This window comes from Magnolia sinica, chromosome 6 (genome assembly GCF_029962835.1).
Source record: "Magnolia sinica isolate HGM2019 chromosome 6, MsV1, whole genome shotgun sequence".
NCBI lineage: Eukaryota > Viridiplantae > Streptophyta > Magnoliopsida > Magnoliales > Magnoliaceae > Magnolia > Magnolia sinica.
Window position 1 is genome coordinate 56,906,458 of NC_080578.1, and position 72,089 is coordinate 56,978,546.

The 72,089-nt window shown below is 41.6% G+C and overlaps 1 non-coding gene across 1 annotated transcript; it reads left to right on the plus strand.

Annotated features, from left to right (window-relative positions):
- Positions 1 to 47,354: 47,354 nt before the first annotated feature.
- On the plus strand, positions 47,355 to 47,461 carry LOC131250428 (small nucleolar RNA R71). Its single transcript, XR_009173355.1, has one exon. It is a non-coding gene; the product is annotated as a small nucleolar RNA R71 (small nucleolar RNA).
- Positions 47,462 to 72,089: the final 24,628 nt, after the last annotated feature.

Genomic DNA, 72,089 nt, shown 5'->3' on the forward strand with positions numbered 1-72,089 from the left:
TCAGGTATTCATGTATGTTTTCATTCTTCAATTTGTTACATTATTATTAAATTTCGTTCGTATCCAAAGCATGGGTCGATTCCTTTTGGACATCTTATGTTCTGTCTTGCTCTTCATTACAATGTCCAAATCCCTACATATGAGATATTGGAATCCAAACTCCCTTTCAACAACTCGAACCCGAATATGATGAACCTCACTCGCCTTCCTGAGCAACGAGAAGGACAAGAAGAACGAGAAGCAGCAGGAGACACAACCATGGATGACATTTTTAATGAGTTAGAAGATTCCGATGATCTAGCTGATTCTGAATATCATCCCTCTCAATTTGATGAGAGGCTATCTACACGAGAGGAGAAGGTTGAGGCTCTGCATGTATCGTAGGCTTCATTAGCTTAAACCCAATAGTTTACAATGAAGTACATGAAAAAGTACTTCCATCGCATCAACCAGAATTTATGGCTTAATGATCCCTTAGTGGCGCACCATCTTCTTCTAGGTCGGACTGAGCTTGATTTATTAATATTTCTTAGTTATGTTGGTTCTATACTAAACTAATTTGATGGCTTGTTTAGATATTTGGATATTTTGGTTTGGTTGGATATTCTGGATATTTTGGATTTTGAGATATTTTGGACGATTTCCATATATTATAGTTGTATGAGTTGATTTGCTTGATACCTCATACACTGTCTTATTCTCCATGATATCCATCGCTTATCTTATTTACTTTGCCTTGATATTTATCTCTTATGGCATTTGTTCTTTCTTTGTCAACTTGTGACAAAAAGGGGGGAGAAATTGGTGGTTGGTATGTTAGTAAATCGGGGCATATGGAATGAATGAATGGAATGAATGGAAGATTTGTATACAATTTAATTATTTATTTATTTTTGCATACTATATGTTGTATTTCATAGGGGGAATATCACTTAAGCATCACATATGGCTAAGAAGATTATAGGGATACTCAAATCAACTTTAAGGTTGTTATATGTTAAGTTGGGTTGATCTTGTAAATGAGTTAATGGACGTATGGTGTAACATTATGTGTTGAAATGGAGAGCTAGTGATGTCCTATGGGCAGGGGGGGGGGGGGGGGGGTGAGTAGGAAAATGCCAAATAATCAGAACAAATGCTGAATATGTAAATAATACAAATATCTCAATTCTTGAGTATTGAAACCTTGATTCCAAATAATTCATAGGACAACCTTCACCTAAAATTTTAGGCAGGACAACCTTTATTTCACGAATGTCTTTAAAATCAAAACTTCAAACTACCAAGAGTAAATTAAAGAATTACAACGTTCACCACAAAACTAAAATAAAATACATCCAACCACCAAAAATAATAATAAAGCATTCACCACGTGGCATTCACCACATGGCATAAGGAGTTATAGTTGTTCGATGCTTTAAAAACAACCACATCTACTCCACTCCCAAAATTACTTCCCACGTAATATTGGCTTTCACTTTAAAAAGGTTTTCACAGAGTCACCTTAATAACCTGATATAGCTCCTTGTAATTTTCATGGGCAATCACAATAAAAACCTAAACTGAGATTTTCACAGGCTATCTCAGACAAAACCTCAACTGAGATTTTTATAGGAGATATCAGAAAAACCCAAACAGAGTTTTAGAAGGTATACTTATCTACAGTCCTAAAAAACGTAGCATAAGCTCGTATCAGAAGGACCTCTTTCTTAAATGTTGTTCACAACCACAGGTGTAGGGTCGCGATGTAGTAATAACTCGGTAAGACCAAGGTTGAATCCATAAGGACTAAACTTGTATGTATTCTGAAAGTGACTAGAACTAGAACTAGAAAAAGATCTAAACTGAAATTTAAATATTTGAGAGTAATGGTAAATAATTAAAACTTATGAATTTAAAGGTGGGAACTAGGGTGCTAAGGATCCACTTGTAGTTATCAAGATGTTACCTTACTTGATTCAAGGAACATAATTGGAATTGGAGTCCTATCCTATCCAATTGGAAGATAAAGCAATTTAAATCAAATCTGAACTTTTTTATTGACCTAATTCTCAATGTAAGAGAATTGTGATGATTGGAAGGGATTTCATCACCCTACCATGCCCAAGAGACGATGGTGAACAATAAGATTTACCAATCTCACAATCTCAAAACAGGAAAAGAAAATATCCAAAGCTATCATAGCATCTATTGTAACTTCAGTCACAATAAATTATAGAAAATTAAAAATATTCCTTTAATATCAAACTAGAAATCAATGAGGTCCAATAAGAACAAGAATCAAAGCAAGATAATCATCCAAACACGCTACAAGCTTCACCTCTTACCCCTAGTTAAGAGGTTTAGTCAACCATAGACATGATTGAAACCAAATCTCTTAAACAAAGCATGAAAAATAAACTAGGAAAGAAGAAAAACTCTTTGGCGGCTGCTCCACCCTTGTGTTATACTCCTTAAGACCTTTCCAAACCCTATAAGATGCTTTAGAGCATCCTAAGGAGTCCTATTTATAATTGTGGAACTCTAACCTTCGCACCGAGTGGGAAAAAAAATCTAAAAACCACCTCAAATTTACGCACTCTGCATAGTTTCCCAAAATAGACTTTCAAAACTATCCTTTTTTAGACTCAAATTTAAGAATATATTTTTTCAAGACAATTTTCTGGAATATAGTTTTTTAGGACAACTTTCAGGATTCCTTTTATTTTCCTTTATTCAAATATTTGATTCTCTGCATTCCTCACTTGGTTTTCTTACATATTTGGCATATGAATTCTTCGCTAAGAGGTTTACTCAACCATAGATATGATTGGACCAAAGTCTCTTAAGAAAACTATGAAAATAACTAAGGAAGAAGAAGAAAAACTCTTGGCGATGGCTTCTTCATCCTTTTACTCCACTCAAACCCCAGAAGATGCCTAGGAACATCTTAGGGAGTCCTATTTATAGTTGTGGAACTCCAACTTTCGCACTTAGTTGGAAAACTCTAGAAACTGTCTCAAATTTACATAGTTTGCTAAAATAGACTTCACTCTGTGTGATTTTTCAAAATAGGCTTCACTTGACGTAATTTCACAAAATGACCCCGAGTTTTAGAATATGGTTTTTCAGGACGATTTCAGGATTCATTTTCTTCACTTCAAATCTTTGATTCTCTTCATTCCTTACTTGGTTTTCTTGAATCTTTGGCATGTGAATTCTTTAATCATGGTCTCCTAAGATACATCCCTTGCCTTGGTGATTCTTGAGCATCAAATCCATGCTTTTAGCACCCTTTTCAATCCAAGCTCTTAAATTCACTTTGCAACACAAACATGAGTAAAATAGAACATTAAGCACTATCATGTTCATAAAACCAAGATATAATGGGGGATAATATGCAATATTTGACCCTCAATAGCCCATTTATTTGTGGGTGGTATGGAGTGCTCACCTTATGGGAGATGTCATATTTCTTCGTTAAGTTCTTGAATGGCCTGTTACAAATATGTGAGCCCCCATCACTAATGATGGCTCGAGGCATTTCGAACAGGGAAAGGATGTTCTCTTTTAAGAATTTAATGACCATTTAATGGTCATTGTTCTAGCACGGAATCACTTCGACCCATTTAGTGATATAATCTATAGCAAGCAAAATATATAAATTTTTGAAAGATTGGGGGAATGGTCCCATGAAATCGATGCCCCAACATTCAAATGCTTCAATGATCAGAATGAGGTTCAAAAGCATCATTTTTTGACAGGACCATGCTCCCAATTTCTGACAACTCTCACAAGCTTTGTAAAACTCATGCGTATCCTTGAACATAGTGGGCCAGTAAAAGTCGCACTGCAGAATTTTGGCTGTGGTCTTTTTGACAAAAAAGTGACCACCACAGGTCTAAGAATGATAGAAGAAAATGACACTTTAGTATTCATTATTTGGTACACATCTCCTTAATATTTGGTCTAGGCAATATTTAAACAAATATGGATCATCCGAAAATAATTTGCATACCTCGATGAAGAATTTTTTCTTATCGTGCACAGTCCAATGTGTAGGTGTGAAACCTGTAGCAAGATAATTAGTGGTATCCACAAACCAAGGTGAACAGGAGACTTTGAACAATTGTTCGTTAGGGAATATGTCATTTATATGTGTCGCCTCAAGGGAATCAGAGAGATCAACGCGGAAAAGATGGTCAGCCACTACATTCTCTACTCCCTTTTTATCTTTTATTTCTAAATCAAATTCTTGGAGTAAGAGGATCCATCTTATTAGGCAAGGCTTAGCATCATTATTAGAAAGAAGTTATTGAGCTATGCATGATCTATGTAAATGACGATCTTGGATCCAATTAAGTAGAACCTAAATTTGTCCAAAGCGAACACTACGGCTAAGAGTACCTTTTCCGTAGTATAGTAGTTCACTTGGGCAAGATTTGGAGTTCTACTTGCGTAATGAATAACATGGGGCTTCTTTTCTTTTCTCTGGCCTAAAACTGTCCCAAGAGCATAGTCAGACGTGCCGCACATAAGTTCAAAAGGAAGGCTCCAGTTAGGTGGCTGCATGATTGGTGCAGTGGTTAACATGCCCTTGATCTTAGTAAAAGGTTCTTGGCATTGCTTAGTCCACTCTTATGGTGCATCCTTTTGAAGTAAGTTACATAGAGGATGAGATAGATGACTAAAGTCTTTTATGAATCTTCTGTAAAAACTGGCGTGTCCTAAGAAGGATCGCGCACGTCTTGTATGTTTTTGGGTAGAGGTAAGTTAGAGATACGATCAATCTTAGCCTTATCTACCCCAATTCTGTTGGATGAAATGATATGTCCAAGGACAATTCCCTTACGAACCATGAAATGACACTTCTCCCAATTCAGTACCAAATTTTTTTCCTCACATCGCTTCAGCATATTTTTCAAATTATCCAAGCATTCGCTGAAGGATGGACCAAAAACTGAGAAATCATCCATGAAGACCTCTAAATATTGCCCCACCATAAAAAAAAATACTCCACATACATCGCTTAAAGGTGGTGGGGGCATTACACAGTCCAAATGGCATCCTTCAGTATGCAAAGGTGCCAAAAGGACATGTGAACGTGGTCTTTTCTTGGTCTTCAAGGGCTATCTCGATCTGATTGTATCCAGAATATCCTTCAAGGAAGCAGTAATAGGAATTACCAGCTAGCCTTTCCAAAATTTGATCAATGAAGGGTAAAGGAAAGTGGTCCTTCCTCGTGATGGTATTCAACTTCCTGTAGTTAATGCACATTCTCCAACCAGCAGTGACTCTAGTTGGCACGAGTTCATTTTCAACATTGGTTACGATGGTGATTCTAGACTTCTTTGGAACCACCTGAGCTGGACTCACCCATTGACTATCGAATACAAGGTATATGATACCCACATGTAATAGCTTATAAATCTTGGCCTTAACCACTTCCTTCATGTTTAGATTTAATCTATGTTGTGGTTGCTGGGATGTCTGTAAGTGCTATAGTTTATATCCCTGTAAGTTGTCAAATTTGTGGTGACAAAATCTCTGTTATGTTATATATAACCTGCTTAAGTGAAGCTCTCTCAAGGATCAACATTCATGACTTCATGAACAAGCTAAGCTCACAACAAGCAAAGCTCTCAAGTACAAGACTCAAGATCTTGAATGAAAGAACTGATCACAAGACAAGACTCTTGAATGCAAGAACTGCTCACAAAACAAGACTCAAGCCGAAAAGAAAGTACAAGGCAAGACTCAAGCTGAAATCAAGACTTCAAGACTGATACTTCAAGGTCACTTGTTCCTAATGCTTCAATGTCCATACTTCATGATTGAGGTTTGTTTGACCATAGGATGACCTTAGAAGTAGGTCATTTCGGATACATAAGTCGAATGTTATTTTACATGTGATTGGTCTGTTCTTCGACCAGTCTTAGGTCTGCTTCGACTAGTCCTAGACTTGCTTCGACCAGTCTAAGAAAATCCTCGACCAGTCGTAAGTTTGTTACAAATTTCGGATAAAATCTGTTAGCCTTCGACTAGTCCAGGAATCTGTTCGACTAGTCGTAGGAACAGTGTCGACTGATCTTCGACCAGTCGTACAATCTATGACTCGAAGTCTAGCGAACTTTTGCAGGACCTACGACCAGTCAAAGGAAACCTACGACCAGTCGTAGGTCACCTACAACCAGTCGTAGAAGGGCTACGACCAGTCATAGAACGGTCAGAGCATATCCCGCCGGATTTTTCAAATATCTGTTACTGCTTCGACTAGTCGTAGAGCACTCTAGACCAGTCGAAGACCTGATCTTCTCACCTATAAATAGTGCACGAATCTCAGAAGAAATTACCGATTTAATTAAAGTATTCAAGCCAATCTTCGTCGAACTTCTGAGAGATAATTCTGTGCTCCATCTAAGCTAAGTGTGCTTATTTAACATCTTCTTTTCTTAGCTTTATTTTAATTGATTTTGTTTCTGCTATTCCAATCTGATTTGAAAAGAGGAATTGTTATTCCCTTTCTTTGGAATCAAAATCAATTAATGCAAGCCCTATTTTGGTTTAATTTAAAATCTATTAGAACTAGAACCATTGTAATCAAGTACTGGACATTGAACTTGGACATTCAATCATCTACTTTGATTTGGTTCTACCGGGCTGCTACAACGAAGGAGATTTTCAGGTATTTTACATATTGTAAATTCCTTTCTATTATTTTGGTTTCTTTCAAGATTTGCCAGAAAAATCTTGTTATTTTGGTTATCTGAGGAAAGCCAGGAAAACTCAGAAGTGGGGTTTTTTTAATTGTGTAAGCCCACATACAAAGACACAATTGTAAGGGTTTTGGGTGAACCTGGGAAAACCTATCTTTAGTGAACGCTAATATCCCCTGTGTGAGGATATTAGGAGTGGAGTAGCTTTTTGTGTGGCTGTTGTATAACAGTTGGTGAACACACAGGCGAACCACTATAATCCCTTGAGTTGTGGTTGATTGATTTATTCTTTTAAATAATTTTTGTGGGATGTATGTATGGTGGTGAATGTTGTAATTATTTCAAGCTTTGTGAGAATGTTGTAATAGCTTAGAATTTACTTTCTGCTATTCCTTTATAAGCTTGATTTTCAATTTCATTTGAAAGTTGTTCCAGCAAGGTTGCCCTGCCATTTTTATGGTGTATGGCTGTCCCTAGAACAATACATCTTTAATTACAAGTTATTTCAATTCAGTTTATATTTATTTTTGTATTCCTCTTCGATTTGAGACTTGATACAAAGACCTTTCTAGAAATAAGGTTATCCTACCATAAACTCTGTTTTTGGTGTAAGGTTGTCCTTAGAATAACGTTTGTATCAACCTCTCAAGATCTGAATTTTGAGGTTGTTTTACTTTCTTGCATTGTTATTTAATTTGGCTATCATTTTCTTTATTATTCCGCTGTTATAAGTTTTTATTTGTCATTGTCCTATTCACCCCCCCTCTAGGACATATAGCTTGGCCTTTTCAAGTGGTATCAGAGCCTAATAGCTCCTTTTAATTCTTGGATTTAATTCCTGAGCTAACGATTTAAGCTATTCAGATGTCAAATTTTGATAGCCTTTCAGTCACTAGGCCTCCACCCTTTGATGGCTCCAACTATGCCTATTGGAAAGCCAGAATGAGGATCTTCCTCAAATCAATGGATGAAAATGTGTGGCAAGCCACAGTGACTGAATGGAATCCTCCTATCATGGAAGTTACTGGGGTTGATGGTTCAAAGTCTATGAAAACCACACCATATTACCAATGGACCACCCTTCAGAAAAGTGAGAGTAGTGCAAATGCTAAAGCACTAAATGCAATTACTTGCGCACTATCACCAGATGAGTTCAAAAGAATCATTTCCTATGATACTGCAAAGCAAGCTTGGGATACATTAGAAATGACACACGAGGGTACTACAATTGTCAAAAAATCTAAAGTCCAACTCCTCACAACCAGATTTGAAGAAATTCATATGGAGGAAAATGAAATGTTTATGGACTTTTACACTAGATTGAATGAAATTGTAAACTCAATGTGGGGTCTTGGCGATAAAATCCCAGAAAGTAAAGTATGTGCAAAAATATTACGCTCACTTCCTGAACGGTTCAATTCTAAAGTAACCGCGATCCAGGAACTTCGTGATACAGATAATATGAGTGTTGAAGAACTAGTTGGTTCTCTACAAACCTACGAGTTAAACTTTAAAGCTCCTAAAGGTAAATCTATCGCACTAAAATCTTCTAAATGTAATTCAGAAGAAAATTCTGATTTAGAAGATGATATGGCTCTTTTGGCTAAAAAATTTTATAAGATTTTCAAAAGTAAGAAAAGAGTTGATTTTCAAAAATCAAATGACAAAAAGAAGTTTAGACCCAAATCTCGAAAATCCTTGAAAGATAGTTAATGTTATAACTGTCTAGAATATGGGCACTTAGCAAATAGATGTCCTAAAAGGGACAAACCCAAGAAGAAGGGTATGTTGGCTACATGGGATGAATCATCTGATTCTGAAGGTTCTTCTGAATCAGAAGATTCTGAAACTGAGTCGGGCAATGAGGTTAAAGCTCTTATGACTCTAGCCAAATTCACATTTTCAGATAATGACTCTACAAGTGAAGAAAATCTGAATAGTGAATGTGAAAATGAAGATGATCTTCAAGATGCTTACAATGCCCTATATAAGGAAAGTTGTAAAATTGTTGTCAAACTTAAACTTCAAAAAGAAAAGTTTTCTAAACTCAAAAATTGTTTTGAATCACTTGTCTTAGAAAAATCACAAATTTCAGATTGTTTTGAAAAATCAAAATGCGATTTGGAATTCAAAAACTCTCTAATTGTTGATTTAAAATCTGAAATTAAGAAACTTAAAACTGAAGTATCCTCTCTTCTGAGTTTAAAGGACACATGGAAATATGCCCAAGGTGATCCAAAGTTAGAAAAACTGTTATCCGGATCAAGAAAATGTGGCGATCGATCCGGGTTGGGCTATGATAAAAATTTATCTCCTAAACAAAAGTATACTCCTCCTATGTTTGTTAAAGGAGAGTCCTCAAACTCAAAAGGGAAAAGTACTTATCAAGATTTTTCTAGAATTTTAAAAACTTTTCAAAAACCTAAAAATAGCCATGTCAACTTTAATCAGAAACGAAATCCACTAGCTGAAAAGATAGTTGATTTACTCAAGGAGCTATTAAAATCTAACTCTATAGGTCATTCCTACAAATATACACAAAAGAAGACCAACTATGTTCCTAAACCCAAAACAGTTATGAAATGGGTTCCTAAAGTCACCTGCTTGGTTGCTCACACTGCTTTCAAAGCAACAAGTCATTCAAAGTGGTACCTAGACAGTGGATGCTCCAGGCATATGACAGGTGACAAAGCCTTATTCACCGATCTGAAAGATATGACTGATGGTTCAGTCACATTTGGTGATGGTAGCAACTGCAAGATTATAGGCCAAGGTACGGTTCAACTTTTTAATCTTCCGGTGTTTAAAAATGTTTTATACATTGAAGGCCTAAAGCACAACTTGCTTAGTATATCACAAATATGTGATAATAACCACAATGTTCGGTTTTCTAATCAAAGCTGTGAAATACTAAACAATAAGGGTTCTATAATATTAACTGGACGTAGAACGTCTGAAAATTGCTATATTATTAGTGAATCCAGCTCTTCTAATCAAACATGTTACATGGTCCATACAGACGAGACTGACTTATGGCACAAACGTCTTGGACATGTACATTATCGAAATTTATATCGATTGAGCAAACGAGAACTTGTAAGAGGTTTACCCAAACTTCAGAAATTAGATAGAATATGTGGTGAGTGCCAGATAGGCAAACAAATAAAGAACTCACACAAAAAGGTGAATTCAAATACCACATTAAGACCACTCGAACTTCTCCACATGGACTTGATAGGACCTACCAGAACGGAAAGTCGTGGTGGTAAAAGGTATATCTTGGTAATAGTTGATGACTTTACCAGATTCACTTGGGTAGTCTTCTTAAGGGATAAATCTGAAACCCTTGAAGAAGTAAGAAAAGTTCTCAAAAGGATTCAAACTGAAAAATCCTCTCAAATCAGTAAAATTCGTAGTGATCATGGATCTGAATTTGAGAATAGCAATTTTGAGAAGTTCTGTACCGACCAAGGAATATTACATGAATTCTCTGCTCCCAAAACTCCACAACAAAATGGAATTGTAGAAAGGAAGAATAAGGTGCTTCAAGAAATGGCTAATGTTATGTTGAATAGCATGAAGCTCTCTAAAAATCTTTGGGCTGAAGCAGTTAACACAGCTTGCTATATTATTAACCGAGTATACACTAGCAAAGATAATAATAAAACGACTTACGAATTGTGGTTTAATAAAAAGCCTACTGTTGAATACTTTCGAGTTTTTGGCAGCAAGTGCTATATTTTACGTGATCGTGAAAATTTGGGAAAGTTCGATACGAAGAGTGATGAAGGTATTTTTCTAGGATACTCTTTAAACAGTCGAGCTTATAGAGTTCTGAACAAAAGGACTGGTGTGATTCAAGAATCCATTAATGTTGTCATTGATGATCACTTAAACACACCAATCTCTAATTCAGATAATGATGAAGTACTAATCATTGATAAACCCGATACTTCATCGAATCAGACTGATTCTGAGTTAAGGACTGTTAAAGATCATCCAACAACACAAATTCTTGAAAACCCTCTCACCGGTGTTCGCACCCGTAGACAACTTGAGGATATATGTAATTATGTATGTTTTACATCCCAAATTGAACCATCTAACGTAAAAGAAGCTCTGGCTGATGAAAACTAGATTGTTGCGATGCAAGATGAACTCAACCAATTCATAAGAAATGATGTTTGGTATCTCGTACCAAGACCTAAGGATAAACACATCATTGGAACAAAATGGATATTCAAAAATAAGTCTGACGAATGTGGAAATATAATTAGAAACAAGGCTAGACTGGTGGTACATGGTTATACTCAAATTGAAGGGATTGATTTCGATGAAACCTTTGCACCAGTAGCACGTCTTGAATCTATCAGACTATTTATATCCATTGCATGTTTTAGAAAGATAAAGATCTATCAGATGGATATGAAAAGTTCTTTTCTAAATGGCGATTTACATGAAGAAGTCTATGTTGAACAGCCAATGGGATTTGAAGATTCCAAAAATACTAATCATGTATATCGACTTAAAAAGGCACTTTATGGATTAAAACAAGCACCTAGGGCATGGTATGAGAAACTAACGAAATTTCTTTTAACTCATAATTTTCAAATGGGATCTGTTGATAAAACTCTATTTGTTAAGAAACATAATGATCATATCTTAATGGTGCAGATTTATGTTGATGATATTATTTATGGATCAACTTGTACTGACTTGACTACTGAGTTTGCAGATTTGATGAAATCACAGTTTGAAATGAGCATGGTTGGGGAATTGACTTATTTCCTTGGATTGCAAGTAAAGCAACAACCTGAAGGAATATTCATTTCTCAATCTAAGTATGCCTTGAACCTAATCAAGAGATTTGGATTTGAAAATGACAAAAATTTTGATACTCCTATGAGTACTACCCTGAAACTATCAAAAGACTCTAATAGTAAAAATGTTGACTCAAAACTTTATCGGAGTATGATTGGTAGTTTGTTATATTTAACTGCTAGTAGACCTGATATTTCTCTAAGTGTTGGTATTTGCGCAAGATATCAATCTAATCTAAAAGAATCTCACTTGATTGCTGTCAAGCGAATTATTAGATATGTCGCAAGTACTGTAAATCTTGGTCTCTGGTATCCTCATGAAACCAATGTCCAATTATCTGGGTACTCGAATGCTGACTGGGCTGGCAATCTAAATGATAGAAAATCAACCAGTGGTGGTTGTTTTTTCATTGGAAATTGTCTAGTTTCCTGGTTTAGTAAGAAACAAAATTCTATATCACTTTCAACAGCTGAAGCTGAGTATATCGCAGCTGGTAATGCATGTACACAGCTTGTTTGGATGCAACGAATGCTAAGTGATTATGGAATTAAACAGGATTCTATGTTATTACATTGTGATAATTCCAGTGCGATAAATATTTCAAAAAATCCTATTCAGCATTCTCGTACTAAGCATATTGACATTAGATTTCATTACATAAGGGAATTAGTAGAAGAAAAAGTTATATCTCTAGAATATATTCCTACTAAAGATCAACGTGCTGATATTTTCACAAAACCTCTTGATAAAAGCAGGTTCAAAAAGATGAAATTTGATCTTGGCATGTGCATTTTAAATTGATAATCTATGCCTTCTTGTATAATATTGTATATATTTGCTAGATTAAATTCCAATTTTTGTGTAAATTGTAAGTAAATTGAATTTTTTGGGTTTTGTACGACCAGTCGTGAGTATATACGACCAGTCGTACTACGACCGGTCGTAGATACCCACGACCAGTCGTGGAGCACGAGTTTCACTTCAAATTGGGGATTTTTCTCTTTCTTCCTCATTTCTTCTTTCTTCTCCTTGGAGCCGAACTTCGACTCGTCGAACCCATCCTTCAAGTACTTCAAGGTTAGTGTTCCAAATCCATTTTTCTTGCATATTTGTGTCAAGGTTGCTTCCTTTTCTCTCTTGAAGCTTTCTATCTTGAAAATCATTGAGATTTGGGGTTTGGGTTGTGAAAAATCTGTTTTGAGTAAACCCTCTTCTCAATCCTTTGCAACTTCTTTATTCCTTTAATTCCTTGTTACAAATGGCTTCTAGAGGAAGGAAAACTACTTCACGTGGTCCTTCTTCTTCCTCCAGATCAACCCCTATCTCTAAACGTCATCTTCTTCTTCCCAATGATGATCCATCATTTGTTAGGGACATTAGATCTCGTAAGGTTATCGTTGAACATCCTGTTGATGTCAATCACATTGCTCCATTTGACATCCTTCCTATGCTTGAAGCTGTAGGTTGGACTAACTTATTGCATTGGGGTGGGCCTGCATACCGGTCCATTGCTCAATCCATGTTTTCATGTATTAGTGCATTTTCATGGGATAATTTAACTTTTCAAATTTCTACTAGAGAAGGGCCACTTGACATTGATCGTCATTTAATTTCAGCCCTTATGGAAATCCCTGTGAATGATGAGGGTATTCCAATTCATAATTTAACTGATAAACCCTCAATGGCTGAAAAACATATGCTAACTAAAGACTTGTGTAATATGGATGTTCAATGGACTCAAAAAGGGAATGCGCTCCCCGCAAGGTATTTGTTACCCAAATACAGAATTCTTCACAGAATCTTTGTGTCTAATTTGTATCCTTGATCGGGTAATAAATCTGATCTAACTTCATTTATGGTTCTGGTACTCAGATTTGTTTGCCATCCTTAATCTGTCATTTCATTCTTCAGTTTCGACTCCATCCTGGCCATAGTGACATTCCATTTGCATACTTTATGACTGTATTGGCTACTCATATGTTAGTCGATATGCCTGTTGATGAAGCACCAATCCATCATCTGATCTTCAACAATACAAATATTAATAAGATGAAGTTGGATTTGCTTCCTGAACAAGGTGGTGGTGTTGGTGGTGGTCCTGAAGAAGCAGGTGTTGATATTAATATGGATGATATTTTTGAGGAACTGAATTCTGACTCAGCTATTGATCCAGATTTTGTACCATCTAATGTTGATGCACGTCTGAGTGCATTAGAAGGTAGAGTTGAGAATATTAATGTTAAGTTGGAAAACATGTCTGTTGCTCATGATTTGCAATTCAAGTATATGCGCAAATATCTTAGGCGCTTAAACAAAGGCATGCACCAACTTGATCCTTCTATTCCTGCTCCTTCATCAAGTTCTACTTCTGACTAGTTTCTATGAGACTTTTGGTATGTAATAACTTTATTACTTTGCTTTTGTTTGATTGAGTTTGAGTTGGATTTTATGCTGGATATTTGTTCTTAATGTAATATTTATGCTGGATATATGTGATGCTATCTTGAGTATCTCTATGTAGCTCTGAATATTTCTTTTGCTATACTCTCTTACTTCCTCATGTTTCCTCTCATGACTTCCTTTATTTAGTTCTCCTTTGTCATATTGTGACAAAAAGGGGGAGAATGGTTTGTTCTTAATGTGATTGTGTGAGGGGAATAGCAGTGGTTATGTTACCCAGGGGGAGTTAGGGGGAGTATATGTTTGATCTTGTTGAATGTTGAAACTGGTTGAATGTTAAATGTTGATCTTGTTGAATGAAGCTGAGCTGGTTAAATGTTGAAACTGGTTGAATGTTAAATGTTGAATATTGATTTGCATGTATTAACCAGTTGATTTACTTTTGTTTGGTTATGTGTTTTGTCACTAATTTGACAAAGGGGGAGATTGTAAGTGCTATAGTTTATATCCCTGTAAGTTGTCAAATTTGTGGTGACAAAATCTCTGTTATGTTATATATAACCTGCTTAAGTGAAGCTCTCTTAAGGATCAACATTCATGACTTCATAAACAAGCTAAGCTCACAACAAGCAAAGCTCTCAAGTACAAGACTCAAGATCTTGAATGAAAGAACTGATCACAAGACAAGACTCTTGAATGCAAGAACTGCTCACAAAACAAGACTCAAGCCGAAAAGAAAGTACAAGGCAAGACTCAAGCTGAAATCAAGACTTCAAGACTGATACTTCAAGGTCACTTGTTCCTAATGCTTCAATGTCCATACTTCATGATTGAGGTTTGTTTGACCATAGGATGACCTTAGAAGTAGGTCATTTCGGATACATAAGTCGAATGTTATTTTACATGTGATTGGTCTGTTCTTCGACTAGTCTTAGGTCTGCTTCGACTAGTCCTAGACTTGCTTCGACCAGTCTAAGAAAATCCTCGACCAGTCGTAAGTTTGTTACAAATTCCGGATAAAATCTGTTAGCCTTCGACTAGTCCAGGAATCTGTTCAACCAGTCGTAGGAAGAGTGTTGACTGATCTTCGACCAGTCGTACAATCTACGACTCGAAGTCCAGCGAACTTTTGCAGGACCTACGACTAGTCGAAGGAAACCTACGACCAGTCGTAGGAGGGCTACGACCAGTCGTAGAACGGTCAGAGCATATCCCGCCGGATTTTTCAAATATCTGTTACTGCTTCGACTAGTCGTAGAGCACTCTAGACCAGTCGAAGACCTGATCTTCTCACCTATAAATAGTGCACGAATCTCAGAAGAAATTATCAATTTAATTAAAGTATTCAAGCCAATCTTCGTTGAACTTCTGAGAGATAATTCTGTGCTCCATCTAAGCTAAGTGTGCTTATTTAACATCTTCTTTCCTTAGCTTTATTTTAATTGATTTTGTTTCTGCTATTCCAATCTGATTTGAAAAGAGGAATTGTTATTCCCTTTCTTTGGAATCAAAATCAATTAATGCAAGCCCTATTTTGGTTTAATTTAAAATCTATTAGAACTAGAACCATTGTAATCAAGTACTGGACATTGAACTTGGACATTCAATCATCTACTTTGATTTGGTTCTACCGGGCTGCTACAACGAAGGAGATTTTCAGGTATTTTACATATTGTAAATTCCTTTCTATTATTTTGGTTTCTTTCAAGATTTGCTAGAAAAATCTTGTTATTTTGGTTATCTGAGGAAAGCCAGGAAAACTCAGAAGTGGGGTTTTTTTAATTGTGTAAGCCCACATACAAAGACACAATTGTAAGGGTTTTGGGTGAACCTGGGAAAACCTATCTTTAGTGAACGCTAATATCCCCTGTGTGAGGATATTAGGAGTGGAGTAGCTTTTTGTGTGGCTGTTGTATAACAGTTGGTGAACACACAGGCGAACCACTATAATCCCTTGAGTTGTGGTTGATTGATTTATTCTTTTAATCTTTTAATTAATTTTTGTGGGATGTATGTATGGTGGTGAATGTTGTAATTATTTCAAGCTTTGTGAGAATGTTGTAATAGCTTAGAATTTACTTTCTGCTATTCCTTTATAAGCTTGATTTTCAATTTCATTTGAAAGTTGTTCCAGCAAGGTTGCCCTGCCATTTTTATGGTGTATGGCTGTCCCTAGAACAATAATCTTTAATTACAAGTTATTTCAATTCAGTTTATATTTATTTTTGTATTCCTCTTCGATTTGAGACTTGATACAAAGACCTTTCTAGAAATAAGGTTGTCCTACCATAAACTCTGTTTTTGGTGTAAGGTTGTCCTTAGAATAATGTTTGTATCAACCTCTCAAGATCTGAATTTTGAGGTTGTTTTACTTTCCTGCATTGTTATTTAATTTGACTATCATTTTCTTTATTATTCCGTTGTTATAAGTTTTTATTTGGCATTGTCCTATTCACCCCCCCTCTAGGACATCTAGCTTGGCCTTTTCAATGTCTTTGCATTATCCTCTAGATAAATGTGGTGAGTACAAATCGAAGGATTAATTCCCTTAAGGTCCGTAATTGACCATCCAAGAGCTCCCTAATGCTTAATAAGAGTAATATGATCATACTCTCTTGTTCGTGCTCAAGGTGGGACGAAATCATCACCATGTATGTCTCATTTTGACTTAAATAAATATATTTCAAATCAGAAGGCAAAGGTTTTAGGTCAAGCTTCGGTGCCTTGAGATTAGACAGACGAGGCACTACATCAGTTTGGGATAAATTTTCAAATTGTGGCCTCCACCCGTTAACTTCAAGTACTGGCACGGTATCTAGCATAATCCCCATCTTCCTAATCATATCATCCTCAAAATCATGAAAGTGGGCCAGGCACATCTCTAGAGGGTCAGACGACAAGGTCATCAGAGTTCTATCCTCCATGAAAGAATCAATCAAGTTAACATCGTGGGTGTAACGCCCCGAAAATCGGGGGTCGAGCAAAAAGGCTTAACTCCCGAGTTCTAACGCATCACTTATGCAACATAGATAATGATGATTAAATGTTGTCCATATTAGTGCATTAAACATGAGTGGGATCACACCAAAATTACATATCATTCTCTAGAGTTAATTTAATTAAGCAAGCAGAAGACTGTGATAAATATATAAAGTATATATATGTGTTTCAAAACCTCCAAAGTATGAACGTGCTATCGGGTTGAATATATACATGTGTTTGTTTCAAAATGTACAAAATATCAAAATATAAATGTTCAACTAATTCAGTATCCCTGTAATCCCCGCGACGCAGCTCTAGGTCTACATAGACCTGCCTAAGAGTTGAATGTAGGAGAACTCCGCCTCTTCGTCAAAGAAGTCTGACTCCGTCACGTATGCCTCATCACAACCTGCATCTAAATCAGAGTTTGGTTGGTGTTTTTGAAAGTGCCCTGGTTTTTCAATTAGCGTGAATGTTAAGTTAGCTAGACAAAGAAGCTTCATAGGAAGATCAATCAACCGTCTGCCTCAACCGGATGTGGGCCCGAACTCGCTATAGGTAAATCTTAGCCTCACATCCCATGTCCCAAAATAGTAGGTAAGTAAAACCCTTAAAATTGATTAGAATATCATAGGGTTTTTGGGTTAGAAAACTTTTTCAAAATTTCAAAAAATCTCTAGGTTTTCTACCTCTGTTGATTCATCGATAGACTGATTGATGTAATCAGACAGTATTGTCGATGTCCTCGATGACCAATCGATACCATCAAAATGAGGACAAAAGATGCCCAGCAACCACATATAATTCTGGACGAATTTATTGATGTATCGATATACCCATCGATATCATCGATCTTTGAATTTCAAGTCTATCAAAGTTGACTCGATAAAATCTACAACACATCAAATGTGTCCCTATTTTTCTAAGAAAATTCGTAAAAGCCTCGATATATCGAAGTCTCCTAAATATCGGAATTCAAATTTCAATGATATTGGAAGCACTTCAATGATATCGGTTTTGGACACTCTATTTTCTAGCAATATTTTCAGGTTGTTCTATCTTGGATCAAGGGTCACTCGATAGAATCGATAATCAAATATTGATGATATCGAGGCCAGGTCGATGGCATGAGAATGGACATAATCTGTCTAGCAAGCTCACTGGTAAAATCCTTAGATTTATCGATGCATCGACATGACTATCGATATCATCGAGATTCAAATTCCGATGATATCGAGTGTACCTCAATCATTCCTTCTAACCTGAAATATTTCAAAGGCAAGTCTCTCTCATTTTTCAAAGTGTCGAGGAATCGAACCTCGTGTCGATGATATCGGAGTTCAAAATTCGATGACATTGACACATATTCGATTTCCTCGACCAGCTGTCAAAAAGTTTCAAAAGCGTTTGACATTCGAGTTCGTGCCATCGAGCGACCAGTCGATGTCTTCGAGAGTATACGCTCGATGATATCGAACTCTATAAAAAGTGTGACCGTTTTATATCCGTTGGAATCTTTTGTCTATTTAAAGAGAGCTTGCCCTTGGTTGTTGGATAGAGAAAAGGTGAAAGTGCTTTTGTGTGCTTAACGCCAGATTATATACCCTTGTCCTTTTTCTCTCATGGGAGTTCATCCTCCAATCCACCCTCATCATTGACATTCAATAGAGTGGATTGGGGAATGAACTTCCACATTCAAGGATCCTCCAGCTACTACCTTAACGGCAAATCATTAAGTTGGGATGCCTTGAATGCATAGATGATTGGAGTTGCTCTATCTCCCTTATAGTAAAATATTTGAGAGTAAGATTCCATTATAACATTGACCCAACACGTCGCCATGTATGGGTACATCTTCTGAGTTACGGAACAAGGAAGCTGAAGTTATTCATCAAAGGAGGAGAACTTCAACAATGCGCTGAAAGGGACTCATCTGCTTATCTATAAGTTATTAGAGTCCAGAGGACCCTTGTGATCATTCCTTTGTAGGATTGGGTCTAAGGTGTTTCCCATCCCTTGCAAGTCCTCTAGGAGGCCTCTGGCGGGAGTGTACGTGGTGGGTGCTTTTGTGTTGACCCTTACTCTGTTGAGAGCATAAACATTAGGTCCTTTATGTAGGTCCCTGACCAAGGTGGTATAAAAGTTGGGTGCATTGTGTTGACCCTTGCTCGTGGGAGCATAAACAAGTGAGGTTCCTTGGGTGGATCCTTGCCCAATGTGCCTAAAATTGGGTGTTATGTGTTGACCCTTGCTCAGGGAGTATAAACTGTCAGCCTAGGTGTAAGTTGTACTGGTTGGAGGTGAACCTGATTTAAAACCTCTGGTTTGAGGTGAACTTATTGTGAAACCTCCTTAGTGAAATCTAGTACACTCAAGGGTTGAGTGCGTCTGCCAGGAGTGGAGTAGACAAGTAGTCAAACCACTATAAAAATGACTGTGTTTGTGATTGATGTCTATCTTTGATTACTTGAGTGATTTCATTAAATGCTTTCATATTTGATCACACCTTAGACATAGTTATACCCATCATAAACTCTAAATTGCATCACGTTTATCATTAAATTAGTTTTATGAATATTTCCTCAGGATAGGTTTTGATAGGATTTTAAATGATCATAAAACATTTGAAAAAGTCCTATTTAACCCACTCTAGGACATATTGGCATATTCCTACTTTAACTAAAGTGGTCATCACCGCAATTTTAGTTTTAAAACACCGTCCCAGAGTGAGAGTGAGTGATCAACTCAGTGGCACTACAAGGCATAGGTTAACATGCTATCAATTCAGTCAAGCAATAATGATAAAACAATACAACAATCATATCCTAAGTACTCTTGTTAATGTAGGAATGATATGCATAATGATGTAAGCCCTTGCTTGTACTCCCTCAGTGACATCATCTCACGATCGCGCATGGTAAACTTCCTAAATGTGCGCTTCCTCGCCAAAGCACATGCAATGCGGTGCATGATCATGTTAGACAAGTAATTTGTTAGGCTTTTTCATACAGTAGATTCGAGAAGCTAAGGTACCTCCCTTTATGTCATTTACCCAAACGGGGATCCATCTAGGGTCGTCAGTCCTAGTCAATCACATACGATAGGCACGTTGTATGGCATCACCCCAGATGAAAACAGCGGATAGGTAAGTTTAAGAGTTTATAATCGAGGTCGCTACGGAAGGCTCATCACCTCAGCGTAGGCCTAATTTATACTCAAGGTCACTACGAGAGGCTTGTCACCTGATCGTAGGCCGACAGCTCGAATATAGTGTCCTATACCACCGTATTCGGCTCACGAGTTTGGGATGCTCACTGGTCACTATGGGGAGGCTCGTCACCCCAGCGTAGGCCGACAGCTTGACCACGGTGTCCCATACCGCCATGGTCGGATCATGAGTCTTAGTGGATCATGGTACCAAGGTTGAAACAGATTTTACAATGGTAAGTGGTACCTTAGATTCAAGCAGTAGTGTCCATACATGGTAAACACACAATAAGCCAATCGGGTTATTTAACAAGTGCGATTGGTACGAGCGTACATTGAATTTATCGACATAGAGTGTATAAACACTCCTCGTGGCCTAACCACTATCGACAATCACCGTACAACTCAGATTCCTCGTACGTATCTAACGTGGCGAAACTAGTTCGGTTACCGATTGCCTAGACTAAATGGTAGTCCCAAACATACTCAAATGCAATAGGGAGTCATATATGTTACTCATAACAGTATTTATCACACAATGTAAACATAAATCTCATTTGAGCATTTTATCAAACACATTATACAAATTATCATACATATGCATTTCATCCATAAAACTACATAATATTATATATACAAACTAAATTAGCTAGAGCATATATTATGACCAATTCTTTCACCAAGGAGTTGTTATATGCACAACACACATGTATTATAGATTAATAATAGTCATGGCAAGCATAAATCATAATTTCACTTTCATTCAAACATTTCAACAAACACATGGAATGCATTTTATATTCACATAGTTCACACACATGTATAATTTACCAAATACATTGTAACTAAGATCATATGGCAGTAATCAAGTTACACATAAATCATTGCTGACATTGAAAGCCTTAAAAACCATAACCTAAATGTTTATAGTCTGCACCTTTTGTCGGTACGCCGGTTACAAACTCGGTTCGTACCCCGTCTACAACACAACGGCTACCTAAATCACGAAATAGGTTAGCTACTTTGTCAAGTCCTCTATTTGGATTTCTAAAACAGATTAGGGTTAGGACTTCTTACCCAAATGTAGTTGAAACGAGTTGAGTAGCTAGGCATAAAGGGGATTCGATGCGTGGAGAAGCAGAACAGAAGTACTGCAATAAACTCCAAAGATCTCCCTTCGATCTCCACTCTTTTCTCTCCTTTTCTCTCTTCTCTCTCCTAGGGTTAGAGAAAATTCGTATGAGATAGGAATGAGATGGTTTAAGGGTCTTATAGAGGCTCAGAAGTGATGTCAATGGCCCCAGAGCCATGGTATACTTAGGTTATAGCCAAAGGGTGTCTTTTTCGGGCAAATGGAGTTCATCTGGAGGTCCATTTCTCACCTAAGTCATGGAGTAAATTCCCTAACAATGGATCTACGACAGGACTGTGTTTATGGTGTGATTTGACATACAGATCGGTCATGAAGGACCCGAATCAGATCATCGGTCGTCGTTCTTCAATCAGGGCCACAGTATACCGACATGTGTAGGGAAATTTCCCTGATCCAAGGGTATAGTTTGGTCAAAATCTGACGGTCTGAAGTCTTCAATTTTGCCCATAAGCGAATAGTCCAATTCACTTAAGTTTGAGTTCACTTTCTAAGGATATTTGCATTTCTCACACACTTTACTCAGGATTCTACTTATGCGTTTCTGGATATTATTCGGGCTTGATTCCCACGATGCTTATCAAGCCCAGTATGATGGTCATAACCTTATAGTTTCACGGTAATCAGACTTTCGACGTGTGGTTCAGGTCTAATACGGAGTTTCAATATGCTCCTGAGAGCAACTGGGTTTTGAGATTGCTCCTAGTTCTTAAGGTAATAGTGAGTTAGTGATTCTAATGGTTTTGGGTCTTACAGTTCATATAGATAGTGGTTCAAGATAATTTACTGATTAATTTAGCTTAGTACTTAACTAGCTTTCGTCTAACTTCTAAAGGATTCGGTCATTAAGGATTTCTGCCTGAGGTGGTACTCGGGTTTTTGTATGGATTTTTCCAAGGCGTTACAATCTACCCCCCCTTAAAGAAAAATTTCATCCTTGAAATTAGTACCTTTTCGTACTCCTCGAGAATATGAGGGTGGTTCTTACGGACCTTGGCTTCTATTTTCCAAGTAGCTTCTTCCTCAGTGTGGTGAGTCCACAATACTTTCACAAGTGGGATCACTTTGCTGTGTAGCACTTGTTCCTTCCTATTAAGAATACATGTTGGCAGCAGTGCATAGGTAACATCTTCACTCAACTGCACCTGCTCCCACTTGATAATGTGAGTAGGATTAGGAACATATTTCTTCAGCATCGATACATAAAATATGTTATGCACGCCTATGAGTGGTGTGAGCAAGGCGGGCGGTATGCTACCATACCCACTTGGTCTAGAATCTGGAATGGGCCAATGAATTGCGGCGTAAGTTTTCCCTTCTTACCAAAATGAAGAACTCCCTTCATTGGGGAAACTTTCAGAAACACGTGGTCCCCAACCTCAAACTCTAGCTGTCGCCATCTCGTATCGATGTAACTCTTCTGTCAGCTCTGTGCTGCAAGAAGTCGACGCCTAATAATGTTAATCTTCTCTGAAGTCGCCTATACCAAATCTGGGCCAATCAAACTTTTCTCACCAACCTCTACCTAGCAATGCAGTGCTCGACATGAACGCCCATACAGTGCTTCGTAGGGAGCCATGCCAATGCTTGCTTGAAAGTTGTTGTTATAAGTGAACTCAGCATAGGGAAGACAATCATCCCAACTATCTTTGAAATCAAGCACACATTCCCACAACATATCTTCTAATACTTGATTTATCCGTTCCATCTGCTCATTAGTTTGTGGGTGGAATGTCATACTGAACTTCAGCTATACTCCCATTACTTCTTAGATCCGAGTCCAGAAGATAGATATGAATCGCGTGTCTCGATCCGACACAATTTTCATAGGAACTCTATGAAGACATACTATCTCCTTGATACACAGCCTGGCCAAATCATCTGCCGAGTTTGAAACTCTAATCGGGAGGAAATGAGCTGATTTCTTCAATCGGTCCACAACCACCCAAATGGAGTCATGTCCCTTCCTCATCTTTGGTAACCCCGAAATGAAATCCATAGAGATGAAATCTCATTTCCATTCAGCTATAGGCATCGGCTGAAGTAAACCAGGAGGTTGGCAATGTTTGACCTTGACCTACTGGCACGTGAAACAATGGGACACAAAGTTCGCTATGTGGGCTTTCATGCTATCCCACTAGTACGAACGTTTCATATCTCGATATATCTTTATACTACCAGGACGCATCGTCATCTTCGAATTGTGAGTAGCTTTGAGAACCTCCCTTCTTAAGTCATGAAGATTTGGGACACATAAGCGGCAATGATAACGTAAACCCCCATCCGAGCAAACTCTCCATTCAGAGTCTTCATCGTCACTAGCCTGCTTTCTCATTTCCACTATGTAACGCCCTGAAAATCGGGGGTCGAGCATAACTCAGCTCCCGAGTTCCAAAACATCACTTATGCAACATATTTAATGATGAATGTATGTTGGCTGTATTAGTGCATAAAACATGGAATAGATTAAGCCAAAACACAGATATGATTCAGGGACAAGTGAATAAAGCAAGCGGAAGACTTATAGTAAAATGTGTACAAGTGTAAATCCCTGAATTACATATACAATCCAGATCGTGTGAAAGTGTTATTTAACAAAATTTAAGTATTAAGTACATCATTTCAGTTCCCAAAAATAATCCCAGAGATCCTGTGCAACAGACCGAGGCTCGCTAGAACCCGTCTGAAAACTACATATAGGAGAAGGCAGCCTCGTCGTCATCCAGCTCCCGCTCTGCCTCAGACGTCGCATCCACATCTGTAACATCAGGGCCTAAGACAGAGTCTGGTGGGTGTGTAACACCGCCCCAGAAACGTGGGAGTGAGTGATCAACTCAGTGGAACAATAAGGCACTGGTTAACATGTTATCAGTTCAATCAAACAGTAATGATAAAGCAGGATAAGTAAATAAATCCTAAGCACTCTTGTTAATGCAGGTATGAATGCAATATGATGCGTGCCCTCACACGTACACCCTCAGCGTCTTCATCTTACGTTACGCATGACATCGCCTCAAAGTGCGCCACATCTACAAAGCACATGCAAATGCGGTGCATGGATATGATTACCAAGTTGTTATTAGTCCATTTCATACAGTAGGATTGGGAAGCTAAGATACCTTCCTCATGTCACTATCCAAACAGTGATCCATACTAGGGTCGTCAATCCTAGATATCTCATACGATCATATAGTTGAGGTCGTAGCAAAGGGCTCGTCACCAATCAATGCACGCCTTTCATCCCTTTACTACCACAGATCGGCTCGTCACCTCCTTGCGGTATCCAGGTATGCTCGAGGTCACTACAAAGGGCTCGTCACCAATTAATGTAGGCCGACAGCACGAATATAGTGTCCCATACCACCATAATCGGCTCACGAGTTAAGTTGCTCACTGGTCACTACGGGGAGACTCGTCACCCCAGCGTAGGCCGACAGCTCGGCCACGGTGTCCCATACCACCATGTCCGGCTCATGAGTCTTAGCGGATCAGGTACCATGGTTATTAGGATTTCACTAGTAAGTTCGGTACCCTAGATTCAAGCAGTAGCGTCCATACATGGTTAACATACAACGGACAATCGGGTTACTTGACGAACTCGACTAGCACGAGCGCACGTTGAGTTGAACGACATAGAGTGCGCAAACACTCCGCGTGGCCAAACCACTGCCGGCAACTCTAATACGACTCGGGTTCGTCTAATACGTCCTACGTGGTGAAAGCAATCTCAACCACGATTCATAGGGTCAATTACCAATTTCCTGGACTAAGGCATAGTCCCAAACACTTTACACTACTACAGATATTCATATGGAATGTAAAACAGTAATGGAACAACAGCTTAAATCATGGTACACCAGCACTTGAAGAATATGAACTTAACATAAATGTAAGCATAGGAGATGCTTGAATTTAAATAACTTGGAAAGTGACTGCATAAAGGAAATCATGCGCATCAATAGGAGTATTGAGAATCACTTCTCAATGCCCACAATAAGTGTAATAAGTTACACTTAGATCATTCATGCATTTCTACAAACACTTAGCATACATGGAACAACATACATGACGTATGTTGGAATACATGCACTTAGACAATTCCTTTTACCAAGGAGTTGTCATACATGTATCTAGCATACATACATGACAAATAATCATGGCAAACACAAGTGCGTATTTTATACGTATACGGTACTTTATAAATACACGTAGAATACACAAATCTCAATATAGCATATGCATATCAGGAAAGCAATGAAAACATGACATTTGACATGTGAAATCTCATCCATAACAAGAATAAATCACTATCTGGGATTGAAAGCCTTGAAAACCATAACCTATACACTTAAAGTCCGCACCTTAAGTGAAGAAAGAACCGCCGAGCTGATTTAGACGAGTTGTCTTCGTCAACGGTGCTAGAATACCCTAAAATAAGGATAGAAATGACATACAACAACACCAAGTCTAGTCTAAGCTCTAACACAGGTTAGGGTTAGGTTAACTTACCCCAAAGGAACTCAGAATCGTCAGAAGAACAATTCAAAGTGAAGGTTCGAAGATGAAGAAGAACAAGGAAGAAACCAAGACGATTCACCAACTTATCTCTCTCACTTTCTCTCTCTTTTCCACTCTCTTTCCAAGCTAGGGTTAGAGAAAATTCGTATGGAAATGAGAGCTAGGGTTTAAGGACTATATATAGGCCTTAAAATGATGGAAATAACCCCAGGGTCAAGGTATACTTAGGTTATAACCAAAGTAAGCCTTTCTCGATCCAACGAAGCACTTCTGGTGGGCCTATAACCACAAAAGGTCAGACTTAAGCTCATTGACCATGGATCTAGGTCAAGCTGAGTTTTCGTACCGACCGGCTCTTCAGATCAGCCATGGCGGACCACACTCAATTCAACGGTCACAGAAACTCGATCAGGTCCACAAGCACTAGGATATGCTTGGGCCAACTATCCTGATCAGAGGGTGAAATTGGGTCAGAATCCAACGGTCAGATAGCTTAAAATCGTCGCGCAAGCGACACGACTCAGATTTCAATAAAAGCTTAATAAATTCCAACCGTTCTCACACTCTTCACTCCGAGCTCAAGCAAATCGACCCAGAACATCAGATCGACTTGATTTTCGAGGTGAAGATGAAGCCCAACTCGGTGACCGCAACAGCCTAAGATCATCGCCATCAGACTTTCGACGCGCGGTCCAGGTCCGATCCAGATCTTCCAAAAATTCTTCAAAACAACTGGATTTAGCGATGGATCCCAGATTTCAGAGTAACGTAGCGCTCACTAATCTACACGTTTAGAGCCATGCAGATACAATTTAAAGTGATGGATGCAGATTTCACAAGCAATCGAGTAAAGCGCTAATTACCCCAAAACAACTACTTAAGGAAAGATTAGCACAGAAATTCCAAGGTCGCTACAATCTACCCCCCTTGAAGAAAATTTCGTCCTCGAAATTCATACCTTCATATAATCCTCGAGGATCAGAGGGTAGGTCTTCCTGACATCAACTTCAGATTCCCAACTAGCCTCTTCCACACCATGATGCGTCCATAGCACCTTCACAAGAAGGATAACCTTGCTACGCAATACCTGCTCCTTCCTGTCGAGAATACGCGTCGGTCGCAGTACATAAGTGGCATCCTCACTCAACTGCACTTGCTCCCAACTGATAATATGCGAAGGATCAGGAACGTACTTCTTCAGCATAGAAACATGAAATACGTTATGCACGCCCGCAAGAGGTGTGGGCAAAGCAAGGCGGTAAGCTACCGCTCCCACTCGATCCAGAACTTGAAATGGACCAATAAATCTCGGCGTCAGCTTCCCCTTCTTACCGAACCGCAGAACTCCCTTCATAGGAGAGACCTTCAGAAAAACATGGTCTCCCACTACAAACTCAAGCGGTCGACGCCTCGTATCAGCATAACTCTTCTGCCTGCTCTGCGCTGCTAGAAGTCGACGTCGAATGATGTCAACCTTCTCTGAAGTCACCTGCACCAACTCTGGGCCAAGCAAACTACGCTCACCAATTTCAGCCTAACAATGTGGTGCTCTGCACGGGCGACCATACAACGCCTCATAGGGAGCCATGCCGATACTCGCCTGGAAACTATTATTATACGCGAACTCTGCATACTGAAGACAATCATCCCAACTGTCTTTGAAATCCAAAACACAAGCTCACAACATATCCTCCAGGACTTGATTCACGCGCTCCGTCTGCCCATCTGTTTGCGGATGAAACGCGGTGCTGAACTTCAGTTTCACACCCATTGCTTCCTGGATACGAGTCTAGAAGATAAATGTAAAACGCGTGTCTCTATCAGACACAATCTCCAGGGGAACTCCATGCAGACGCACTATCTCCTTGATATACAACCTAGCCAACTCGTCTGCAAAGTAAGTGACTCTGATCGGTAAGAAATGCGCCGAATTCGTTAATCGATCGACGATCACCCAAATACAATCAAATCCCTTTCTCGTCCTCGGCAACCCAGAAATAAAATCCATAGAGATGAAATCCCACTTCCATTCAGCTATGGGCATGGGCTGCAACAACCCAGGAGGTCAGTGATGCTCTGCCTTGACCTGCTGGCACGTGAGACAACGAGAAACAAATTCAGCAATCTGGACCTTCATATTGTCCCACCAATAAGACCTCTTCATATCCTGATACATCTTCGAGCTACCTGGATGCATCGCAAGTTTAGAACTATGTGTTAACTCGAGAACCTCACGTCTCAAGTCAGGGATGTCAGGAACACATAACCGGCCACGAAAACGTAGGCCCCCATCAGAACTAACACTCCAGTCGGAGTTCTCATCTGTACCAACCCGTTGCCTCATCTTCATCAAAAGCTCATCATCTGCCTGAGCTGCAACGATCCTCTCGTCGATAACGGGCTGTACACGAATGTGTGCGATAACCTCATACGGCTCAACCACCGTAAGCTTCTGCTCAAAATCGCGCACGAACTCCAACATCTCCCACTCTGCTATCATCAGCGGAGCCGCAAACTCCAAAGCCTTCTTGCGACTCAACGCATCTGCCACAAGGTTCGCCTTACCAGGATGGTAAGAAACATCGAACTTGAAGTCCTTCAATGTTTCCATCCATCTGCGCTGCCTCATATTCAAATCACACTGCGTGAAAATATACTTAAGGCTCTTGTGGTCACAAAAGAGCTCGAACTCCTCACCATAGAGGTAATGTCTCCAAAGCTTTAATGTGAAGATGACATCCATTCCAAGTCGTGCGTAGGGTAATTCTCTTCGTGTTTCCTTAAGCGACGCGAAGCATAAGCAATCACCTGTCCTTCTGCATAAGACACAACCGAGACCAACGCGAGAGGCGTCGGTATATATAATATACTTAACCCCTTGCTCGCAATACTAGCATAGGGGCGGACGTCAACTTGTCCTTTAGCTCTGAAAAGCTAACTCCGCCGCTCACTCCAAGCAAACTTCAAATCCTTCCGTGTCACCTACGACAACGATCTAATCTTCGAGAAGTTCTGAATAAAGCGTCGATAATAGCCTGCAAGGCCAAGAAAACTCCTCACCTCGATAACCGAACCGGCACTGCACCTACCTTGGCAAGGTCGACGGCTATCCCGTTCCTTGGACACCACATGTCCCAGAACTTGACTTCCTCTTTCCGGAAATCACACTTCTTGAACTGTGCGAAGAGCCGATGCTTCCTAAGAGTACCCAAAACCGCTCTTAAGTGCTCCTCGTGCTCGTCCCGTCCTTGAATAAATCAAAATGTCATCAATAAAGACAATGACGAATCGAAACAGAAATGGCCGAAACACCCTGTTCATCAGATCCATGAACACGGCCGGTGCGTTCGTCAGACCGAACGACATCACAAGGAACTCATAATGACCGAAGCTGGTCCTGAAAGCGGTCTTCTGCACGTCCCCATCCTTGACGCGCAACTGATGATACCCTGACTGCAGATCAACCTTCGAAAAGTACCGTGCCCCCTTCAATTGATCAAACAGATCATCAATCCTGGGTAAAGGGTACTTATTCTTCACAGTTACCAGATTCAACCTGCGATAATCAATACACAATCGCAAGGAACCATCCTTCTTCTTCACAAACAAAACAGGTGCTCCCCAAGGAGACACACTGGGCCGAATAAAACCCAATTCCAGCAAACCATCTATCTGCTTCCTCAACTCCTCCATTTCACTCGGAGGCATCCAATAGGTGGGTAAAGAAATGGGCGCCGCACCAGGCATAAGATCGATAGCAAAATCAATCTCACGCTGAGGAGGTAATCCATGAATCGACTCAAACACATCTTCGAACTCCTGAACTACCGGCGTACTAACCAACGCCGACTCGGCCAAACTCTCCAACAGAGAAGAATAAAAATCAATACGAAGAGGGTAACTGACCTGAACTGGGAAAGTAACAGTCTCGCCCTCAGGTCCATGGATCGTCACTGATCTCGCTTCACAATCAATCTCAGCTCGCATCCTCGTGAGCCAATCCATACCCATAATAACATCGTAGTGATAAAGCGGTGCGACTAGCAAATCAACACGGATCGATCCACTTCCCAGATCGACCAAACAATCCATACAACGCTTGCCCAAGGCAGAGGACATCCCCGTAGCGGTAGTAAGCGTCACTCCTTGCATAGGAACAGATCTCAAACCCAAACGCCTAACTGCCGCATAAGAAATAAGAGAAGTAGTGGACCCTATATCCACTAACACAGAAACGGGAATACCTTCAATATGCGCTGTCACCTCAAAGGACCTTGGCACCAAGTCAGACATAGGCGCTTCAGCTGAAAGCGCATGAACACGAGCCTGCTGCTGATGATTCGGCAGAGGAACCATGGGCCGCTGAGGTGGCCTGAAACCAGGAACTGCAAGTCTGAAGGATGGATGAGCTGGCGCTGATCGAAGAGGAGGAGGAGAAATAACCTGAGGCATCGGACGGCTAACCCTCTGCGGTGGAGTAAAACCACCTGCTTGCATACGGGAGAAACAGAAACGGTCCAAGTGCCCCACCTTCCCACAATAAGAACATCTCAGATCAGCTCTCATCTGCTGAGCGGGCAGCGCTGAACGCCTAGGAGGAGAATCAACTCGCGGCCTCTTGCCGAGGAAAGGTGCACCCTGAAAGTCCGGTCGCGGCCTAGGAGGCATCGGTGCTCGCATGCGGGACGCTCTATCTCCGTCCTGCTCTGCTCGCAAGGACATGCTCACTAGATGCTGGCACAGCAAATCTTCGATCGGATCTCAGGTCGCAGTCCGTCAGAAAAATGCCGCATCCTCATCGGCTGATCACCCAGGATCAAAGGAACATACCGCCCCAACTCAGTAAACCGGTTCTCATACTCCGTAACCGACAACCCTCCTTGGCGGAGGCAAAGGAACTCACTCTCCTTCTCGTGTCGGTACGTCACCGGGAAATACTTCTCATGGAAGCGCGCCTCAAACGCCTGCCACGACCATACGAAGTCCTCCTCGACAGTGCGAAGCACACTGTCCCACCACAAACTGGCCTCCTTCTCAAACATGAAGGTGGCAAGCTCAACCTGCTCGACCTCAGAGCAGTGCAACGGTCTCAGCATCTTAGAGATGCGGTCAATCCAATACTCGGCCTCCTCGGGTCTATGAGAACCCACAAAAGTAGGAGGTCGCAAGCGCTATAATCGCTCGAATGTGCCGCTGACACTAACACTGACACTGGCACTCCTAGATGGAGGCATAGGTGAAACAGGTGAAGTCGCCCCTACTGACTGAGCAAAAATTCCAGCCATGAAGGAGAGGAACTCCTGCTGCTGCTGCTGCTGCTGCTGATACTGCTGCTGCTGAAACTGCTGCTGCTGCATCAACAACATCAGGCGAAGCAGAAGAAGGTGCATGGCTCGGCTCAAGAACCGAGGGTGTGACTGGAGGAGCCATCGGTGTCGACCCAACACCGGCCCGAGATGGACCCGCCTGTGGATCTGACTGGCTATCGCTCAAGGGAGGAACCCCAGCAAGCGACTCAATCAGAGAGAGACAGGCCGAAGTCTTCGAACCCTTAGGAGGCATCCCTATATTCAATCAAAGGATGCAACCTGTTAGATTCTAAGTCACATAATCCATCCACACAACAACAACACAACACAACACAACTCCAAAGACAAACAACATGCATTCCATTAATCAAAATCGTCGCAATACAAGTAGTGCAGCAATACATGAATCACGACTAGGAAAGCATGAAAACAACAACATCTAACACTTCAAACAACCACTAACAGCTACAACAACTACAACAACTCCAACAGCAAGCCAACAACGGCTACACATAGAAAGAAAAATACAACAAAGCAAAGACGGCCACGACGATGCTACTCGTCGGAATCAGGAGATGGAGGCGGAGCACCCTTATCCTGCAAGCAACACAGGATAGACTTCAAAGTCTGAGGCATCTTCTTAAACTTATGCTTAAGAAAGCCTCGAAGATCAACCATCTCCTGGCGTAAAGCAGCTTGCCCTTCTTCAAGCCGTGTAAGACGGGCATCACTGGCAATCTGCTCTGCGCCCTGCTCAGGCACCATAGGAGGAGAGCTATCACTCGAATCCTGTGCCTCAATCTCTTCCTCGTCTTGCTCTGCTTCTTCCTCAGACTCCGCACTGCCTTCAGCATAACTCTCATCATCACCACTCTCAGACTCAGCCTCACCCTCTGAGGCAAGCCGACCAGAACCAACCTCCATCAGCTTGAGAGTCCTCAAATTGATATGGCGAACAGGGACCGACTTCTCAGCTCCAAGCCTATAGCCAAACTCATGTGCGATCTTGCAAATGAGGCGGCCAAAGGGAAGCGACTCGGTCCTTCTACTCGAACGAGCGAGGAGAATAATCTGACGCAGGACGTACGTCGGCACACACAACTTCGCATCCTGCCCCACCTAATACAGAAAATCCACCATCAGGCGCGTACACTCGCTGCGGTTGCTCCACCTTGGATATACATTGAACGTAAAGATGTGGTGAAGCAAACAGAAGTCGTCTGTCATGAAAGAAGCTAGAAGACTCCTATTCGGCTGCCATTCAACCAGACGACCACATAAGAATCGGGTGCGACGATCCTTCTCACGCACACTGTCCATATTCTTCTCGCTGGCATGCACTTCCCCAAGTGGCACCTTAAAGAGTCGGGATATCAAGGCAACATTGACAATTCCAACTCGACCGCTACCACAGGGAATCTTGAACTGCAGAGGATCCAGCGAAGGCTCCAGAATGTTGGCATAGAAGGCCCGAACAGTGCTAGCATTCACGCGATACTTGCCTTCGAACAAGGGACCCCAACCAGCCCCTTCTAGGCGCTCCAACAAGAAGAACTCACCAAAGAGCCGTGGATCAACATGAGCCTCAAAAAGGACTCTACGCCCCTCATAGACTCCATGCGATAATTCTACCAATAAGGTCCTACTGACAGGAGCTCGAGGATCGAGGTCCCGCTTCGTCTGGAACTCACGCGTGGAGGACGTGCTAGCGGCGGCACCTCTCGGCCTCCGTGCATGGGTTGGGCGGCTCGGCCCGACTTCATCCACGGGCGTTCTCTTCTTCCCCATCAAGGAAAGAAGGGAAGAAATGGAAAAGATGGCCGTCACAATCTCAAAGAGGGCCATGAGAAATGAGAGAAAGAGAGAAATAGGAAGATGGTGAAGCTTCCACACAACTATTAGCTAAATAGGGAATGAAAGGGCTCAAATGAGAAGGGAAAAAGAAGAAATCAGCAATGGAATGGAAGATTTGACAATGGGGTGATGGGTTTGCACGAAAATGGGAGGAAGATGAAGATTTGGGAGAGATTTGAGAGAGTTTGGAGAGGTTTTGGAAGAAAAGGAAAGCTTGGGGGTGGGTTTTGTGAAGGAAATAGGTAAAAGGAAGGGTTTTAAAATGAAAATCGTGGAGGGGTGGGCCACACAAGCCCCATAAACGATTGGCCCGGGTCGGCCCGGCCCGCCTGGCCCGGCGACCGGCGATCCCTCACCGAACCGGCGATGGCATCGCCGGTCTCTGGACATATCGGCGATGCCTCGCTGATTTGGCGAGGCCCTCCTGGTCCCCCTTGGTCCAAAACATGTGGTCCCCCCTGGGTCCCACAGGAAATGCCCCGATTGGCCCCTTGCGTAGTTTGACGCCTATCGGGTCATTCTGACAGAAATCTGGTTCAAACAGCGATTTCTGGAAGGTTTAAGATGAAAAAAGGAAAGATAGACCGTCTAAACTCATTAATAGAGGGTCTGGGAAAAGTTTCGGGTCGCTGTGTGTGATCAGGTAGGAGTACAGACTCGATCTCGGCAAAGGTTTTCAAGAAACTTTCGCCGATAGAAGCTACGGAGCACAAACACAAAGCGATGATAGACCCGCACCCAATTACACTAAAGTGGCGACAACGTGCAGTGTGTGACCATAACCCAGGTCCGGTTTAATCCAGATCATGCTCTAATACCAACTTGTAACGCCCTGAAATTCGGGGGTCGAGCATAACTCAGCTCCCGAGTTCCAAAACATCACTTATGCAACATATTTAATGATGAATGTATGTTGGCTGTATTAGTGCATAAAACATGGAATAGATTAAGCCAAAACACAGATATGATTCAGGGACAAGTGAATAAAGCAAGCGGAAGACTTATAGTAAAATGTGTACAAGTGTAAATCCCTGAATTACATATACAATCCAGATCGTGTGAAAGTGTTATTTAACAAAATTTAAGTATTAAGTACATCATTTCAGTTCCCAAAAATAATCCTAGAGATCCCGCGCAACAGACCGAGGCTCGCTAGAACCCGTCTGAAAACTGCATATAAGAGAAGGCAACCTCGTCGTCATCAAGCTCCCGCTCTGCCTCAGACGTCGCATCCACATCTGCAACATCAGGGCCTAAGACAGAGTCTGGTGGGTGTGTAGCACCGCCCCAGAAACGTGGGAGTGAGTGATCAACTCAGTGGAACAATAAGGCACTGGTTAACATGTTATCAGTTCAATCAAACAGTAATGATAAAGCAGGATAAGTAAATAAATCCTAAGCACTCTTGTTAATGCAGGTATGAATGCAATATGATGCGTGCCCTCACACGTACACACTCAGCATCTTCATCTTACGTTACGCATGACATCGCCTCAAAGTGCGCCACATCTACAAAGCACATGCAAATGCGGTGCATGGATATGATTACAAGTTGTTATTAGTCCATTTCATACAGCAGGATTGGGAAGCTAAGATACCTTCCTCATGTCACCATCCAAACAGTGATCCATACTAGGGTCGTCAATCCTAGATATCTCATACGATCATATAGTTGAGGTCGTAGCAAAGGGCTCGTCACCAATCAATGCACGCCTTTTATCCCTTTACTACCACAGATCGGCTCGTCACCTCCTTGCGGTATCCAGGTATGCTCGAGGTCACTACAAAGGGCTCGTCACCAATCAATGTAGGCCGACAGCACGAATATAGTGTCCCATACCACCATAATCGGCTCACGAGTTAAGTTGCTCACTGGTCACTACGGGGAGGCTCGTCACCCCAGCGTAGGCCGACAGCTCGGCCACGGTGTCCCATACCACCATGTCCGGCTCATGAGTCTTAGCGGATCAGGTACCATGGTTATTAGGATTTCACTGGTAAGTTCGGTACCCTAGATTCAAGCAGTAGCATCCATACATGGTTAACATACAACGGACAATCGGGTTACTTGACGAACTCGACTAGCACGAGCGCACGTTGAGTTGAACGACATAGAGTGTACAAACACTCCGCGTGGCCAAACCACTGTCGGCAACTCTAATACGACTCGGGTTCGTCTAATACGTCCTACGTGGCGAAAGCAATCTCAACCACGATTCATAGGGTCAATTACCAATTTCCTGGACTAAGGCATAGTCCCAAACACTTTACACTACTACATATATTCATATGGAATGTAAAACAGTAATGGAACAACAGCTTAAATCATGGTACACTAGCACTTGAAGAATATCAACTTAACATAAATGTAAGCATAGGAGATGCTTGAATTTAAATAACTTGGAAAGTGACTGCATAAAGGAAATCATGCGCATCAATAGGAGTATTGAGAATCACTTCTCAACGCCCACAATAAGTGTAATAAGTTACACTTAGATCATTCATGCATTTCTACAAACACTTAGCATACATGGAACAACATACATGACGTATGTTGGAATACATGCACTTAGACAATTCCTATTACCAAGGAGTTGTCATACATGTATCTAGCATACATACATGACAAATAATCATGGCAAACACAAGTGCGTATTTTATACGTATACGGTACTTTATAAATACACGTAGAATACACAAATCTCAATATAGCACATGCATATCAGGAAAGCAATGTAAACATGACATTTGACATGTGAAATCTCATCCATAACAAGAATAAATCACTAACTGGGATTGAAAGCCTTGAAAACCATAACCTATACACTTAAAGTCCACACCTTAAGTGAATAAAGAACCGCCGAGCTGATTTAGACGAGTTGTCTTCGTCAACGGCGCTAGAATACCCTAAAATAAGGATAGAAATGAGATACAACAACACCAAGTCTAGTCTAAGCTCTAACACAGGTTAGGGTTAGGTTAACTTACCCCAAAGGAACTCAGAATCGTCAGAAGAACGATTCAAAGTGAAGGTTTAAAGATGAAGAAGAACAAGGAAGAAACCAAGACGATTCACCAACTTATCTCTCTCACTTTCTCTCTCTTTTCCACTCTCTTTCCAAGCTAGGGTTAGAGAAAATTCGTATGGAAATGAGAGCTAGGGTTTAAGGACTATATATAGGCCTTAAAATGATGGAAATAACCCCAGGGTCAAGGTATACTTAGGTTATAACCAAAGTAAGCCTTTCTCGATCCAACGAAGCACTTCTGGTGGGCCTATAACCACGAAAGGTCGTACTTAAGCTCATTGACCATGGATCTAGGTCAAGCTGAGTTTTCGTACCGACCGGCTCTTCAGATCAGCCGTGGCGGACCACACTCAATTCAATGGTCACGGAAACTCGATCAGGTCCACAAGCACTAGGATATGCCTGGGCCAACTATCCTGATCAGAGGGTGAAATTGGGTCAGAATCCAACGGTCAGATAGCTTAAAATCGTCGCGCAAGCGACACGACTCAGATTTCAATAAAAACTTAATAAATTCCAACCGTTCTCACACTCTTCACTCCGAGCTCAAGCAAATCGACCCAGAACATCAGATCGACTTGATTTTCGAGGTGAAGATCAAGCCCAACTCGGTGACCGCAACAGCCTAAGATCATCGCCATCGGACTTTCGACGCGCAGTCCAGGTCCGATCCAGATCTTTCAAAAATTCCCCAGAACAACTGGATTTAGCGATGGATCCCAGATTTCAGAGTAACGTAGCGCTCACTAATCTACACGTTTAGAGCCATGCAGATACAATTTAAAGTGATGGATGCGGATTTCACAAGCAATAGAGTAAAGCGCTAATTACCCCAAAACAACTACTTAAGGAAAGATTAGCACAGAAATTCCAAGGTCGCTACACACTAACCGTTCATCTTCCCTCTGACTCACAATGATTTGGTCATCGATAAGTGGCTGTACACGAATATGTGCGATGCTCTTGAACGGCTCCTTTACTGTAAACTTATGTTCAAAGTCTCACACAAATTTGACCATATTCCATTCATTAGCGGAGCCGCAAATTCTATTGTCTTCTTGCTACTCAACGCATCTGCCACATGGTTAGCCTTACCAGAATGGTAGGAGACCTCAAACTTGAAGTCTTTCAAGGTTTTCATCCAACATCTCTGTCTTATATTTAGGTCCCTCTACATGAATACATACTTGGGGCTCTTGTGGTCACAAAAGAGCTCGAACTCCTCTCCGTAGAGGTAATGTCTCCATAGCTTTAATGCAAAGATAACTACTACCAGTTCCAAGTCGTGCGTAGGGTAATTTTCTTCGTGCTTCCTCAACTGTCGCAAGGCATAGGCGATCACTCTGTCCTTCTGCACAAGAACACAACCCAAACTAACACGAGACACTTCAGTATATATCGTATATCTGACCCCTTGTTATGACAATACTAGCATGGGTGCGGACGTCAACTTGTCCTTCAATTCATGAAAGGCTACTTCTCCCTTCTCATTCCAGGCAAACTTAAGATCCCTTCGAGTAAGCAGAGACAACGGTCTGGCTATCTTAGAAAAGTCCCTAATGAATCGACAATAGTAACTTGCCAGGCTAAGGAAGCTTCTCACTTTAGTAACCGAACCGGGCTGCTCCTAGTCCTAAACTGTGGTCACCTTAGCAAGGTCCACAACTATTCCTTCCTTGGACACCACATGTCCCAGGAACTTGACTTCTTTTTTTCAGGAGTTGTATTTCTTGTACTGAGCAAACAACTGGTTCTTCCTGAGAGTATCAAAGACTACTTGTAGGTGCTCCTTGTGATCTCTCTGACTCTTGGAGTATATTATAATGTCATCTATAAAAACACGATGATGAATCGGAATAGATACGGCCAAAACACCCAGTTCATAAGGTCCATGAACACGGTCGGTGCATTTGTGAGTCTAAACGACATCACAAGGAACTCGTAGTTCCGAAAGCTGGTTCTGAATGCTGTCTTCTATACGTCTTCATTCTTGACCCGCAACTAATAATATTCCAATTATAAGTCGATCTTCGAGAAATACTGTGCCCTTTCAACTAATCAAACAGATCATCTATCTTGGGCAATGGATACTTGTTCTTCACCCTCATTTGATTCAACCTACGATAATCAATACAAAATCGCAGTGATCCGTCCTTCTTCTTTACAAACAACATCGGTGCTCCCCAAGGAGATACACTTGGTCATATGAAACTGTATCCATCAAATCATCAATGTATCTCCTTAGTTCCTCCATCTCACATGGAGGCATGCAATATGCCAGTAGAGAGATAGGTGTCGCACCTGGCACTAGGTTGATGGTAAAATCGATCTTGCATTGAGGAAGTAATCTAGGTATCTTCTTGAACACGTCTGTGAAATCTTGAACTACTGGCGTGTTCCCAAGTGTCGGACCTTGGACCTTAATTAATAAGGAAGCATAACAAAGGACGTGGAAAGGGTAACTAACCTGAACAGGGAAAGTAAAGGTTGTGCCCTTAGGTCTATGGGTTGTAACCAATCAAGTCTCACAATCGATCTCTACTCTCATCTCGGTGAGCTAGTCCATGCTAAGAATGACGTTGTAATGATATAGTGGGTTGACTATCAGGTCAACGCCTATCATCTTTCTCCCTAAGTTTATCGAGTAATCCTCACATAACTTGGTGACATCTGTAAAAGTTCCTGCCACTGCGATAACTCTCACCCCAACCATAGGCGTCGTACTCATCCCTAAGCGCTTGATCGTTGAACATGATATCATTGAAATAGTGGACCGAGTGTCCACCAATAGAAATATGCATGTACCTTGGATGTGGGTAGTGACTTCGAAGGCTAAAGGCACTGTAGCTGCTGACTTAGATGCTTCAGCGGCTAGAGCATGTACTCACGCCTGTTGAGGATGGTTCGGTTGCGGTTTCATAGGTCGTTGAGGTAGCCTACTACGGGGTACATTTGGCTTATAGAAAGGCTCTGCTGGTGGCGTCGATTGTAGAGGTGGAGCTGAAATGGCTTGTGAAAACTGACGGTTGATCTTTTGAGGAGGCGTGAAGCTGTTATCTCTCATCTCGGTAAAGTAATAAGTGTCTGTATGGCCCATCCTCTCATAGTAGGTGCACCATAGATCAGATCGCCTCTACTAAGTCAGTGGAGCCATAAGCCTGGGAGGTGAATCTGCATGCGGCCTCTTGTCGAGGAACAATCGATTCAGCAAGTCTAGTCGGGGCCTCGGGCCCATGGGTACACGTGTACGGGACAATCTATCCCCATCTTACTCGGCTCACAGGGACATGTTCACTATCTCAGGATAATTGGGAATGCTAGTGCAACACATCTTCGTACGGATATCGGGCCGCAAGCCCTCAGAAAATTACTGCATTCTCATCGGCTCATCTGCTAGTATCAAAGGAGCATATCTGGCTAGCTTCATAAATTTGTTCTCATATTTCGACACGGTCATCCCTCCCTATCGGAGGTGAAGAAACTCTCCCTCCTCATTACGGTAAGTGAGGGAGAAGTACTTCCCATGGAAGCGGGTCTCAAAAGCTTCACACGTCCACATATGTCTTACAGGAACTGTCCGTAGGATGCTATCCCACCATAAACTAGCCTTCTTCTTGAACATATATATAACCAACTCAACCTACTCTGCCTTAGTGCAGTGCAGCGGCTTCAACATCTTAGAGATGCGATCGAGCCAGTATTCGGCCTCCTTGGGTCTATGAGTGCCTGCAAAGGTGGGAGGTCGAAAATGCTGGAATCACTCAAAAAGACCATTGACACTCATATTTCCAGCCAGGTGCACGGGTGGTGTAGGCGGGACCACATTCATTTCTAGGCAAGGGCCCCTGCAATAGTGGTCCAAATCTGCTGCTGCTGTTGCATTAGGAGCATCATCTACTCTAACCTATCTAGGGAGAGCCGCCTGAGGCATGTGTGGGGACGAGGTAGATGCATGGATCTGTTTTAGAGCCGGTGGTGTAAAAGGTGTTGGCCCATTGGTGGGGCCAATGGCCGACTGTGAATCTGGCATAGTGTCACAATTACAGCCCAAATTGGGGTCCATGTGGCTATCGCTTAGGGGAGGTGCCCCGTCAAACGATCCGCCAGGTGCAAGTCGAGTCGTATTCCAAGTGGCTTTCGGAGGCATTCCCTATACAGAACATAAGGTGTAGCATGTGTAAGATTTAGGATAACACCACGCACATTTTTAAACATCATACACATTTCATTTCAATAGAAGATCCATGCATTTCATATTACCAAAATTTACCACGATACATATGATGTAGCGGTACATAAATATCATGACATAAGATGTATGTGAGCTAACTTAGTAAAAGTTTCACGACAGCTACTCTAGCTTATCACTAAGCCTATCAAGGCTATTACAAAACAAACAAGAAACAAGGAAAACCCAAAGATGACTACAACATATGACTAGTCATCCGACTCTGGTGATGGTGGAGGAGCACTCTTATCTTACACACATCACAGGAGAGCCTTTAAGGTGAGAGATATCTTCTTGCAAATCTTCTTCAAATAGGCCTGACTCTCCCTGACCTCTTGTCTCAAGGTGGCTTGATTCTCCTCAATTCTGGCCATGCGGGCTTCTAAGGCAGCCCGATCATGGTGGTCTTCATGTGTGAAAGGAGGGCCTCCATCAGAGTCTTGGGCCTCCTCTTCTTCTTCCTGATCTCCCTCTTCATTATTGCCCTTGTCTCCACTGCCTTCCTCTCCACTTCCTTCTTCTCCGTCACCACTTTCTTCCTCACCTTCACTTCCCACAACACCTTCACTCTCTTCTTCTGTATCATCGCTCTGCTCCTCAAGTCGAGCTTGTCGTCGCCTAAGGCCAATGCCCATGTTGTCAACCATGTTATCAATGATTATGTGGATTGGGGCAACGTTATCCATACGGAGTCTAAAACTACAGTGGTGGGCAATTTTGCAAATAAGTCGACCAAAAGGTAGCGAGGAGCTTTGCCTAGTAGACCACGCAGTGTTGATTATCTGGGATAGGACAAGAGTAGGCAAGCACACTTTCTCTCCTTACCCAACTCTATACAAGAAGTCCACCATGAACCTTGTGCATTCGGTGCGGTTACTCCACCTAGGATACACGTTATATGTGCATATGTGGTGGAGCAGGCGGAAGTCGTTCGTCATCTTAGATGAAGGGAGTCTATTTCCCCGCCTCCAATGCTTGAGCTGGCCGCATAGGAAACATGTGCGGTGTCTTTTCTCTCTCTCACTAGTGAGGTTCTTCTCACTTGCGTGTATCACACCTCTTTCAACTCCCATAATGTGGGCAATCTCGTCCATGTCAACTATAGTCTCCTGCCTTCCCAAAGGGAAAGTAAACTGGAGAGGCTTCAACAATGGGTTCCGAATGTGGGCATAGAAAGCGCGCATAGTGCCTTCGCTAGCATGAGTGTTTCCCTCAAATATGGGACCCTACCCATTTTTCAGGAGAAAGTTGATGACTGGATACATCCCAAATAAGTTCTCATCGACGTGTGCTTCAAACACAACCTTGTAGTTATGGAACTTGCAGAGATTAACATCCGACAGTAGTGATCTTTCCAATGAAATTCGAGGATCGAGGTCCTATTTGGACCTTCGTTAATACTCGGCACTCGCACTGGCTTCGGCGCCCGCCCTTTTCATAGCACGACGTGGTTGGCTCGGCCCGACCTCATTCGGGGCTGCTCTCTTCCTTCCCATGAGAGAAAGGAGCATGGAGATTGAGAAGATGGTGGTGACAAACTCAAAAAGAGCCATTGGAAGTGGAAATGCTTGAAGGATGAGATGGGTTGGTGGGTTTTTAGAGGTTTTGAGACATAAAAGGAGGGCCTTTGTGCTCAATAGATGGAGATGGGGAAGCTAAAAAGATAAAAATGATAGTTTCAAGACAATAGAGGTGGGTAGATGTAATGGGTAAAAGATTTGGAAGATGGCAATGTGTATAGAAGGGAATTTGAGAGAGAAATGGGGGTTTGAGGGGTTTAGGGGGTTCGTAAAACATGAAATAGGGGTAAATAGGGGGTTAGGGAGTGAAATAGAGGCCCCACATGTGGGACCAGGCCCACCTGATCGATCGGACGGTGGTGTGCCACCGACCGGGCGGTGCCGGCCCCGGGTGCTATGAAGGCGGGCGGTGTGCCACCAACCAGGCAATGCCGCCACCCCAGCAGTAGACTTTCGGTGGTGGCTCCACCCTGGGGTGGTGGTCACCCCCTCCCGCGATGTCGAAAATGCGCTAGACCCCCTAAGTCCCACTGTATTTTATGGTGTGGTCCCCCATATCCGTTTGAGGTGCTTTTGGATTCCAACTCACACGTATTCACACCTTTTGGTGTGTTTTAAGGGTGGAATTCACCAAATTATCATCTCAACCCGTTGATTGACAGTCTAAAAAGAGGTGGGGATCATTTCACATGATCTTTTACGCATGTGGGGTGCATTTCAGCTGTCAGTTTCGCCCATCAGTGCAACTGGGAATCTTATGTTCATGTCTACATTTTTTCTTTTTTCGCCCCCACCTAAGTCAAAGTATGTTTGTGTGCATCATGTTACCATAACCCAGTCTAGTTTAATCCAAATCATGCTCTGATACTAACTTGTAACGCCTTGAAAATCGGGGGTCGAGCAAAAAGGCTCAACTCCCGAGTTCCAACGCATCACTTTTGTAACATAGATAATGATGATTAAATGTTATCCATATTAGTGAAATAAACATGAGTGGGATCACACCAAAACAACATATCATACTCCAGAGTTAATTCAATTAAGCAAGCGAAAGACTGAGATAAATATATAAAGTATATATATGTGTTTCACAACCTCCAGAGTATGAACGTGCTATCCAGTTGAATATATACATTTGTTTGTTTCAAAATGTATAAAATATCAAATATAAATGTTCAACTAATTCAGTATCCCTGTAATCCCTGTGACGCAGCTCTAAGTCTACATAGACTTACCTAAGAGTTGAATGTAGAGAACTCCTCCTCATCGAAAAAGTCCAGCTCCGTCACATAAGCCTCATCACAACTTGCATCTAAATCAGATTCTGGTTGGTGTTTTAAAACACCATCCCAGAGTGGGAGTAAGTGATCAACTAAGTGGTACTATAAGGCAAAGGTTAACATGTTATCAATTCAGTCAAGCAATAATGATAAAGCAATACAACAGTCATATCCTAAGTACTCTTGTTAAAGTAGGAATGATATGCATAATGATGCATGCCCTCACCTACACTCCCTCAGCGACATCATCTCACGATCGCGCATGGCAAACTCCCTAAACATGCGCTTCCTCACCAAAGCACATGCAATGCGGTGCATGATTGTGTTAGCCAAGTAATTTATTAGGCTTTTTCATAAAGCAAATTTGGGAAGCTAAAGTACCTCCCTTTATATCATTTACCCAAACGGGGATCCATTTAGGGTCGTCAGTCCTAGTCAATCACACACAATAGGCAAGTTGTAGGGCATCACCCTTGATGAAAACATTGGATAGGCAAGTTCAAGAGTTTACACTCGAGGTTGTTATGGAAGGCTCGTCACCTCAATGTAGGCCTAATTTATTCTTGAGGTCACTACGAGAGGCTCGCCACCTGATCATAGGCCGATATCTCGAATACAGCATCTCATACCACCGTATTTGGCTCACGAGTTTGGGTTGCTCACTAGTCACTATGGGGAGGCTCGTCACCTCAACGTAGGTTGATAGCTCGACCACAGTATCCCATACCACCATGCTTAGCTCATGAGTCTTAGCGGATCATGGTACCAAGGTTGAAACGGGCTTTACATTGGTAAGTGGTACCTTAGATTCAGGTAGTAGCGTCCATACATGGTAAACACACAATAGGCCAATCGGGTTATTTGACAAGTGCGATTGGTATGAGCGTACGTTGAATTTATCAACATAGAGTGCATCAACACTCCTCGTGACCTAACCACTATTGATAATCACCATACAACTCGAATTCCTTGAATATATCTAACGTGGCGAAACTAGTTCGGCCACTCAATCAGGAGCCATTGCCGATTGCCTGGACTAAATGGTAGTCCCAAACATACTCAAATGCAATAGGGAGTCATATATGTTACTCATAACAACATTTATCACATAATGTAAACATAAATCTCATTTGAGCATTTTGTCAAACATATTAGACAAATTATCATACATACGCATTTAATCCATAAATCACATAATAACAAATTACATTATATAATGAAAACTACCAATATGGATACGGTAGTTGAGAATCACATCTCAACACCCTTAATAAAAATGATTTACCAAACAATTACTCATTCAGACAATTTATCAAACACTTAGACTACATAACACTATATACACAAACTGAATTAACTATAACATATATTATGATCAATTCTTTCACCATGGAGTTGTTATACACACAACACACATGTATTATAGATTAATAGTCATGGAAAGCATAAATTATAATTTCACTTTCATTCAAACATTTCAGCAAACACATGGAATGCATTTTATATTCACATAGTTCACACACATGTATAATTTGCCGAATACATCGTAACTAAGATCATATGGCACAATCAAGCCAGACATAAACCATTGCTGACATTGAAAGCCTTGAAAACCATAACCTAAACGTTCATAGTTTGCACCTTTCGTCAGTACGTCGGTTACGAACTCAATTCATATACTACGTCCCCGTCTACAGCACAACGGCTACCTAAATCACGAAATAGGTTAGCTACTTCATCGACTCCTCTATTTGGATTTCTAAAATAGATTAGGGTTAGGACTTCTTACCCAAACGAAGTTGAAATGAGTTGAGTAGCTAGACGTAAAGGCGATTCGATGCGTAGAGTAGTAGAACAGAAGTACTGCAGCAAGCTCCAAAGATCTCCCTTCGATCTCCATTCTTCTCTCCTTTTCTCTCTTCTCTCTCCTAGGGTTAGAGAAAATTCGCATGGGATAGGAATGGGGTAGTTTAAGGGCCTTATATAGGCCCAGAAGTGATGTCAATGGCCCCAGAGCCATGGTATACTTAGGTTATAGTCAAAGGGTGTCTGTTTGGGGCAAACGGAGCTCATCTGGAGGTCCATTTCTCACCTAAGTCATTTAGTAAATTCCCTGACAATTGATCTATGACAGGACTATGTTTATGGTGTGATCTGACAAATAGATTGGTCGTGAGGGTCCCGAATCAGATCAGTGGTCGTTGTTCCTCGATCAGAGCCATAAGTATACCGACATGTGTTGGGAAATTTCCTGGATCCAAGGGTATAGATTGGTCAAAATCTGATGGTCTGAAGTCTTTAATTTTGCTCGTAAGCGAATGGTCCAATTCACTTAAGTTTAAGTTCATTTTCTAAGGATATTCGCATTTCTCACACACTTTACTCCAGGCTCTAGTTGTACGTTTCTGGATATTATTCGGGCTCGATTCCTGCGATGCTTGTCAAGCCTAGTATGCGGTCATAACCTTATAGTTTCGTAGTAATCAGACTTTCGACATATGGTACAAATCCGATACGGAGTTTCAATGTGCTCCCGAGAGTAACTAGGTTTTGAGATTGCTCCTAGGTCTTTAGGTAATATTGAGTTAGCGATTCTAATGGTTTTTGGTCTTGCAGTTCGTATAGATAGTGGTTCATGATAATTCACCAATTAATTTAGCTTAGTACTTAACTAGTTTTCGTCTAACTTCTAAAGGATTCGGTCATTAAGGATTTCTGCTTGAGGTAGTACTTGGGTTTTTGTATGGATTTTTACGAGGCGTTACTGTGGGCATTATTGTTATCCTCTAACTGTTTGTCGGTATTGAAAAAGATATTCAACTCCAATGTCGTATTTCCAAAAGACAAACTCATGACTCCATTCTTGCAATTAATGATTGCATTTGATGGGGCAAAGAATGGGCGACCAAGAATGACTAGAATTTGAGTGCTCATTTCCATTATGAGTTGAGTACTCAGGATGATAAAATCTACTGGGTAATAAAATTTGTCAACCTGGACCAACACATCCTCAATTATCCCTCTTGGTATACTAACTGAGCGATCGGCTAGTTATAATGTGATTCGAGTTGGTTTCAATTCACTCAACCCATTTATTCGTAGACTGAGTATGGAATCAGATTTACACTCGCTCCTAAATCAAGAAGTGTGTGCTCAATATGGTAATTACCAATTATACAAGCAAGGGTTGGGCTACCAAGATATTTGTATTTCTGTGGCACATCTTTCTTTAGGATGACACTCACTTTTTTAGTTAAAAAGATTTTCTTTTAAATATTTTACCATCTTTTGGTTATACATAAGTCTTTCAGAAATTTGGAATATGAAGGTATTTGTTTAACTGAATCTAGTAAAGGAATATTAACCTTCACTTATTTCAACACCTCTAGAATGTCCTGAGAGTTAGAGAGTGATTTTGGTGCAATCAACCGTTAGGGGAATGGTATAATCTACTTGCCTTAAAGTTCCGGTTCTAACTCTTTTGGAGTATTGCTAGGTCTATCCGCTTCATCCACTTCCAGGTCCTTAGACTTTTCAGCCCTTACCGGAATAGATTTGATAATTGTCTTCCCACTCTTAGGAGTGGTGATAAACTTAGCTTGCTCCATATGATTTGAAGAGCTTGGATCACTAATTTCGTATTGTAAATTTGGATTAGGAAGAGGTTGAGCCAGTAGGATCCCTTTCTCCTCAATTGAATTTTTTATCTCATGTCCTTGTATGGCCTTTGAAAGGTCTTGAAGGGTTTGCAATATACTCTAATTGATAATCTCTTGATTTTGAATATGTTTCTAGACCAGATCCTCTTGAGGTTTCCCTTGATTCAAGAATTGGTTAGGGATTCCTTGAGGAGAATCCATTTGTCCATTCCTCTAACTAAAGTTCAATTGATTTCTCCAACTAGGATTCTATGTTTTAGAGATGAGTCCACTAAAAGGTCTTTGGTAGTTGTTCATGACATTCGATTGCTCGTTTAGTGCCTCTTAAAAAGCAAGTATCATTGGGCAAATTTCAGTTGTATGTATGTTGCAAGCACAGATATCGTAAACAACTTCCTTAGCCTTATCCTCCTTAAGTTTCATGGCCTCGATTCCTTGAGATACTAGCCACTTTAGAATTTTTATCATCATCCTCGTTCATCAAGTACATCCCACCTCTCTCCCTTACTTAAGTAGGCTTAGATGTGGTGTTAGGTTTTGGGGTGATGTCCCACGATTGTCCGATTTTAGTGAGTTTGTCAAAGTAATCACACCTCATCGACATTCTTGTTCATGAATTCTCCATTACACATCGTCTCGATGAATTGGCGTATGGAAGATGTCAGTCCATTGTGGAAGAAAGTTGTTATGTGCCTCATTTCAAAACCGTGTTGTGGGCATGAACTGACGAGATCCTTGAACCGATCCCAACATTGGAAGAATGTTTCATCTTCCTTTTGGGTGAAGTTCATGATCAACTTCTTGATGGTGTTCGTCTTATGGTATGGAAAGAATTTTTTTATGAACTCCATCATGTCATTCCATGTGCTAATAAATTGCGGATGTAGTGAGTGCAACCATGTCTTAGCTTTCTCTTTCAAGGAGAAAGGAAAGTTTTCTGCCTGGACGTGTCCTCAGACATGTTAGGAAAGTATAAAGTGGCTATAACCTCGTCAAACTCTTGCAAGTCCAGTTATGGACTTTCATATTCAAGTCCAAGGAACTTTGGAAGGAGTTGGATAACTCCAGTCTTGATATCCATGTTTCCTGTGTTTCTTGAAAAAACCATATAAGAAAGGGTGCTCACCCCCACTAGTTGTAAGTAATCTCGTAAAGTACGAGGCAAGGGTGTATGGTGCACCTCATTCTCATCCTGGACTTCCACAACTCAAGGTTGCGGCTAATTCACTAGTTGATTTGTAGCCATGACCTCAATTAACTTTGAGGATCTTAAGTGGTGTCTAACCCTATGATGGATAGATAACCCCTCAACTAATCCTCATTCACTCAAAAGACGTTGAGTGTTGTCATAGGACCCACTTGGACATGAAACACTCCCAGCCCTTAATTTTAGAATCTAACCAAAACCTAGAAAGAAAAAGAAGGAAATAGAAATCTAGAAATAGAGAGAGAATTAGAAAGATGTTAGCAAATTCGAAGGTTTTATGTTAGGATCCTGTAAAAGAAAAAGGAAAGTGAATTAGTTTCTTAAAAATAATAATAAAAAGAAAGCAACCTAGTTTCTAAAAACAGAAAAGGAAAGTTTCTAAACCTAGAAATAGAAAGCAAAGTTAGTTTCTAAAATAACTCAGAAAAAACCATAACCTAAAAATAGAAAATAGAAAACCTCAAATCTTAAACTAATTCCAAAACTAGTCAATCTCAGAATACGCAACCGTTAGTCCTCAACAACGGTGCCAAACCTTGTTCACAACCCTAAGTGTAGGGTCGCGATGTAGTAATAATCTCGGTGAGACCGAGGTTAAATCCACGGGGACTTATCTCGTATATTTCTGAAAGTAACTATACTAGAACTAGAAGAAGATGTGAATTTAAATCTGAATTAATTGTGAGAGTAATTGTGATTAAAGTGATTAAAACTAACAAATTCAAAGGTGGTAACTAGGGTATCTAAGGATCCACTTGTAGAGATTAAGGAGCCCTCTTACTTGATTCAAGTCACACAATTGGAATTGGAGTCTTATCCTATCCAATTGAAAGATATACAATTAAGATCAATCTGAAATTTCCTTGACCTAATTCGTAATGGAGGAGAATTATGATAATTAAAAGAGATTCCATCACTAACCCATGCCCATGAGATGATGGCTAACAACAAGATTTACCAATCCCATGATCTCAAAATCAGGACAAGAACATACTCAAATCTATTGCAGATCTACTGTAATTTGAGTCATAGTAAACCATTAAGAACTGAAAGTATTCCTTTAAAATCGAACTATAATCAAAGAAGGTTCAACATAAACATGAATCAAAGTAAAAGAAACATCCCATCACGTTACAAGCTTCACCTCTTAGCCCTATCTAAGAGGTTTAGTCAACCATATATATGATTGAATGAAAATCTCTTAAGAAAAGCATAAAAACAACTAAGGAAGAGGAAGAAAAACTCTTAGTGACGGCTTCTCCACGCTTTTGCTCCACTCCTCAAACCTTAGAAGATGCTTAAGGATGCCCTAGGGACTCCTATTTATAGTTGTGCATTACCTCCTTTCGCGTCGACTTGAAAAAATTCGAAAACTGCCTCAAATTTACGCAGTCCGCGCAAAACCTGTGTAACCCTCAACTAGTCGAGGAAAGCCTTTGACTGGTCGAGGGTCACATTCGACTGGTTGAGGGTCTCCTTTGACTAGTCGAGGATCGTGTGAAATTAAAAGTTTATGTTGCTGGAGTTCAAGTCGACGAATCTTCGACTAGTCGAGTAAGAGCCTTAGACTAGTCGAAGAAGGGCTCAGACTAGTCGAAGCAGACAATTTTTTAGGGTTCCTTTTCTTCACTTCAAGTCTTCAATTCTCTTCATTCCTCACTTAGTTTTCTTAGATCTTTGGCATGTGAATTCTCTTCATTCCTCACTTGGTTTTCTAGGGTGTCTTGTGTAGGCACCTAGTAGTGTCCTTGTGTAGGCATAGGTTGCCTTATCTAGGCTCATTTCCTTGTGTAGGATATGTTTCCTTTTGTAGGCTCATTAGTTTAACCTTACGTAGATTGTAAAGGTTCATAGCTAACCTGGTCTAAAACCATCCCATAGTGAAATCTGGTACACTCGAGGAGAGAGTGCATTCGCTAGGAGCGGAGTAGACATATTGTTGAACCACTATATATGATCGTGTTTGGGATTGCCATTGGCTCATTTATTAAATTATACTAATATACATTGAATATTTAGTAATGAGGCTTGATTAAATGATTATTTAAGATTGATATGAAACACATCCCACACACACTCATATACAATATGTCAATAGGCTAGTTATTCTATCTGCAAATCATTTGTAGCCTAGGTGATTGGATCCTCTTTTGGCTTGGAAGCCTTAAAGTTACTTTGCCTTACTTAGCCTGATTGGTAAATTGCTTTAAGTTAGACATTGTATGGTTTTAATAAGTAAATATTTTTGAAAAGTCCTATTCACCCCCTCGAGGACACTGGGACATAATTTTGTACTGCAATTAGTGGTCACAACCACAATTTCAATTGGTATCAAAGCGGGTTCCTCTTGAAAGGTTTAACAACCTAAATGAAGATCCTAACTAAAGGTGGAAAATGTCCAAAGGAGAGGGAACATCGGTCTCTAGACCACCCAGTTTTGATGCTTCAAACTATGTGTTGGAAAGCTAAAATGACTATATTCTTAGAATTTTTCGACAAGGACGTTTGGAACATTATTGAGAATGGTTATACACCACCAATGGAACAATTTATTCATGAAAATGGCACTACCACCTCTTGACCAAAATTAAGAGAATTTCGGACTGATTATGAATGCGATTTACTGTGCTATTTCACGAGAAGAATTTAATCGAATATGTATGTGTGAAACATCTAAACAATAATGGGATTTATTAGAAACTACCCATGAAGGAACAAGCACCGTAAAACAGCTCTTAACAGTCAAATTCAAGAACATAAAGATGGAAGAACATGAGACTTCATGGAGTTATACACTAAGCTAAATGACATATGTAACTCCATGTGAGGACTTAGAGAGAGGGTTCTGGTAACTAAAATCAATAGGAAAATCTTAAGAACCAAACTAAAACACTTCATGTAACATCCCGAATTTTCATGGCCAGAGTTTATACTCGTGCTTAAGAAAACTAGGTGTTAATAATGTATAAATTAGATGCTGTAAAATCGCACCCTATTTTTTTTCATTTATTTAGATCACATCTTGATATATTTGTGAAGGTAACATTCACAAGAATAAAATCGACTATATTGATAATTTCATCAGAGTAACAAAATTCAATAAATAATCAAATGCCTTCTCAATGGAAGCTTATTACATTTATCTAGCTCACAGCGGAAGTATAAACTAATTCATAAAACTATCTTTTAATTCTTTCAGTATATTCTTTCATAGGGAGATGGTCCTCGTCTTCAATCTGTATGTTGCATGCATCATCTGTACAGTTAGAGAGGGTTAACGTCCTACTCATAGTGATGCTTTAAGATTAACAATGATTTAAGAAATTCATAAAAGTAATGTAAGGGTTCTGATATGTCAAGTACTCTACCACTACAAGAGATATCAGTATGCGCAAACAATCTACAAGAATGTATGCCTAATAAAGTGCGTGCGGCTCATCATATGTAGTGATCGCTATCACAATGTTGAAAATAGTTCATGATATCCGGCTGGACCCTCACTCCCACTTTACAGATATTCACCGGCGTGTCCCACGTTAACGTGATTTATGCGAGCATCTCAAGGCGATACAACAATGAGATTGGGGGATTTACGTAACACGATGTGTTCATGGAGTGACTATTTGCGACATCCAATCTCGAGAAGTGATGTAACACACATGAAAATTTACTTACATCAATTGTGTACCATGCCAACTAACCCACGAAATTATGTATTAACCAAGAGGGCCGCTACCCGTAACACATTATGTCCATGATAAAATATTTGATTCACTAGTTGTGATACCTTTAACACAACACTTGCAGTGATAGATGTAAGTGCTATGTTTTAGATCTACCACCCTGTGTTGTTAAATTTTGTGGTGACAAACCACCTTAGAGTGATTAACTTGTTTAATAGATGAAAAGTTCACCTTCAAGTTCAATAGATGGAAAGTTCACCTTCAATCGAAGATGAGTTTCAAGTCATCTGCATCAACATCAAAGTTCTACTACTACTTCAAATCAAAGTGCCTGTTCAACTACAAATACAAAATCAAGTTCATACACAAGGCCGAGTGCAAGTGCGACTTCAAATACTAGTTCAAGTCCAAGTGCATTACATGATCAAGTACACAAGCTCAAGATCAAGTACATAAGTTTCAAGCTTCAAAGTATACAAGGTAAAGCTTCAAAGTACCTCAAGTATATAATCTATCGAAGTGATCGAATTGACAAGTTCAATGCTCACATTTAAGGTATATATATGACCCTAGAAAGACCTTAGGGATAAGTCATACATATTGCATATAGAATTTGGGTCGTGTTACTCTATTTGGACCTTGCTTCGACTAGTCCTAGTGATGGTTCGAGAAGTCCAGGCACTAGCTCGACCAGTTCAAGGTTTTTTCTTGACCAGTCGAGAAATTAACTCAAAATTCCTGATAAGTTTGGTAGGTATTCGACTAGTCGAGCACCTTGCTCGACTGGTCATGGAGACTGCCTCGACCAGTTGAGCAGGGCTTGGCTCGAACTCCAACAAGGAGATTTTTACCCACTCGACCAGTTGAGTGATGGGTTTATCCGATCGCACCAGAATTTTTGAAAATTGGTTGCAGCCATGACCAGTAGAGGCAGTCCTTAGACTAGTCGAGGGAACCGAATTTCACCCTATAAATAGAGGACTTTTCTCAGCATTTGATATGAATTGCAAGCTAAATCAAGCCTCCTCTCCAAGAATTAAGTCCCCGCTATTGTCAAGCTATTGCTCGGTAATTTAAGATTCTTTTATAGCTTTTTTATTTTAAATTTCTTGATCTCTTGTTATTCAATTCTACTTATTAAAAAGTGAATTTTTCTTTACCCTTTTGAGATCCAAGAAATTGAATCAAGCTAGCCCAAGGTTAATTTTAAATTAAAATTCATTTAGACTTAAAACCCTTTTGTTTGTGAGATTGAACATTGAACATTGTACATCTTTGTCTACAAAGAAGTGGTTCTACTGGGCTACAACGAAGAAGAAGAATCTTCAGATAAGTATATTTCATTTATTATATTATAGTTTGTAAGATTGCTAGAAAATCTTTCTTTTTGGTTTTGACTAAGATAGTTAGAAAATCTCAGTGTGGAGTTTTTAATTGTGGTAGCCCATTGAAAACACAATTGTAAAGGTTTTAAGGTGAACCTTGGAAAACCTTCTTTCATAGTGAAAGCCAATATATCGTGGGTGTGGATATTTAGAGTGGAGTAGGTGTGGTTGTTTAAGAATAGTTGGTGTACACACCGAGCCTCTATAATTCTCAGAGTTTGGCTAATGATGATGATGATGGTGATGTATATGATGTGGTGAATGCTGTAATTTATTTTCATGTACATGTGGTGAATGTTGTAATAGCTAGATTTATTTCATTTGCCTTTAGTATTAGTTTGAGTTTTTAATCCTTACTAAGTTCAAGACATCAAGTTGTCCTACCATAAACCTTGGTTTTTAGTGTAAGGTTATCCTGTGAACGAAGTTTGTATTAACCTCTCAAGACTAGTGCATTTGAGGTTGCTATTTATTTTGACTATCTGCATTTATATTCCACTTTTATTTTATTTTTTATTTCGCATAGTCTTATTCACTCCCACCCCCTCTTTGGGATTTAGAGCTCACCCTTTTTAAGTTGTATCAAAGCGAAGTGGCTCATATTTTTGGATTCATTTCTTGAGTTTATCAATTTAGAGCTTTTAGGGTGTCAAAATTTGATAGCCTATCTATTACTAGGCCACCATTGTTTAATGGCTCCAACTATGCATATTAGAAAGCCCGAATGAGGATCTTTTTAAGGTCCATTGATGAAAGCATGTGGCAAACCACAGTTACTAGATGGACTCCACCAATGTCTGAAGTTCTAGGCTGTGATGGAACCAAATCCATGAGAGAAACACCATATTATATGTGGACTACTCTCAAAAAAAATGAGAGCAGTGCAAATGCAAAGGCTTTAAATGCAATCACTTGTGCACTATCACTTGATGAATTCAAAAGAATTATATCTTGTGATACTGCTAAACAAGCCTAGGACACTCTTGAAATGACACATGAGGGTACATCTATTGTCAAAAAGTCTAAAGTTCAGATCTTCACAAGTTTGAGGAAATTCATATGGAAGAAAATGAGACATTCATTGTTAGATCCACAACCTTGTATTCATTCCATTCTGTGAGGTCCCATGGTCCTTTTGGTCGAATTCTAACGACCAGTGATCTATAGGTAGCATTTACGATCACCCCTAAGTTCCACCCTGTAAACCCAAATTGATTCGACCCGAAACCTATGCCTTTGCAACGGCATCGTCGCCGTAGTTTCAACGCCGCATCTCGTGCACCAATCTGAGGTGCAAATCAAAAGATGTACCCTGTGCAATATTTAGACCATTGATCATGATGTGGGACCCACCTTGTTGCTTGTGTACATTTTCCTAGATGGGTGACCTCACCCTAGTTTCATCATTACATATAGCTACCTAGTCTACCTATGATAGTTACCTGGCCTATTATCTATAGCCCTAGCCTAGAAATCTCATTATGGGATTTCGTCCCAAAGCCATCATTGGATTCTCTACCCCATGTGTTATGATGAGTTCTCTTACCAAAACTCATAATGGCCTTACACCCTCATCATTTCACTTCTACAACTCTCTCTTTCTCTCCTTTCTCCTTCATTTCATTTCTCTTCCTCCTTTGCTAGAGAGGAGAAAATGTCTCACCTCCCTCCATTTTCCAGCCCTCTCTTCTCTAGAATCCCAACTAATCCAGCCCTTGTAATCCCATCTCAACCATAGATCCTTCTTCCTTGGAGTTAAAGGAGTATAGTGTTAAAGAAAGAAGAATATCTTTAAGGTGGGTGTTCTCCTGGGGTAGATTTTCTGATTTTTCTTCCTTAGATCTTCATTTTTCCTTCATGAGAGTGTGTAGAACCCATCAATCAATGGTGGAGATCCTACATAACTCTATGAGTGTGGCCAATGGCCTGCTTTGTGCATGCATGTCGCCATGATGAGGTCATTCTCCATGGACTCCATCATGATGTTTTTCCTTTGATCTATAGTTTGTTGGGTCATCTAGACCCTAAATCCATGGTGGGGATGGTATCCCCACCTCAGATTTTTTTTTTGTAGGGCCCATGCATGCACGGGACCCATGTGTATTTGATCATATGGTTGTGATCGCTTGAGGAGGACTAATAGTGGTGGAGCCCTCCCTATGGCCGAGATCTCCTTTCTCTCTCCTTCTCTCTCTCTCTCTCTCCTTTCTCTAGTTTTCTGATGTGTTTGGCCCACCTGATGTGTTCATGCATCTAGACCATCTAGCTGTAGGGGACATCCAGGCCCAAGCTACTGGACATCCAGGCCCATCATTGTTGCCAAGTCTTGGGTTGAATTGTAAGGCCCATCTTAAGAAATCTTGGATATGCCTTACCTATGTATTTGGGCATATGGGCTGCCCATGAGGCCCGTCATAATGCATGTATTCATTGGCCATGATACTTAGGCCATGGTTTGCCCCATTGATCCCACATTGATGTATGTTGGCTCTGGGCCGTCTCTGGAGGCCATCATGTGGTATGAGATGCTATGGACTGCTATCCATTTTCTTTTCATAGTTGTATCCAAGCCATGGGCCTTGTTTTAGCTAGATTCCTTGTTGGGTTGCCTTCTAGGGAACAATGGTGGTTAAATGTCCACATTGTGAACCTCTCTAGGCCCTTTGTTAGGCCCATTCTCATCTACTGAGCCCATAGTATTTCTTATCTAGACTTTGTAGGCTTCCCCAAACCGTTGGGCCCCCACTATTGGTTATGATTCTTCCATACCATGTAGAATCATCTAAGTACCTAGACCTGACCTTGCTAAGAGGAGAGTACATCATCACCACATGTTATGCTTAGTTTATCTTCATAATTCATTCCCATGTGCATCAATGTATGCTTGGTTGAGGAGTGATTGATTATGGTATGTGCCATTAGGCAGGTTGTTTGTGGGACTCCCTGAGTGATGGAGTTGCCTCACATGATCGCGTTGTATGCGCAAGACTGATGCACGATTGATTAGTATGATTAATGCATCTCATATTTGCATGGCATGGTTATTATTCACCCTAGCGTCATCAAGGTCGTAGTCTTCACAGGCACATCGTGGATGGCCAGATTTGGACACCGAAAATGCTTGTTTCTAGCACTATGGGCATATAGGATGTCCTTGGGTGAAAGTCCCAAAACCTTTTGGTACTAGGAGATGCTCCAACGTCTAAACCGAATGGAAATATGAGCGTCAGTGCTGAATACCATTAGACCGCATCTCCCACTGTGTCATGGTCGGTTGGAAAAGGGAGTGTCCTTATCTGCCTAAGTGAGGGGGTTGTAAACTAGGCTGAGTTTGACCAGCTCGTAAATGGGTCCACTATCAACAAGCCAGGTAGGTATTGGCAGCCTACTAACAGATAATGAGGTCTCTTCCACTCACTGGGCTACGTGACTAGGGAGGCGGCAATCAGTGTGGAGTGTACTAGACCCTGGTGATTTCTCAGAGAGGAACTGTACTGATATGTCGACTTGAAATGAGGACCGGCATGATTGCATTGCATATTGCATATAACATTTGGCTATATAGGCCCCACATCTCATAGCCCTGCTACGACTAATGGCATTCATGCTTGGTGTAACATGGCCTTAGGATGGTTGATGACACTCTTGCCTTGTATTGTATAACCTTATTACGGCTGGTGGTATTCATGGTCTTGCTAGCATATTCTGCATACTCTGATATTGCATACTTAGTACATGTCCTACACACACTTACACCACCCTCTAAGCTTTTTATAAGCTTATGCACGATTGATGCGTGCAGGTGATGCTAGGCAGTAGCTAAGCAGGAGTAGGAGCAAGCCGCAGAGCTTTTGGAGTTTTATTATAGCCATTGTATCTTTCCCTTTATGTGACTTACATTGTAAAAGTTTTTATTCTTAATAGATTTTGTGATGATGTTTTTGTGGTTATTATTAGTGAGTTATGATCTTAGTTATGCTGATTATGAAATAGACTTATGTTATAGAAATCCTTCTTATAGGATCCCAGGATCGGAACCTAGTATATAAGTGCTATGAGCCGAGAATGGGGTACTGCGGAGGCTATTGGCACCGAATTCGGTGATCGAGAATTTTATGAACTCGATTTCTAAGTTTAAGATGTGACAGGAGTTGGTATTAGATCATAACCCAGGAATAACTCAGGACAACATCACATATCTACTTCGAGCTTAGGATAAGAAGTGTCCCGAGTGCGTACTCTTTTGATCTGGTTCTCTAACATCTGAGCCTTTAAGGGTTTTATTCTCAAGACTGATGGACGCCTTTGTTCTTTCTGTAGACCATGCTGCCTAGACGAGGCATGAGAGGTACCCGTGGTACCCAAGTGACCCGAGCGCATCCTGCTCTACCTCCTAAGGATCCTGTTCCTGAGGTTCTCATTCCACCTCCAGTTACTCCCGTTCCCCCGCCTGAGCCTGTTGTACCTATGCCAGAGGCCCCCACAGTTCCTATGCCTCCAGCTGAGGCCAGTACAGCCCCTACATTCCCTACCATAGTCGTTGGAGCAGAGCAGTAGTAGCAGATTCTGCAGGCTACCATAGCCATCCTCTAGGGACAGGGCAGACGTCAAGTGGAGACTCCAGAACAGACAAAGAAGGTGCGCGCGAGCGCTCTTCTATGAGACTTTCGTCAGCATGATCCCCCGCGATTCTGGCGTGAGCCAGACCCTACAACAACTAAGTTATGGTGCTCTGAGGTGGAGAAGATTTTCGGCACCATGCGATGCATAACTCAACATCGAGTCCCTTTGGTGGTATTCCTTCTTTAGGGAGAGGTTCAACATTGGTGGGCATCGGTTTCCCAAGTGGCTGGGCCAGATTTTGTGTGGACTTAGGAGGACTTCATAGACCAGTTCGACCAGAAGTTCTTCTCCGAGCATGTTCAGCAGCAGCGTGCATTAGAGTTTGAGATGCTTGTCCAGGGGGACATGACCGTGTCACAGCATGAGGCACGTTTCGTCGCATTATCCAAATTTGTGACTTATCTTGTGAATGATGAGAGGCGGAAGGGCCACCATTTTGTGAATGACTTGCGTCTCGCCCTCAGGAGTCGTGTGGTCGGACACCTGCTTACGATGGTAAACCAAGTTGTTTAGAGGGCCTTGGTCTACGAGGATGATTGGGCCACCATGCAAAGGAGCCGTGACCAGGGAGGAGACTATAAGAGGAAGGCAACCTCTAGTAGCTCCCGTCAGCAGCAGCCCATCAGCGTATGACTCGCCTAGGATTTTGAGCACCAACAGTACATCCAGTATCATCTTCGGGACCATTCACAGGTGTTTTCTTTGGTTGTGTGTAACGCCCTGAAATTCGGGGGTCGAGCATAACTCAGCTCCCGAGTTCCAAAACATCACTTATGCAACATATTTAATGATGAATGTATGTTGACTGTATTAGTGCATAAAACATGGAATAGATTAAGCCAAAACACAAATATGATTCAGGGATAAGTGAATAAAGCAAGCGGAAGACTTATAGCAAAATATGTGTACAAGTACAAATCCCTGAATTACATATACAAGCCAGATCGTATGAAAGTGTTTGGTAACAAAATTATAAGTATCCATTACATCGTTTCAGTTCCCAAAATAATCCCAGAGATCCCGCGCAACAGACCCAGGCTCGCTAGAACCCGTCTGAAAATGGCATATAGGAGAAGGCAGCCTCATCGTCATCCAGCTCCCGCTCTGCCTCAGACGTCGCATCCACATCTGCAACATCAGAGCCTAAGATAGAGTCTGGTGGGTGTGTAAAGAAATGGGCGCCGCACCAGGCATAAGATCGATAGCAAAATCAATCTCACGCTGAGGAGGTAATCCAGGAATCGACTCAAACACATCTTCAAACTCCTGAACTACCTGTGTACTAACCAACGCCGATTCGGCCGAACTCTCCAACAGAGAAGAATAAAAATCAATACGAAGAGGGTAACTGACCTGAACTGGGAAAGTAACAGTCTCGCCCTCAGGTCCATGGATCGTCACTGATCTCGTTTCACAATCAATCTCAGCTTGCACCCTCGTGAGCCAATCCATACCCATAATAACATCGTAGTGATAAAGCGGTACGACTAGCAAATCAACACGGATCGATCCACTCAACAACACAGCACAACTCCAAAGGCAAATAACATGCATTCCATTAATCAAAATCGTCGTAATACAAGTAGTGCAGCAATACATGAATCACGACTAGGAAAGCATGAAAACAACAACATCTAACACTTCAACAACCACAGCAACTACAGCCACCACAAACAACTATAACAATTACACAACTACAACACTCCAACTACAAGCCAACAACGGCCACACACAGAAAGAAAACACAAACAAAGCAAAAGACGGCCACGACGACAGCTACTCGTCGGAATCAGGAGATGGAGGCGGAGCACCCTTATCCTGCAAGCAACACAGGATAGACTTCAGAGTCCGAGACATCTTCTTAAACTTATGTTTAACAAGGCCTCGGAGATCAACCATATCCTAGCGTAAAGCAGCTTGCCCTTCTTCAACCCGTGTAAGACGGGCATCCCTAACAATCTGCTCTGCACCCTGCTCTGGCGCCACAGGAGGAGAGCTATCACTCGAATCCTGTGCCTCATCTCCCTCCTCGTCTTGCTCTGTTTCTTCCTCAGACTCCGCACCACCTTCAGCATAACTCTCATCATCACTGCTCTCAGACTCAGCCTCACCCTCTGAGGCAAGCCGACCAGAACCAACCTCCATCAGCTTGAGAGTCCTCAAATTGATATGACGAACAGGAACCGGCTTCTCAACTCCAAGCCTATAGCCAAACTCATGTGCGATCTTACAAATGAGGCGGCCAAAGGGAAGCGACTCGGTCCTTCTACTCGAACGAGCGATGAGAATAATCTGGCGTAGTACGTATGTCAGCACACACAACTTCGCTTCCTGCCCCACCTGATATAGAAAATCCACCATCAGGCGCGTACACTCGTTGCGGTTGCTCCACCTTGGATATACATTAAACGTAAAGATGTGGTGAAGCAAACGGAAGTCGTCCGTCATGTGAGAAGCCAAAAGACTCCTATTCAGCTGTCATACAACCAGACGACCACACAAGGATCGGGTGCGACGATCCCTCTCGCGCACACTGTCCACATTCTTCTCGCTGGCATGCACTTCCCCAAGTGGCACCTTCAAGAGTCGGGATATCAAAGCAACATTGACAATACCAACTCGACCGCTACCACAGGGAATCTTGAACTGCAGAGGATCCAGCGAAGGCTCCAGAATGTTGGCATAAAAGGCCCGAACAGTGCTAGCATTCGCGCGATACTCGCCTTCAAACAAGGGACCCCAACCAGCCCCTTTTAGGCTCTCCAACAAGAAGAACTCACCAAAGAGTCGCGGGTCAACATGAGCCTCAAAAAGGACTCTACGCCCTTCATAGACTCCATGCGACAATTCCGCCAACAAAGTCCTACTGACGGGAGCTCGAGGATCGAGGTCTCGCTTCGTCTGGAACTCAACCGTGGCGGACGTGCTAGCGGCGGCTCCTCTCGGCCTCCGTGCACGGGTTGGGCGGCTCGGCCCGGCTTCTTCCACGGGCGCTCTCTTCTTCTCCATCAAGGAAAGAAGGGAAGAAATGAAAAAGATGGTCGTCACAATCTCAAAGAGGGCCATGAGAAATGAGAGAAAGAGAGAAATAGGAAGATGGTGAAGCTTCGACACAACTATTAGCCAAATAGGAATTGTAAGGACTCAAATGAGAAGGAAAGAAGGAAAAATCAGCAATGGAAAGGAAGATTTGAAGATGGGGTGATGGGTTTGCACGAAAAATGGAGGAAGATGAAGATTGGGGAAAGATTTGAGAGGATTTGGAGAGGTTTTGGAAGAAAGGGAGAACTTGAGAGTGGGTTTTGTGAAGGAAATAGGTAAAAGAAAAAGATATAAGGGTGAAACCGTGGAGGGGTGGGCCACACAAGGCCTATGGACGATCGGCCCGCGTCGGCCCGGCCCGCCTGGCCCGGCGATGGCATTGCCGGTCTCTGGATAGTCCGGCGATGCCTCGCCGATTTGGCAAGTCCCTCCTGGTTCCCCTTGGTATGAATGATGTGGTTCCCCCCCTGGGCCCCACAGAAAATGCCCCGATCGGCCCCTTGCATAGTTTGATGCCTATCGGGTCATTCTGACAGAAATCTGGTGTAAATAGCGATTTCTAGAAGGTTTAAAGGTGAAAAAGGGAAAGGTAGACCGTCTAAACTCATTAATAGAGGGTCTGGGAAAGGTTTCGGGTCGCTGTGTGTGATCAGGTAAGAGTACAGACTCGATCTCGGTGAAGGTTTTCAAGAATCTTTCCCCGATAGAAACTACGAAGCACAAACACAAAGCGATGATAGACCCGCAACCAAATACACTAAAGTGGTGACAACGTGCGTTGTGTGGCCATAACCTAGGTCCGGTTTAATCCAGATCATGCTCTCATACCAACTTGTAATGCCCTGAAATTCGGGGGTCGAGCATAACTCAGCTCCCGAGTTCCAAAACATCACTTATGCAACATATTTAATGATGAATGTATGTTGACTGTATTAGTGCATAAAACATGGAATAGATTAAGCCAAAACACAAATATGATTCAGGGATAAGTAAATAAAGCAAGCGGAAGACTTATAGCAAAATATGTGTACAAGTGCAAATCCCTGAATTACATATACAAGCCAGATCGTATGAAAGTGTTTGGTAACAAAATTATAAGTATCCATTACATCATTTCAGTTCCCAAAATAATCCCAAAGATCCTGTGCAACAGACCCAGGCTCGCTAGAACCCGTCTGAAAACTGCATATAGGAGAAGGCAGCCTCATCGTCATCCAGCTCCCGCTCTGCCTCAGACGTCGCATCCACATCTGCAACATCAGGGCCTAAGACAGAGTCTGGTGGGTGTTTAACACCGCCCTAGAAATGTGGGAGTGAGTGATCAACTCAGTGGAACAATAAGGCACTGGTTAACATGTTATCAGTTCAATCAAACAGTAATGATAAAGCAGGACAATTAAATAAATCCTAAGTACTCTTGTTAATGCAAGTATCAATGCGGTATGATGCGTGCCCTCATACGTACACCCTCAGCGTCTTCATCTTACGTTACGCATGACATCGCCTCAAAGTGCGCCACATCTACAAAGCACATGCAAATGCGGTGCATGGATATGATTACCAAGTTGTTATTAGTCCGTTTCACACAACAGGATTGGGAAGCTAAGATACCTTCCTCATATCACCATCCAAACAGTGATCCATACTAGGGTCGTCAATCCTAAACATCTTATACGATCATATATTTGAGGTCGTAACAAAGGGCTCGTCACCAATCAATGCACGCCTTTCATGCCTTTACTACCACAGATCGGCTCGTCACCTCCTTGCGGTATCTAGGTATACTCGAGGTCACTACAAAGGGCTCGTCACCAATCAATGTAGGCCGACAGCACGAATATAGTGTCCCATACCACCATAATCGGCTCACGAGTTTAGTTGCTCACTGGTCACTACGGGGAGGCTCGTCACCCCAGCGTAGGCCGACAGCTCGACCACGGTGTCCCATACCACCATGTCCGGCTCATGAGTCTTAGCGGATCAAGTACCATAGTTAATAGGATGTCACTGGTAAGTTCGGTACCCTAGATTCAAGCAGCAGCGTCCATACATGGTTAACATACATCGGACGATCGGGTTATTTGAGGAACTCGACTAGCACGAGCGCACGTTGAGTTGAGCGACATAGAGTGCGCAAACACTCCGCGTGGCCAAACCACTGCCGACAACTCTAATACGACTCGGGTTCGTCTAATACGTCCTACGTGGCGAAAGCAATCTCAACCACGCATATAGGGTCAATTACCGATTTCCTGGACTAATGCATAGTTCCAACCACTTTACACTACTACAGATATTCATGTGGAATGTAAGACAGTAATGGAACAACAACTCAAATCATGGTACACCAGCACTTGAAGAATATCAACTTAACATAAATGAGAGCATAGGTAATGCTTGAATTTAAATAACTTGGAATGTAACTGCATAAAGGAAATCATGCGCATCAATAGGAGTATTGAGAATCACTTCTCAATGCCCACAATTAGTGTAATCAGTTACACTTAGATCATTCATGCATTTCTACAAACACTTAGCATACATGGAACAACATACATGAAGTATGTTGAAATACATGCACTTAGGCAATTCCTTTTACTAAGGAGTTGTCATACATGCATCTAGCATACATACATGACAAATAATCATGACAAACACAAGTGCATATTTTATACGTATACGGTACTTTATAAATACACATAGAATACACAAATCTCACCATAGCACATGCATATCAGGAAAGCAATGTAAACATAACATTTGACATGTGAAATCTCATCCATAACAAGAATAAATCACTAACTGGTGTTGAAAGCCTTGAAAACCATAACCTATACACTTAAAGTCCTCACCTTAAGCGAAGAAAGAACCACCGAACTGATTTAGACGAGTTGTCTTCGTCAACGGCGTTAGAATACCCTAGAACAAAGATGGAAATGAGATACAACAACACCAAGTCTAATCTAAGCTCTAACACAGGTTAGGGTTAGGTTAACTTACCCCAAAAGAACTCAGAACCGTCAGAAGAACGATTCAAAGTGAAGATTCAAAGATGAAGAAGAACAAGGAAGAATCCAAGATGATTCACCGACTTATCTCTCTCACTTTCTCTCTCTTTTCCACTCTCTTTCCAAGCTAGGGTTAGAGAAAATCGTATGGAAAAGAGAGCTAGGGTTTAAGGACTATAAATAGGCCTATTCTTGACGAAAATAACCCCAGGGACAAGGTATACTTAGGTTATAACCAAAGTAAGCGTTTCTCGATCCAACGAAGCACTTCTGGTGGGCCTATAACCATGAAAGGTCGAACTTAAGCTCACTGACCATGGATCTAGGTCAGGCTGAGTTTTCGTACCAACCGGCTCTTCAGATCAGCCGTGGCGGACCACACTCAATTCAACGGTCACGGAAACTCGATCAGGTCCACAAGCACTAGGATATGCCTGGGCCAACTATCCTGATCAGAAGATGAAATTGGGTCAGAATCCAACGGTCAGATGGCTTAAAATCGTCGCGCAAGCGACACGACTCAGATTTCATAAAAAGCTTAATAAATTCCAACCGTTCTCACACTCTTCACTCCGAACTCAATCAAATCGACCCAGAACATCGGATCGACTTGATTTTTGAGGTGAAGATCAAGCCCAACTCGATGACCGTAATAGCCTAAGATCATCGCCATCGGACTTTCGACGCGCGGTCCAGGTCCGATCCAGGTCTTCCAAAAATTTCCCAGAACAACTGGATTTAGCGATGGATCCCAGGTTTCAGAGTAACGTAGCGCTCACTAATCTACACGTTTAGAGCCATGCAGATATAATTTAAAGTGATTGATGTGAATTTCACAAGCAATCGAGTAAAGCGCTAATTACCCAAAAATAACTACTTAAGGAAAGATTAGCACAAAAATTCCAAGGTTGTTACATTGTGGTAGGGCGGGACATCGTAGGGTTGAGTGTTCCCATCCTCAACAGCAGTAGGAACCGAGGGCACCACAATTGCCGCCTCATCAGCCTCTACAATAGCAACAGCAGTGACCACAACACCAGCCTCCGAGGCCTCCCCCATAGTAGCAGAGGTAGCAGATTAGGCAGCAATAGCAGCAGAGACCGTATAGGGGACAGACACCTCCCCCACTGGCCCAGGGCAGATTTTATGCCACTCAGCCGGACCCTCAGTCATCAGGAGGGGTAGTCGAGGGTATTTTTCCTGTTTCCGCTTGCATTGCACATGTGTTGTTTGATTCTGGAGCATCTCATTCTTTTGTAGCCAAGGAATTCTGTCAATCAACTGGTTTACCATTGGAGTCCGCTCATGAGGCTTTATTGGTATTTACTCCCTTGGGGAAGACTATAGTATTGGGCCGATTTTGCTCGTCTTGCCCCGTTCTGATTGGGGATATCTTTCTGCCTGTAGATTTATTTATGTTGCCGGTGTCTGAGTTTGATGTTATCCTGGGCATGGATTGGCTCGCCATGTACCACGCCGTATTGGACTGCTCTACAAGGATAGTCACGTTCTGAATACCCGGCTTCTCACTGCTCCAGTTCGTTGTCAAGCCCAGAGGACAACCGTTATTTAGTTTGATGGCATGTGTAGTAGAGGAGTCAGTGGCTGTAAGCATCAATCAGTTGTCGATTGTCTGTGATTTCCCCGATGTGTTCCAGGAGATTTTGGGGTTGCTGTCGCGCTAGTAGATTGAGTTCTAGATTGATCTTGTGCCCGGTACCATGCTTATCTCGAAGGCCCCATATCGTATGACACTAATGAAGTTATAGGAACTGCAAGAGCAGTTGGATGAGTTACAGGAGTTAGGCTTTATCCATTCAAGCAATTCGCTATGGGGAGCCCTTGTACTATTTGTGAAAAAGAAGGATGGCTTGTTGAGGCTCAGCATTGATTATCGTGAGCACAACCAAGTCACGATCAAGAACAAATACTTACTATCGAGGATCGACGATTTATTTGATCAGCTGTAGGGTGCATAGTTCTTTTTGAAGATTGACCCGTGGTCCAGCTATCATCAAATTCAGGTATGAGAGGAGGACATCTTGAAGATAGCCTTCTGAACACACTACAGTCATTTTGAGTTTCAAGTCATGTCCTTTGGATTGACAAATACGCCTACCGTCTTTATGCAGTTGATGAACGAGGTCTTCTGGCCTTACCTCAATCAATTTGTTGTGGTCTTCATCATTGACATTCTGATCTATTTAAGGATCCATGAGGACCACGAGCAACATTTGCAGACCCTCTATGCCCACCAGCTCTATGCGAAGCTGAAGAAGAACGAGTTCTGGCAGGAGGAGGCGAAGTTCCTCGGTCACGTAGTGACAAGGGAGGGTGTCCTGTAGACCTATTGAAGATTGATGTAGTGCGTCAGTGGGGCCAACCCACGAACTTGTCCGAGATCCATAGTTTTCTTGGTCTTGCGGGATAATATCAGCAATTTATTGAGGGATTCTCCCGCATTGCAACACCGCTGACCAGGTTGACTCAGAAGGGCGCCGAGTTCGTCTAGAGTGACGCCTGTGAGAAGGCATTTATAGAGTTGAAGGACTACCTCACGTCCGCTCCTATTATCACTCTTCCCTCTGGGAGTGATGAATTTGTTGTTTTTACTAATGCCTCGAGAGTTGGATTGGGTGCTATCCTGATGCAGCACGGGAAACCAGTGGCTTATGCATCACTCTAGCTTAATGTCCATGAGCAGAACTACCCCACACATAATCTGGAGTTAGCAGCAGTTGTCTTTGCACTTAAGGTATGTAGACACTATCTTTATGGGGTTAGGTTTGAGCTCTTCTCTGACCACAAGAGCTTGAAGTATTTATTTTCTTAGTCAGAGTTGAATGTGAGACAGAGGCGCTGGATGGAGCTCCTGAAGGACTACAATTTTGATCTTTAGTACCACCCGGGCAAGGCGAATGTGGTGGCAGATGCGCTCAGTCGTCAGCCATGAGGTTTGGTGGCATAGATGATGGTTCGGGAGTGGAAGATGATCGAGGATATAGCAGAGTACGACTTTGAGTTTGGTTTGCAATCTTTCATTGTTCAATTATCAAGCCTGTCAATTCAACCCTCTCTTGTCGCAAGGGTAATTGAGGCTCAGTAGACAGACGAGTCATTACATGGTTACCGAGTAGAGGCCGCATCCGTGGAGTAGTTAGATTAGCAGATTGGTTCCTATGGTGGACTTTATTTTAGAGGCCGATTGTGTGTTTTGGATGTGCCAGAGTTGTATAGAGATCTGATGACCAAGGTACACCGATCACGACTTACTATCCACCCGGGCTCCACGAAGATATATCGTGACATGTGGAGGCAGTATTTTTGGTCTAGGATGAAGCACTAGATTGCCAGCTTTGTGGCCGAGTGTGACACGTGCCAGTGTGTCAAGGCCGATCACCAGAGATCCCCTGGTCTCTTGCAACTGTTAACCATTTCCTTATGGAAGTGAAAGCACATATCCACTGATTTTATCATGGGCTTGCCGAGGACTCAGCGCGGTCACGATGCCATTTGGGGTGTCATCGATCATCTGACAAATTTAGCATATTTTATTACGATTCATACGAATTAACCATTAGATTAGCTTGCAAGGATATTCATCGAGGAGATTGTGAGACTGCACAGCATTCCTGTTTCGATCGTTTCTGACCGAGACTCAAGATTCATGTCTCAGTTTTGGAGGAGCTTCCAGTCGGTGATGGGGTCTATTTTGTAACTCAGCATCACGTATCATCCGCAAACCGATGGGTAGATTGAAAGGGTCAACCAGGTCCTAGAGAATATGCTTAGAGCTTGCGTGATTGACTTCGTGGACAGCTGGGACGAGCACCCGAGATTGGCTAAAATTACATATAATAACAGCTATCAGGCGACCATTGACATGGCTCCTTTTGAGGAATTATATGACAGGTCATGAAGATCTTCAAGTTATTGGACCAAGGTTGGAGATCGGCGTCTCCTAGGTCTCGAGCTTGTGCAGCAGTCATCAGAGGTTATCAACATCATCAGGCAGAGGATGCGCATAGCTCAGAGCCAACAGAAGAATTTTACTGATCGTCGTCGTCATCCCCTGAAGTTTGCAGTTGGGGATATGATGTATCTTAAGGTCTCGCCCATGAAGGGCATGGTTCAATTTGGAGTGAAGGGCATGCTTGCTCCGAGATTCATAGGACCTTTCGAGATCACTGGGTGTGTGGGCGCCATGGCCTACAGGCTTGCCTTACCTTCTAAGTTGTCTACTATCCACAACGTTTTTCATGTTTTGATGTTGGGGAAGTGTGGATCAGACATTATTCCTGTGATTGATTGGCACCCTCTTGAGGTCCCTGAGGATGCTTCTTATATTGAGTAGCCGATTCGCATCCTTGATCGGAAGGAGCAGGTTCTCCAAACCAAGGTCATTCCTTTAGTGAAGGTTCAGTGGGTCATCATTTTGAGGCAAAGGCATCTTGGGAGTGCAAAGCTAAGATTAGAGAGAACAATCCCCATTTATTTGTTGAGTGATTGATTATATTGTGCCATGTATTGCCTTGTATTGATTGCTATATATGTGATGATGTTTTCTCTTCTTCTTTTGTTTTGTCCTGGTTATAGTAAATTTTAATGACAAAATTTTTTGTTATAAGGGGAGAGATGTTAGACCCATAACCTAGTATCCATTTCATTCTATTAAGTCCCGCGGTCCTTCCGGTCGAATTCCGGTGACCCGCGACCTGTAGGTAGCATTTACGATCACCCCTAAGTTCTGCCCCGTAAACCATTACTGATTCAACCAGAAACCTATGCCTTTACGACCACATTGTTGTCGCGGTTTCAACGCCGCATCTCGTGCACTAATCCAAGGTGTAGATCAAAAGATTTACCCCGCACAATATTTGGACCATTGATCATGATGTGGGACCCACTTTATTACTTGTGCAGGTTTTCCTAAATGGGTGATCTCACCCTAGTTTCAACATTAAATATAGCTACCTAGCCTATTACCTATAGCCCTAGCCTAGCAATCTCATTATGGGTTTTCTTTCCAAAGCAATCATTGGATTCTCTACCCCATGTGCTATGATGGGTTCTCTTACCAAACTCATAATGGCCTTACACCCTCATCATTCCACTTCTACAACTCTCTCTCTTTCTCTCCTCTCTCCTTCATTTCATTTCTCTTCCTCCTTTGCTAGAGAGGAGAAAACGTCCCACCTCCCTCCATTTCCTAGCCCTATCCTTAAGGTGGGTATTCTCTTAGGGTAGATTTTCTGATTTTTCTTTCTTAGATCTTCATCTTTCCTTCATGGGATTGTGTAGGACCCACCAATCAATGGTAGAGATCCTACATGACTCCATGAGTGTGGCTAATGGCCCACTTTGTGCATGCATGTCGCCATGATGGGGCCATTCTCCATGGACCCCATCATGATGTTTTTCCTTTGATTTATAGTTTGTTGGGTCATCTAGACCCTAGATCCATGGTGGGGATGGTATCCCCACCTCAGATTTTTTATTATAGGGCCCATGCATGCATGGGGCCCATGTGTATTTGATCGTATGTTTGTGATTGCTTGAGGAGGACTCATAGTGGTGGAGCCCTCCCTATGGCCGAGATCTCCTTTCTTTCTCCTTCTCTCTCTCTCCTTTCTCTAGTTTTTTGATGTGTGTGGCCCACATGATGTGTTCATGCATCCAGACCATCCAGCTGTAGGGACGTCCAGGCCCAAGCTGCTAGACATCCAGGTGCATCATTGTTGCCTAGTCTTGGGCTGAATTGTAAGGCCCATCTTAGCGAATCTTGGATATGCCTTACCTATGTATTTGGGCATATGGGCTGCCCATGAGGCCCATCATAATGCATGTATTCGTTGGCCATGATACTTGGGCCATGGTTTGCCCCATTGATCCCACGTTGATGTATGTAGGCTCTGGGCCGTGTCTTGAGGCCCATCATGTTGTATGAGATGTTATGGATTGCTGCCCATTTTCTTTTCATAGTTGTATCGGTGTCATGGGCCTTGTTTTAGCTAGATTCCTTGTTGGGCTGCCTTCTAGGGAACAATGGTGGTTAAATGTCCAGATTGTGAAACCTCTCTAGGCCCTTTGTTAGGCCCATTCTCATCTATTGGGCCCATAGTATTGCTTACCTAGACTTTGTGGGCTACCCTAAACCATTGGGCCTCCACTATTGGTTATGCTTCTTCCATATAATATAGAATCGTCTAAGAACCTAGACCGGACCTTGCTAAGATGAGAGTACATCATCACCGCATGTTATGCTTAGTTTATCTTCATGATTCATTCCCATGTGCATCATATGTATGCTTGGTTGAGGAGTGATTGATTATGGTATGTGCCATTGGGCAGGTTGTTTATGGACTCCCTGGTGATGGAGTTGCTCAATATGAGCACGATGTATGCAAAGGAGTGATGCATGGTTGATTGGTATGATTCATGCATCTCGCATTTGTATGACACGGTTATTATTCTCCCTAGCATCATTAGGGTCGTAGCCTCGTGGATGCCAGATTTGGACAGTAGAAATGCTTGGTTCTAGCAATGTGGGCACGTAGAATGTCCTTAGGTGAAAGTCCTAGAACCTTTTTGGTACTGGGAGATGCTCTAATGTCTAGATCAAGTGGAAATATGAGCGCCGGTGTCGAATACTAATAGGCCGGGTCTCCCAATGTGTCGTGGTTGGTTGGAAGGGGGTGTGGCCTTATCTGGCCGAATGAGGGTCCACTAGCGACGAACCGGGTAGGTATTGGCAGACTACTGGAGGATAGTGAGGTCTCTTCCACTCACTGGGTTGCCTGACTAAGGAGGCTGTAGTCAGTGTGGAGTGTACTAGACCCCGGTGATTTCCCAAAGAGGAACTGTACTGATATGTGGACTTGATATAAGGACTGGCATGATCGCATTGCATATTGCATATGATATTTGGCTATATAGGCCCTACATTGCATAGCCCTGGTACGGCTGATAGCATTCATGCTTGGTGTGGCATAGCCTTGGGATGGTTGATGGCACTCTTGCCTTGTATTGCATAGCCTTGTTATGGTTGGTGGTATTCATGGTCTTGCCAACATATTCCACATACTCTAATATTGTATACTTGGCACCTATCCTGCACACACTTACACCACCCTCTAAGCTTTCTATAAGCTTATGCATGATTGATGCATGCAGGTGATGCTAGGCAGTAGTTGAACAGGAGCAGGAGCATACCACGGAGCTTTTGGAGTCTTATTATAGCCATTGTATCTTTCCTTTATGCGCCTTGTATTGTACAAGTTTTTATTCTTAGTGGATTTTGTGATGATGTTCCTGTGGTTATTATCAGTGGGTTATGATCTTGGTTACGCTAATTATGAAACAGAATTATGTTATAGAAATCCTCCTTATAGGATCCCAGGATCGGAACCTAGTATATGGGTGTCAGGAGCAGAGAATGGGGTATTATGGAAGTTGTCAGCACCGAATTCGGCGATCGAAAATTTTGTGAGCCTAGCTTCCGAGTTTGGGGCGTGGCATTCATGGACTTTTATACGAAACTAAATGACATAGTGAACTCTATGTGGGGTCTTGGAGATAGCATCCCATAAAGCAAAGTCTGTGCAAAAATTCTACGATCACTTCCTGAGAAATTCAATTCCAAGGTTACTGTCATTCAGGAACTTAGAGACACAGATAAAATGAAGGTTGAGGAACTTGTTGGTTCTGTTCAAACGTACGAGTTAAATTTCAAAGCTTCAAAAGGTAAGTCTATCGCTCTTAAATCATCCAAATCTACTTCACATGATAGTCATACTAATTCTGATTATGAAAACTCAGAGTATGATATGGCTTTACTTGCGAAAAAGTTTTATAAAATTTTTAAAAGTGAAAAGAGAGTTGATTTTCAAAAAACCCTCTGAGAAGAAAAAGGTTAAATCTAAAACTTGGAAATTTCTAAAAGATAGCCAATGTTTCAACTGCCATGAATATGGGCATTTGGCAAAGAAGTGTCCAAAAAAGGACAAGCCAAAACGTAAAGGCATGTTAGCCACATGGGATGAATCATCCAGTTCAGAAGTTTCTTCTGAGTCGGATAAATCAGAACTCCAAACTTCAAATGAAGTCAAGGCTTTAATTACTCTAGCCAAAGTCACTTCCCCAGATAGTTGTGATTCAACTGATGATGAAAATCTGAGTGACCCTAAAAATGATAACGAAGATGATCTTTAAGATGCCTATAATGCCCTATATAGGGAGAATTGTAAGATTGCTGTCAAACTTAAACTTCGAAAAGAGAAATTTCTGAAATTAAAAGAGGATTTTGAAATTATTATTTTTGAAAAGTCTCATATTTCTAATTGTTTAGAAAAACAAAATGTGATTTGGATTTCAAAACATCAGAACTAGGAAAATTAAGATTAGAGAATGAGAAACTAAAAAATGAAGTATCTTCCCTCTTGAGTTCAAAGGATATATGGAGGTATGCCCAAGGAGACTCTAAACTTAAA